This window comes from Setaria viridis, chromosome 6 (genome assembly GCF_005286985.2).
Source record: "Setaria viridis chromosome 6, Setaria_viridis_v4.0, whole genome shotgun sequence".
Lineage (NCBI taxonomy): Eukaryota > Viridiplantae > Streptophyta > Magnoliopsida > Poales > Poaceae > Setaria > Setaria viridis.
The window spans coordinates 6,882,702-6,954,790 of NC_048268.2; the positions used below are offsets into that span (position 1 = coordinate 6,882,702).

General features: G+C 45.9%; 3 protein-coding genes and 1 pseudogene across 4 annotated transcripts; 1 reads left to right on the forward strand and 3 right to left on the reverse strand.

Annotated features, from left to right (window-relative positions):
- Positions 1–13,243: 13,243 nt before the first annotated feature.
- On the reverse strand, positions 13,244–16,220 carry LOC117861699 (uncharacterized). Its single transcript, XM_034745254.2, has 5 exons — positions 15,927–16,220; positions 15,363–15,668; positions 14,857–15,267; positions 13,803–14,535; positions 13,244–13,719 (listed from the first exon to the last, which is right to left on the reverse strand). Exons 1-5 carry the CDS (start codon positions 16,218–16,220, stop codon positions 13,244–13,246), a joined length of 2,220 nt encoding a protein of 739 aa, XP_034601145.2.
- Positions 16,221–18,416: 2,196 nt separating this feature from the next.
- On the reverse strand, positions 18,417–24,023 carry LOC117861418 (zinc finger BED domain-containing protein RICESLEEPER 3-like). Its single transcript, XM_034744975.2, has 2 exons — positions 23,601–24,023; positions 18,417–21,148 (listed from the first exon to the last, which is right to left on the reverse strand). Exon 2 carries the CDS (start codon positions 20,675–20,677, stop codon positions 19,430–19,432), a length of 1,248 nt encoding a protein of 415 aa, XP_034600866.1. The 5' UTR covers positions 20,678–21,148; positions 23,601–24,023; the 3' UTR covers positions 18,417–19,429.
- An 11,014-nt stretch (positions 24,024–35,037) lies between these two features.
- LOC117861088 (uncharacterized) lies at positions 35,038–39,005 on the reverse strand. Of its 2 annotated transcripts, none has more exons than XM_034744570.2 (11): positions 38,125–39,005; positions 37,799–37,981; positions 36,684–36,785; positions 36,572–36,607; positions 36,375–36,470; positions 36,189–36,290; positions 35,956–36,072; positions 35,818–35,850; positions 35,686–35,736; positions 35,471–35,555; positions 35,038–35,387 (listed from the first exon to the last, which is right to left on the reverse strand). In XM_034744570.2, exons 1-11 carry the CDS (start codon positions 38,728–38,730, stop codon positions 35,359–35,361), a joined length of 1,440 nt encoding a protein of 479 aa, XP_034600461.1. In that variant the 5' UTR covers positions 38,731–39,005; the 3' UTR covers positions 35,038–35,358. The 2 variants fall into 2 exon arrangements, with proteins under 2 accessions (XP_034600461.1, XP_034600462.1); XM_034744571.2 differs by having other exon boundaries at positions 36,201–36,290; positions 38,125–39,003.
- Positions 39,006–51,805: 12,800 nt separating this feature from the next.
- Positions 51,806–54,796, forward strand: LOC140223165 (uncharacterized; annotated as a pseudogene).
- The last annotated feature ends 17,293 nt before the right edge of the window (positions 54,797–72,089 follow it).

A 72,089-nucleotide genomic window follows, 5' to 3' on the forward strand; every position in this document is an offset into this window, starting at 1 on the left:
AGCATGGGTAAGAACATTTCCAATCAAAGAGCCAATTAACCTACCGAGCTTGCTGGTCCCCAAGGACAGTAAGTAACCAGGTAATATCACTGGATCAACGTTAAAACAACAAACAGGCCTTAACCAATTTAACCGAGTAGACGGAACTATGGAACTCAAGACTTCTTTCTTGATTCCATCCAAGCTTCTGTCCACTACTTTCAAAATAGGCCATTTCCTTGATATAAACATGTATGAACAAATTTCAAAATAGGCCATTTCCTTGATATAAACATGTATGAAAAAATTACCTTAGGTTGCCGAGCACCAGAGGTACTTAGAAAGGATTGGGGATGGCATGACTATGCTTTGCTAAGCATGGAACATTTACTAATTATTTTGAACATGTGGCAAAGATATCCTATAAATAAGGTTGGATTATGCATAAGAGTAAGGTTTCAATCAACTCGTAGACTTAATGCACAAATAGGGAAATAACCAATAATTTAGATAAGTGAATATAAATCTCTGAAAATAATAGGTGTAGATGCTCTGAGACTTGCTTGGGGTCAAAAAATGTTAGTTTCTTCGGAAAAACCCTTCAATAAAAGGAGTAACTTCAACACCCTTCTCGAACTCCTGACGATCTTCTGATAATTCCACAAAATCCACATCAGGAGAACATTTTGAAACATGGACTATACAATTTATATTCATGATAAAGTTGCAAGCCAACACTAATCCACCTATAAAATATTAACCCACAAAATATTTTCTTAACTAACCTAACTTAGTTAGCCTTTTCTTTTATTTAGAAAAGCATTATAAATAATTTCTAATCTTAAAACATAATTCCTATGGATTAATAAGAATTTGTGAATAATAAAACATTATTCAAAATTTTAAAATTTTTATAAATGTTGAGTATTTATTTAATACCTTAATCATAAGGCACTAAATAAACACCTAATTTTTATTACTTTTCCCAAGGGTTTAAGAATTTTAATGCATAAAGGAAAATAAAAAAATCTAAAAAAATTGATTTCACTATTTTTGAACATTTATATAAATTCTGGTGAATTAAACATGAAAACAGAGTTTAAATCTAATTTTCTAAAAACCTAAACCAATTTCACCCGAAACCCCCCCCCCCGGAAAACCCTTTCTTACCCGCACCCTAGCTAGACATGGTCTCTGACGTGCAATCCCCTGAGTCAAGGCACGGCTGCCCACCTTGACCGCTGGTACCCACGGAGGGTTACGGCGCTAGCTCGCCGCCGGTGGACTCGCCGGCGACGAGGGATATCTCGATAGATTCCCTAGGTCACTGCGCATCCAAGGGTGGTGTCGTGGTTCAAGGTGGTGGGCTGAGCAGGGGCTTGCTGCGGTGGCGGCGAACACGACCGGGCTTGGCCGGCGCGGGCGGCGACGGCGGCGACTCTCCGGTCAAAGACTCGCTCGCCAGCTTCTACAGGACCTACTCACGCGCCAAGAACCAAGTTCTCAGACGTAGAATGACGGCACACAGGTGCTCACCGTGGGGTGGTTCACGGCGGCCGGCGGACGGGAAGAACGGCGGATCTTCTTGGCCGGCGTGGAGCTGCAGAATTGAGGGGCAAGGAGCGAAGATTAGGTGGTGGTGGTGGTGCTGTGAACGCAAGGAATCGAAGCGGGAGGCAGCATAGCTCCCGGAATCGAGCGCGAGACGGCGCTGCTCAAGCGGATAGGGAAAAGAGAAGAGGACGGCGGACTGACACGACGAGGATGGCGTCCAGGACGGCCTTGCCGGTGTTGGAGGTCTCGGTGGACTGCGGAGTGGATTTGGAGCTGTGGTGCGAAGGAATCAGCCGGCGGTGGATGGAGCTGTGAGAAATCGAGTTCGAGACACAGCTCTGTTCTTAAATGGGGAAAAAGAAAGAGACGGCGGCCATGGCTCGCCATTTAAAGATTGGAGAAGGCGGTGGAGGGCATCAGAGGCTATGGTGGCGTGTGCACGACACGTAGGGAGGCTCCGGTAGCAGAGGCAGCAGCTGCATGGCGCACGAACTGAGATGGCGGTGGCGCTCGACGGCAAGCGAGCAGACGAGCTGCTGGTTGCTGGGCGGCAGAGCACCACAATGCACAGAAAACCAGCCCCTTCTTCAACGAAATTCGTCCAAACCAAGCTTTAACTCGCCATCAGCCTATAAACAAATTTGGAACTGGTGTAAACAGATACAAGTTATATATAGAACTTTTGTTCCAACGATCAAAGGATTTGGAGATAAAAATTTCTAAACTTTAGTGCAAAACGAGGGCTCTTACTGAACCTCCGAACCTGTTCTTCAGTTACAATCGTCAGTACAAGATTCAAACTTTGAGCTCACATTTAAATATTTAAACCTTCTTTTTCTTGTGTAAGAGCTGCTTATATTGGTTAACCATAGATTCTACAACCCATTTTGCAGGTTATTGGCCAACACTTTTTTTAGAAATGTTTTCAAACTTTGAGGTAAAGTTGGCTACTTATTTCTGTTTTCAGAGTGCAATGGCAACTGCCATTCAGTCTGTCAACAAATACCCACAGTGTGATCTTTCAAATTTTGAGCCTCATTTAAAATTTGAATACTTTGAATTCTCTGGCCAAAAACTCACCCAAATTACACACTGATGGTCCAAGTCTACTTGCGATCCAAAACATTCTAGAGCTTAGATAAAAAAACTCTTCATAAAGCAATTTCAAAGTTGGCTAATTGCCACTGTTTCAGACTTCGAAATTTTCAGATGGTAAATGTATCCCAAGTCAACAACTTTGACTATGCATTTGGGATGCTTATGACTTTTTGATCCCAAACTTAGCTTCTTTGACTTCTAAACACCTTCAACTCTTGATTCCATATTTTTATCAAATTTTTTTTTCAAATTTGAATCTTTAATTTGAATTTTGGTCAAATTTAACTCAAATTTGAACTTGGCTCATAATACTTCTTTTTAACCCAAATTTCATCATCAACCTCTTAATGACCTTTTTAGGACTTTAGTAACATTGGGTGGTACAGAAGTTGCCTTTCCAATCTTTACACTGTAGCCCTAGTGCTACCGCTGCCCAATCTCTGAGCACTAGCGCCGCCGCCTCCCACCACTTAGCCCCCGAGCATATGCGACAGAAGAAACTCGTGACATTAAGGATGGGGAGGAAGGCTGGTGCTGTCAAGCCTGCCGAGGTGGAAAATAAAAAGAAAGGATCTAGCAAGGGAAAAGATCTTCAGTTGCCGACGCCCAAGTACGGGAAAATCGATCAGACCCCGCTGCCAACTCCCGCTTGCGCTTGGAAGCGGTCATCCTTGAGAGAGGAGGAGATCAAGGCGCTTGTGGCCGCCAAGCTGCTCCAAGATCAATATTTCATCAGTTGGAGATCCGCCTACGGTAATCCGTGGCCATCGGAGGAACACTCCGATAAAACGGTAATTTTCGCTCACTTTATTGAGCGCAGCTTTGCATTGCCAGCTTCTGACTTTTTCTAGGATCTTCTGGATTACTATAAGTTGGAGCTGATTCATCTAAATCCCAATAGAATTCTCGGTACTGCCATATTTGTTCATTTCTGCGAAGTTTTTCTTGGAATCAAACCCCATTTCTAGTTATTCCGAAAATTTTTCCATCTAAAGCCGCAACCGATGAGGGATCACACTCAAGTAGTCGGAGGCGCTGGTATCCAGATGCGGGAGAAACTCAGCAGCCAATATCTAGCTTATGAGGTGATAGATTCCAATGCCGGGTGGAAAGAGAAGTGGTGCTACCTTGGCAACCATGATCCAAAACTACCCAAGCTAACAGGACATCACCCCTCCTGGAACAACCCGTGGCTTGATGAGTCAACACACGGGGATTGCCTCCAACTATCTGATCTCCTTGACTAAGCCAAGCTGAAGGAAGAAGAGTTCACTGGAGTTGGAGTAGGAGTAGCCTTCAGTTTTATGAAGCGACAAATCCAACCCTTGCAGCAGCGATGCCACTGGAGCTACGAGTATACTAGTGTCAATGATCCATCCAGACTGTCTCCTGATGAGCTCAGCACAGATGAAATCAATCCAACTCAACCCTATCTATTTTTATTTCAAAATCATATAATATTATAATCTAGCTCTTCGATTCTTAAATTTGATAGGCTAAATTAACTTTACCACCCCTACTCCCACCTCTAACTAGCATGTACTCAGAAGAGGTCCGGGGGTGTAAAAAAAACGTGACCGTGATGCGTGATGATCACACAGCAGGTGCGTAGTAAACCAATAACGAGATACTGTTCTAGCATCTGGTTCCGGAAGCGACATCTTGGTAACAAAAGTGACATTTGAGCATGCAGATGTAGGTGGTATTTTTAGAATATGGAATAACTCATAAAAAACTAGCGCATATATACAGCTTCTTCATATATTTAGAAATTGCAAAATACGCAGGAAATGAATATACAGTTTGACAATGTCAAAACAAACCATCAACACACATATCACGGGCGGCAGGACATAGCAGACGGAAAAATCAGCTCAACAAGTACATGGTCTAGTTATACCAACACGATGCACAACATATACTATACAATATTTTATTTGAAAATGGAATCCCGGTCTCTCCGACCACACGCAGCCATATATATGTGTGTGTATGTATATCCACTAGCTAGTGAAAAAAAAGGAACATGCACACTACAGTTTTATTAAAAAGGAGTACATATACAAAGGCTGTGTTGCGGAGTTTGAACGGGAGTCGAGCTTGGGGTAGTTTGACTTGTGTGATGGCTGCAGCGCCGGCTCGCACGAGCTAGACCGATTGGAGAGAGAAATCGAGTTATACTCGGACTTGTCCCCCAACCTCTAATTAGGTCAGAAATTGAAAATTAACTGAAATTTTTCTTCCAGTGCCTTGTGCTGGAGCTTGACGGTTGAGAGTTTATTCTCCGGGACTGGTGCGATGTAGTGGCGGAAACTTCCGGCGCCGTTTGCGACACAGACCCAGGAGCTAAAGACAAACGTTGCACTTTCCTCGGAACTAATTTGTATAAAAATTCCTAGAACTATATTTCTAGAATGGAGCGGTAAATCATAAAACCGTAACCCCTAAATATAAAACTCGAGTAAACCCTAAACCCAAAACTTTGATCAATTCTAAATCCAAAACTAGACAAACGCTAAATCCAAAGCCCTAGTAAATCCAAAACACTAACCCTTATGTTTCAGGCCCTAAACAGTTGGAGACTGCCAAATTATTTTAAATGGTAAAGTCACATTCTGAAAGCTACATATATCGACAAATTGTTCGTGTCATGTACATATCCTTTTTTTTAGAGAGAGAGAGAGAGGAGCAAATACCCCTATTTTGAGTTTGTGACTTGTAAACGTGGGCCACACTGCGACTACGAGGCTTTCAGCATTTCAAAATGGGCTAGGAGCCGAGTCTGAATTTCCTTTGGGCTTTCAACCCGTCGGAACCTCGTTCATAGCAGCCACACTTATGGGTGGGTCTAGAGGCCTCTAAAAAAACACTTATGGGCCTAGAGGAGGGGGTTTCACTCACCGACCCACCTCAAAACATCTGCCGGAGAATAATCGACTGGAGAAAAAAAAAACAAGCTAGTGATGGTTAGGAATCCCGTTTGGACTTGTGCATTTGGATTGGATGCCACAGGTGATTATACAGAGTTGGATTCGACTTGGACGTTTTCTAATTAGATTTCAGTTGGATTTCTCTTTTTATATGGATTTTAACCCACTCCTACCTAGGGTGGCAACGGATCATGACCCCATGTCCTCACAATCTAACTCAATCATATCTATTTTTTTTCAAAATTATATAATATTATGATCCGATCCTTTGAGCCTGATCCTAAACTTTGGTAGGCTAAATTAGACAATCTTTACCACTCCTACTCCAACCTCTAATTACTCAGTAGAGGTAGGTGGTATTTTTAGAATACGGAATAACTCATAAAAAAACTAGCCCATATATATAGCTTATTCATATATTTAGAAATTGCGAAACACGCAGGAAATGAATAAACAGTTTGACAATGTCAAAACAAGCCATCAGCACACATATCACGGGCGGCAGGACATAGCAGACGGAAAAATTAGCTCAACAAGTACAACATATACTCTACAATATTTTATTTGAAAATGGAATCCCGGTCTCAGCGACCACGCGCAGCCACACACACACTAGGCACTAGCTAGTGAAAAAATAGGAACATGCACACTACAGTTATAAATACTACACAACAAAAAGTATATAATACACACAATACGGGCCACACTGGGCCAGAAACGCATAGGGTAGGCCGCACGGCCCGTCTGTTCTCCTCTCCCCAAATGGGCTGGTTATGACACGATCACCTAGATCGATGCAGGCGGGTCTTCTTCTTGTTCTAGCGGCTGCACATCGAGTGTGTATAGGCCGAGGAGCTCCTCAACGTCGATCCAACGACGCGGCCCGGTCGCGTCGCTGTGGTTGTCCATCACGAGGACGTCCATCTCCCCCTCACGGCAGAATCGGTAGGCGTAGCAGACGACGGCGTGCCCCCCTACCTGGCCAGGGTAGAGCTTCTTACTCAGCTCCATGTAAGCTTTGCTTCCGGCCGCAGCCGCGGTACACCAGCGCGTTGTCGCGGGCGGCGTCGAAGTGATGATACCACGGGCAAACCCATAAGGCCCCGACGCAGGGGCCGTGGGTGTCCAGCAGGTCCGCCACGTGCTTCGCGGAAAGCGCGGTGCCGGAATAGGCTTTCCATGAGACCAGTGGCAAGGCACAGCTTGGCGACTCGGCGGTCACCATCAGGGTGCTCATCTTCTGTATCTTGTGCAGTACACGGCGTGGATTGGCCCCGGCCCCCTGCCCTCCACCCAGGTGCTGTCCAAAGAGCACACGTTGAAGAGCGTTTGGAGCGCCGCGTACATGCGGGTGCCAGGGAACGCGCGTCCCTCGTTGCCCTGCTGCTTCTTGTGTAACATCCGATGGGCCGCCTCAAGGCACAGGAGGCAGGCAGCGAGGACACAGGTGCCTGCACACGAAACAATTCCATCAGTATACTAAAGAGAAGGCCAATTCGGTCACCAACGATTCGAACGCAATAGTTGGCCAATTGTCGTTTTATTGATGAAAGGTTTACTATAAATAGATGTACGAAAAGGTAAAGTAAATGATAGATTTACATAATTCTTTTTGAATAAGACAACATCATGATCTAAAATCAATAATGATAAATGTTTTGATATGGTGGAGGGAGGGAGGGTCTCTCACCATTTGTTTGCTTGATTGGCCGGCCCATATACTCTTCAAATGTGTTCTCCCGTGTCACAACCCCGATGGGCTTGGGATTATCCAACGTCTTAGAGTCAAATCTGAATGTGTTGCTCCACGTCTTTGGGCCCTCGTTAAATTTTCCCGCCGGGGGGAGGTAAGGATATGGTACCTGAACAAAAAGCATGCCAGTCATCTCAGATAATTTGGGAAAAAGCTACCGCTCTCTACTCCGTGCCTGGCTGCCCCGCACGTGCTTCTTCTTCTATTCCGGCGGATCTCCGACGAGCCGGATTAAGTACTTTGGGTCACTTTGCGACATGCCCGCCGCCACCACCTCTATCCAAGCCATAAACTTTGGAAAGGAGCTCGAGCTACTGCAGTGGCTCGGGATGCTGCAGATGAAGTGGCGGGTGAGGCCGCCGGACGTCGCGCGCGGCGGCCTCGACGACCCTGACGGCGAACTACTTGTGCTCTAGCATGGCCGGACAACCCATGTGCTCTAGCTTGTGATGCAGAGGAGGCGTATCTACATGCGCCCGCTGCTTGGATAGCCTGCTACTGCATCCGAGCTGCCGACCGGGCAGGTCGCGGTGGCGCGGGCAGCAGGAGGGCAAGGCGCGACAGCGCCCGCGATCCGGCATGCGGCAAAGGGCATAAGCTAAGGGCCAGCCGGCTAGCAGCTGGTCGAACTATGAGCAGTTTGTGACATTGGGTCACTTTGGGTCACTTCTCATTTTCGTTTCATGCACTCGCCAGCTTCTATCAAGCCATAAACTTTGGAAAGAAGCTGCATGCGGCCATGTGGAGAGAACCAAAAATGATCTAGAGCATGGAGCTAACCTCAGGTACGCAAGGCGGATTCCTCGCGTAACCGCCCGCTCGCAGCTTCAGCGGAACCGAGCTGCGGCCTACGTTAGCCATTATCATCTTCTCCATCTCTGTACGAGCAATCACTCACAACACACGCCTTTTGGATGAGGACCTGGCTCTTGAACGTGGTTGTTGATGAGGGTGAAGGGGGCGAAGCTATAAGCACTACTCAGGTTAGCCTTGCTCGCTAAGTACCGTACTTATGGATAGCCGGTGGGAACGGTCCGCAAAGGTCTCACCGTGAGGACCTGCTCTCGATTTCTGCCGCGTGGCATCGACGCTCATGCGCTCGTTTGCACGGCAACGCAGGCTTGCTCGCTCGCTTGGTTCTCGCCAACGGTCGCTGGCTTGGCTCAGGCCATCGGCTCTTGCTCGAAATTGCAGCGGCGGTGACGACGGAGATGACGGCAGCGAAAAACGGTGCAGAGGCGCGAACGACAGTTAATGCGGCGGACTTCTGAATCACAACCACTAATACAAATAAGACATTTAATTTGGTCATGGTAATAGCTCCAACGGCCCCGATCAAGGTGAAAATTCATGTTCATGTTCGTCCATTTCGTGGGATACGTCAGGCCGGAGGAGACACAATGCGCCAGAGATAAAAATGCGTTTGCGTGCCATACTCGAGGCATCCCATCATGTGAAGCCCGGAGGGAGCGGTGGCACTGGACGGCGGAGGTGACGGTAGAGGAGGACGAGGCGGTCATAGGGGGCGCTAGTGGGCAAGGTGACTTCAGCGTACTACGATAGCCGCGATGGAGGACAACGAATGTGATGACAGCGGAGGATGGGAGAGATTAACGGGAGATTGGCCGGACAAGGGGACTGAGACGGACCATGGTAGGACAGCGTCGGCGACGGCGTAGGATGCTGGAGGCGACAACTTGCAGAACAGATGTGGCGGTGGCTCTCGACAGGGAACAAGGAACTAAACCGTCCACTTGGAGATGAGCGCTTGAGCCGCACGCGTTAAGCCGAGCGAGTATGAGCCTCGTGGTCGCTGAGGCGTCAATCCGCTCGGGTGGCCATGCAGCAGAAATCGAGGGCAGGTCCTCAAGGTGAGGTTTTTTGGGACCATCCCCATCTAATTTTTCCACAAAGCGAAGGGCCAGGTGCACCACTATGGGTAAAAATACATACACCAACACTTATATTTAGAAATTAGACTCTTAATAAATAATCAAAATTATTTACCTACTACTCTCTCATTTTTTAATACTTCAACATAATATCCATATAGATGTGTACTTATCTTGTCTAATTGTGATTGACTTTTAATTTAGTAGTTACTCTATATACTTTTTCATCCACATCCACATTTTTTTTCATTTTGTATCGCATCTCAATACATTATGTTTAGCATAAAAATCAATATTTTTCATCACTTCCTCGCATACATGTATAAATGATCTACATGGTGACATCTATCATGTGTATATATCATAAGTTAGTATTTCTATATAATTAAATAATGACATAGATAGGTAATTTATAATCAAATATTAGTTTACTTTTGGACATTTTTGTAGGATGAACATGAAAATGATTACATTAATCAATTAAAAAATATAATTACATTAAGATTTAGGTGTTTACTTTAGGTTATTTTTAATAACGACATACGTGGGTACTTAGATACAAATTTAGAATAACATTTTATTTTATTCTTTATAATGACATGCATGGGTAAATTAGATGAAGATGATGAGTTACTTTAGATTACTTTTTATAATGGCACAACTCGATAATTTAGATATTGTTTTTGGGATTTAATTTATAATATTTTCATAATTATATTGCTCGGTAATGTTTTAGAAAATATAATAGACCAATGACTGTGATTATTAGAGTTTACGTGATTGATGTTTGATGTTCTGATTTTTGTGAGAATTTCTAGGATTTGTCTTTTGTTAAATATTCGAACAAAATACTTGCATAGATATATACTTATCATCTTCATCCAATTGTGATAGATTTAAATTAGTAATTAATCTATAATGTTTTCATCCATATTTATATCTTTAACTTTTCACTTCGCATCATAGGTATGCGCTTGAGTTTGTTTAATGGATCCTAAGTTTGAGCTCTAATTTTAACATAGAAATCTATATTCTCAACACCTCCTCTATATCTTTATAAATGGTGATACATTTCATACGTATATACCTTAATTATTATATCATATATCAATACGTAAGAAAATATATAATTTAGAATCATATATTGGTGTATATTGGAGTGTATTTTTAATGAAGGCAATTTGATTTAAAAATTTAGGGTTACCTAATGTTATTTTAATTAATGATATATGTAGGTAATATAGATGCAAATTTAATGTGTTACTTTAATTTATATTTTAAGTATTAGCGGCGATTGAGAGGTTATTTAAAATTATTTTTTTATAATGGCATAAGTGGGTTGAGATGAAGTTTAGGGGGTTACTTTAGTTTATTTTATATAATGGTAGAGGTAGGTAATTTAGATATAAATTTGGGGTTAGTTTAGGCTATTTTTATAATGACATATGTGGGTAATTTTTTAGAAAACATAATAGATCCAATGGCTATCATGATTTGAGTGTACTGATTGATGGCCAGATGTTTTGATTTTTTGTGAGAAGTTCTAATATTTCTCTCTTTGTTTAGAGGATCCACCTAGGATCCTAGATGGTTTCACCTGGAGGATTTAAAAAGAACCTCTAGTAAGATTGGATGGATGACATGATGTGTACGAGTTTTGTAGATTCTATAGGATCTATCTATTTTTAAAGCGTCTTGTGAGAATTAACATAAAGATTCCGGAAGAAGTTCCAATTAACAATAATAATAAAAAAAAATTTACCGCAAAAGAACCAGTGTCCACAAGGCATAGCAGATGGGACGCGCATGCAGACCACAGTTGCCGCGCTTCTCCTAGGGTGTGTTTGGTTTGAGGGTTGAGTTGGGTTGGGACGGATCGGACCCAGATAGATTCGTGTTTTGATGGAAATTCATGCGGGTTGGGTCAGACTTTGGGGGAATGTACCCTGTAGATGTGGGTTCGTTGCATCCACTCAAAACAAGCGGACACACTTGACCAAATTTGATCCCTTCAGCTCTGTCTCGACTCCATCAGTGCATCGCAGAGGAGCTCACACGGGTAGCCCAGGGAGCTACGTTGGCAACCAAGGTGAGGCCATGCTCCACCCAAGGAGCTCTGCTGTGCGGTCGGGCAAGCTATCAGGATGGTGCGGCGGAGCTGCATGGCGTGGGAGGACAGTGGAGCCGCGCGGCCTAGGGGAGCTCCGCCGCTGGCCGGGCGAGCTCGAGTCCGCCACTGTAGGCAAGGGCACACGCGTCGCAGGGAGGCTGTTAGGGAGGCCGGCGTGGAGGTCGTCGGGGAGGACGTCGAGGGGGGATGTGGTGAAGGCCGGCGCCGCGGGGAGGAGGACGCGCCGCGGAGAGAAGATAATGCCAGCAAGAAGAAGAAAAAAAGAAAAGAGAAGGAAAATGGATGACACGTGGGACCCATAGATGACAGGTGGGACCCACGGATAAGTGTGGCTAACGGTGTTAAACTGGCATCCATCCTAATTCTCTCAACCCCTCCAATCAAACAAAAAAAATGGAACGGCCCCATCCCTCCTAACCAAACACGAGATGGGTTGAACTCAACCTAGAAAAGTGGGATGAAACAAACCCATCCCACTTGATACTAAAACCCAACGCATGCCTAGTCTCACATGTGCAAACCATAAACAGCTTATTTTTCCTAATAGTCCATTCATGTATCTTTTATGAAGTATATAATTGTGATAATAGTGCATTGCCATTTTTTCCCCGAAAAGAATGCATTGAGCCGTTTCGATTGTTACTGGTTTATATAGCAGTACCAGCACTTTTATTTTTAATTCTATGTATAGCTGGAATTTCACTTCGGATCTGGGTGGCCCAGTTTGTTTTTTTAAAAGAATTTTTAAAGACAGTTACATGTACAAGCACAAACATGCTCAAAATATATATCAATTCCACTCTACCATTCGTATTCATTACCGCATTTTATTGGGTAGTAGGAGTTACCTGCTAAGGTTTATAGATGGGCTACAAAAGGCCCAGCTCTTTCCGTTAGGCCCACCGCACCACTCCCATTAGGCTCATAAAGCCTTCGTGTCATTCCGGCCCATCCGGTGCCACAACTGGCACGGTGGGCCGTTAAAGCATAATTGAGGAAAAAACACGAAAGCATTAGAAATATTCCTAAATAATTAGGGAATTACGGAGATCTTAAGAAAAAAAATTAGAACTAAGGTTTATCATCTAATTTGACCGATCTACCGTGTAAAAAGTTTTGCAACCTATAACCTATAGTCACTTCTTTATCTAAAACGAGTAGCAAATCGTTACCAAACTAATATATATTCCCTTTGTCCTAAATTACTATTTATTTTGACTTTTCTAGTGCATAGTTTACTATGCATCTAGATATATATATTATGTCTAGATATACAGTAAAAAAAATCAAAACAAATAATAATTTGGGACGGTGGGAGTAGCAAAGCTACTTTAGTTTGTACGTAGTAATAAAGGATTACCTAGCTGAGAACTACCAGTACCTCCTATCAAAAGCACAATCGCATCGTTGATGGCACAGACAAGGTACCGCCGCCGCCGATTACCATCACCAAAGTTGCCAAGCCGCCGATTACCATCACCAAAGTCGACGGCCGTTGGCACTGCAAGAAGCTAGGGCCTGTTTGGGACTGCTCCGCTCCAAAAAAAATAGCTCCACTCCACCAACTCCACCTTTTGTCAGATCCACTCCACCAACTCCAGAAAAATAGGGAGCTGGGTACCTGTTTGGCTACCGGATCCAAATTCAGCTCCAAAAATTATAGGAACAAGTGGGAATAGTCGTTTTTGCCCAAAGGTTTTGCTGTGTGCTACAGTTCCGCGCTACAGTACCGCGCTACAGTGCCGCGCTACAGTACCCATAAGGTCATGCACTGCTCATGTTTCTTTTTCACATGGAAAAAAAAATTTCGTACTAGATAACAGATCCATTACTTGTTCCAATAAAAATTAAAATTTGTTTCATGTGACATCAAATGAAATTACAAAATTAACCACACCAATATTAACTAGTTCCAAGCAAGAGAAAGAGCGGTGGCCAACTCATCACGAAATACATCCATAGTTGGAGCATTGGCATTCGAAGTAGACCCGTCCGACGCCAAGGGAGAAACTGCATATTTGTTATACCTTTCCGGGATAGTAGGTATGTAATTAGGATCACGATCAAACCGATCAAAGTCAATGTCTTCACCTCCATGTTCACGGATATAATTGTGAAGGACCATAGTAGCCACAACAATCATCTTTTGCTTGTACATAGGGTACGGTGGCATCTTGTAGAGAATTTGCCACTTCATTTTTAATAATCCAAATGATCTCTCAATAACATTGCGAATAGATGAGTGAACACGATTGAACCTTTCCGCGGGAGTCTTTGGTTCCATACCCATATGCCATTCGGGTAAATGATACCTTTCACCCTTGTACGGAGCTAGATACCCAGGGCGATTAGGATAACCCGCATCAACAACATAGTATTTGCCTGCAAAATGAGAAGATAATATAAGTTATTATTTGTTCAGCACTAGGACAAGTAAAACATAAATCATATGAAGACGATGTTACCTTGTGGAGGATGTGGGAAGAATTCTTCGTCCACTCTAATTGCATTGTACAGCACACTTGTGTCATGCATAGCTCCGGGTTGACCCGTGGATACATAAGTGAAACGCATGTCGAAATCACAAACAGCTAGAACATTTTGTGTTGCCATTCCGGTTTTCCCAATATATCTTACCATCTCCTCAGGTGACAGAGCGACACGAATATGAGTACCATCAAGAGCACCTATGCAATCTTTAAAGTGTGGATATGCACGTCTGTCATCTCTTATCCTTTTATGGACAGTAGGGAAGTTTGGATTTTTTGGTCTAATAAAATCCTTTGCCATAGCAATCAAACATAATAAGACCTCATCAAATTTCCTACTTATAGTTTCACCGGAGTGGTTGAATCTATTTTGAGCTCTCCTATTTGACTCATTTCCACCCAAAGTGTATAATAAGATGGCCAACATCTCAAGCGTGTTCATATGCATCGAAGGTTTTAGCCCATACCTTCCCACCAATAAATCATGAAGATCCATAAGTATTTTCTCATTCATACGAAGTTGTCTATGGCATTCTCCTGCATTCCTTATTGTCTCCATCAACCATCCCATGCCACTAAGGTTTGATATTCTTGGTGGGTTTTTATCTAGATACAGATCGACATAAATTTGAGCTACTTGAGCACCACCAAGAACTAAACTCCAAAACTGCGCACTCTCCTCACTACTATCACTCTCACTCTCGGACACCTGCAATTTGACATGAAACAAAATAACATGAATACACCATTGTTCAAGTGACATTAATACAAAAGGTTCAATGATGACAAAGTTCAAGTGACATTAATAAATAAAAACAAAAATGGTGTCCACATAATTGAAAAAAACAAATGGTGATCTTCAGTTCCCGTATTTGACGTTGAACTTCCTCGTAAGCCAACCGAATCTAATGTCCTTAGTTGGAAGTGTCATGAACATGTCCCTTTGATCTTTCTTCACAAACAACTCAGTAGCAATAAAATGCTCATCGGTACCATACCCCGCTCCACAATCCAAAACAAGATCCATTACTTGTTCAACAGTAACTTCGCCAACCTTTCTTGATGTGAAAGCCTTGGCTTGTTCAGCTATCTCACTCAATTTTTCTTGAATCACAAGTGCGGTTCCTGTTTTTGCTTTCTTTCCTTTGTCTATGACAACCCTCGATCTTCTTTTTGCATTGCCAATGGATGGAGATACCTCCTCAATGTCATTCACAGCAACACCTCCATTATCCTCAATGTCATCCCCACCACCATCAAGGTTCTCACCAACATCAAGGTCTACTTCAATAGGAGTGTCATCATTTTGGGGTATGATAGGGTTCGAACTCATAGGGTTCCAATGATCTGTTTCATCATTAATGATGTCACCAAACATAACGGTCAAATCATCCACATTTTGCAGAGGTTTTGTCCTGAACCCGCCACATCCTGGGATATCCTGTTGTGAAAAATAAGATAAGAAAATAGTGTTAGTTATGAGTGAGTAACGAGTATGAATGATTCATTAAAATTTTTAAAAAATTACATCCTCACCTTTCTTGCCTTCCTCCACCACTCATCGTCCATGTCAATCACACCCTTTGTTCTATCCCAACCTGTTCCTGTTTGCCTCTTCATTAATCTATTCCATGCTGATAATTTTATCTTCAACTTGTCCCACTTGTTTTTCAATTGCATCTTGCTAAGATAAATTCCTGTCATCTGATAAAACCTATTTGACACTTCTGTATAGCCTACAGAGTTCAAATGTGTATTTGGTCTATTGCCTTTCTTAACTTGTTCTGCAAACAAGTTACAAACAATCGATGTGTATGCGTCGGTCCAGTCCATCATATCTCCCTGACCATGTTCAACGTCAGAACATTCCCATAACAATATTTTGTGGTTAATTCCAAACTCAAGGTCAGAACGTCTTTTCTAATAAAGACTATTTAGCTCACAGGTTGTGTACTAATTAAGCATATATGTATCTTGCAGCATCCACGTCAGTTTCCTACTACTACTAACATAATATTTTTGTTACTGTTGTTCCATCCATTCAATACCAAGCAAATGTATCAACGTATATGAAACATACACCAAGGACAATTCACATACCTCCTCTTCGTCATTCTTCTTCGCTGCCCTAGAGGGCTTCTTGCTCTGTCCTTGGCCCCGACCTCTTCCTGACCGCTTCTTCCCACGGCCATGGCCGACACTTGCATCTTCAGCACCAAGAACAACCTCATCCAAGTCAGCCTCATCGTCGGCCAGGGGCTGCTTCCTGCCAGTATGGGCACGGGCGCCACGCCCGCCCACGGCCAAACTACGGCCGGCCGTGCCCAAGCCACGACCGAACCCGGCCTGGCCGACAGGCACGAACTCATCCAAGTCAGCCTCATCATCGGCCATCATCGTCCTATTGCCGCCATAGGCACGGGCGCCACCGACCAAGCCACGGCTGCCCACCGCCAAGCCACGGCCGGCGGCGCCCAGGCCACGGCCGATTTTTTCCAGGCCGCCGGTGCCAAGGCCACGGCCGGCGGCGCCCAGGCCGGCGGCACCCAGGCCACGACCGGTTCTTTCTAGGCCGGCGGCGCCCAGGCCACGGCCGGCGGCGCCCAGGCCACGGCCGATTTTTTCCAGGCCGCCGGCGCCAAGGCCACGGCCGGCGGCGCCCAGGCCGGCGGCACCCAGGCCACGACCGGTTCTTTCTAGGCCGGCGGCGCCCAGGCCACGGCCGGCGGCGCCAAGGCCACGGCCGGCGGCGCCCAGGCCGGCGGAGCCCAGGCCGTAGGCGCCCAAGCCGGAGGCGTCCAGGCCGGAGGCGTCCAGGCCTGCGGAGCCTAGGCCGTAGCCGCCCAGGCCGGAGGCGTCCAGGCCGGCGCCGCCCAGGCCGGAGGCGCCCAGGCCGGCGGCGCCCAGGCCGGCGGAGCCGAAGCCACGGCCGCGCGCGCCCAGGCCAGGGACAGCCGCGCCGGAATCTGGGGAGTCGGCCAGGGCGCCGGTCGCCTCCAAGTCCTCGACGGCCACGGGTTCCGCACCGTCGGCCATGGGCGGCGAGTCAGACGCGGGGGCGGCGGCGGAATCACCGGCGGCGCCCAGGCCGGAAGCCGTACGGGCGGCGGCGGGCGGGCGGCAGAAGCTGTACGGGCGCCCAGGCCGAGTCGCGGAACAGAGTCGGCCGATCCGGACGGTCATTGTTTTTCTTACGGTACTGTGTAAAGGGTGGCATTGGTGGGTAATTTCTACCCAACTCCAAGAGGGGTTATAAAAGTTGTTTTTTGAGAGCACCCTTTGAGGAGCTCCAGAAAAATCTTGGAGTTGCCCCCCAGATCCACATTTTTTTTGGAGTTGGTATAGTTGGAGCTGGAGGTGTTTGGCAAGATGAAGCTGGAGTGGAGCTATTTTTTTTGGAGCGGAGCAGTCCCAAACAGGCCCTTAACCCTCACTATATATCTCACCTGGATCTGGATGCAGCAGCCTCAGGTGATCCTCGGTAGTATTAGGAAGTACTCTCTCCATTTAAAATTGTGCTCCCTTCGTCACAAATTATTCGTTTTAGTTTTTGTAAATTCATAGCTTTGTCTATGCACCTAGATATATGATATGTCTAGATACATAGTAAAAGCCATATACTTATAAACATCAAAACGAATAGTAATTTAGGACGGAGGGAGTACCAAGCTACTTTACTTTGTATGTAGTAATAAAGGTACTAGCAGAGAACCAACAGTACCTCCTATCAAAAGCACAATCAGCTTGCGCATCGTTGTTGGCACAGACAAGGTACCGCCGCCGCCGATTACCATTACCAAAGACGACGGTCGTTGGCGCTGCAAGTTAACCCTCACTATATATCTCACCTGGACCTATGCAGCAGGCTCAGGTGATCCTCGGTAGTATTAGGAAGTACTCTTCATTTAAAATTGTACTCCCTTCGTCTCAAATTACTATTCGTTTTAGCTTTTCTAGATTCATAGCTTTTGCTATATATGCTATGTCTAGATATGTAGCAAAAGCTATATACCTATAAAAACCAAATAGTAATTTAGGGCAGAGGGAGTAGCAAGCTACTTTACTACTTTGTATGTAGTAATAAAGACACAAAGGTAATGAGCTAGCAGAGAACGTTGATGGCGCAGACAAGGTGCCGCCGCCGCCGATTACCATCACCAAAAACGACGGCCATTGGCGCTGCAAGAAGTTAACCCTCACTATATATCTCACCTGGACCTGGATGCAGCAGGCTCATGTGATCCTCGGTAGTATTAGGAAGTACTCTCTCCGTTTAAAATTGTACTCCCTTCGTTCCAAATTACTATTCGTTTTAGCTTTTCTAAATTCATAGATTTTGCTATACACCTAGATATATACTATGTCGAGATATGTAGTAAAAGCTATGTACCTATAGAAGCAAAAACGAATAGTAATTTGGGACGGAGGGAGTAGGTTGTATTAACTTTTTCTAGATAAATATAATTTTTTAATATCAAAATAATTTAGATATACATTATGTCTAGATACATAATAAAAACTATGTATCTAAAAAAGTTAAAATAACCTGTAATTTGAACGGAGAGAGTACATTTCACACACGATGCATGGTTTATTGTGACAAAAGTACAAACCCTTAACTTGTGTCTCACTGAACAAGCATATTTGACACGAGAAAACAGCCAAACGATACATATTTTGTGGAATACATTTCAAACGTTCAATAGCACAAAACAAAGAGACAACAACACAACCATGGCAAAGGAGAGGACAGAACTTGTGAATAATGTATTCTGGTAAGAAGCTCACCTTCCCCTTGTAGGAGCTACTACATTATGGCGTATGCCATCATCTTCTCTTCTTTTGATGCTGCTGCAGCTGCCGCTGCTGCTTCTTCTTCTTCTTCTTTTTCATGCTGCTGCTACTTCCACTTGTTCTTCCTACTACCGCAGCTTCTGTTTCCGCTTCTTCTTCCTGTTGCTCTTCAAATGCTTGAACCATGGATTTTTTGCCACGAATGATGCTCCGGACGTGGGCGGTTTGTTTAGAAGATAGCTTACTGCATGTGGGCATTGCGAGAAAATCCCTCGCCATCCGATGCAGTGTCCGAAGCGAACTACGGGGCTCCTCCTTGTTCCACCATTTCAAGATCTCAAAATCGTCGCTGGTGTTATTAACTTCATCTTTTAGATAATCGTCTAGTGACATTTCCCAGTAGTGGTCCTTTACTTTGTAAAATTTAAACTGCTCCCGGATCGTCTCTTCTACCTTGCAAATGTATTTGGCAGAAGCCTTCTTGTCATATGCTTCTCTAAACATATCTTTTATGCCCCTGAGCATTTGCAAAGATTGCCCATACACTAAGACAGTGTGGTCCAAGCTTACAACCTGGTATAGCCTGCAAGGCCTACCAGCAAGTGATTCAACCCCCTCGGTAAGTGGATGGTGGAAGAAATGCAGAGCAAAACTGGATAAGCAAACGAGACCGACCTTTGATGGCCTCATCATCTATTTCTGGTGGAACATATGGAAGGAAAGAAACAGGAGAGTCTTTAATCATGAATCCAAATCAACTGAAGAGGTAGCGTACTTAATCAAAGAAGACGCCCAGCAATTCAGCTTCGCTACACAAGGACCAACAAATCAGTAGTCGAGCATCTCGCTGGTTCAATCACCCTCGTCAAACTAAATATAAAGCTGGTGAACGAAACACCGGAATGTAGCACTGTTTCTTGCTTTCGTTCTTCAGTTTTCAGGGAATTTAGTTGTCTAGTTTGCTTGGGAGTTGTCGTTTTTGTTGAGTTTGGACGGCAGTAGATGAGATACTGCCTGTTGTACAGACTTGTTCCTTTTTCCTTTTTTTCTCTTCTAATAAAATTTACGGCAAAGCTTTTGCCGTTCCTTTCAAAAAAAAGCTTGCGCCGAGGGTCGAGTATGCATGGTATAGACCAGACCAGGTATGAATGATCAATAGTCTTATCTATAATTTTCAGTGCCTGTCTGAGAACATCTTTTACAGTTTTGCCATAGGAAACGCCTGTGTATTCTTCGGTAGGCGAGCTTGTCAGTTCAGCTTGGAATTTTTTCCTCAGGTTAAGCAGCTCTGCAAGACAAAGATTTGAAGTGGGACGGGTGGAGTCAGAAATCATTTGAATGGATTCATGTATGCTCCCCCAAAGCCTGCACAATAGTCCGATGAGTTCTGTGGCTTCGGTTGTAGTAGTAGAGTGATCATCCTGAAGAATTTTCAGAAAACAATAGAGTGAGTACCACTGTTCATTGTACGCCCTCGGGTCTTCTTGCCCAGTTGATAACCCCAACAAATTCGTCTGGATGCTCATTTCGCATGGCAGAAGGCATCGGGCAACTGAGTGAAGCACACGGTCCATGTAGATGTAGGTGGTGGAACGAAGTAGCTTTTGGTTCAGTGGACAGGCAGGCAGCAGTTTGCCGTAGTGATCCGTCAGGCTGCTGGGGATGTTGTCGTCCTCATGACCTACCATCATGAACATGTTATCAAGAAAACCATGATTTGGAATATCAGGCACGTCACGAGTAAGTTCTGACACCATATAGGCATCGGCGACGACCCTGTGCAGATTCCAATCACCATCGATGAAGTTACAAGCCGTGTAGAGGGTGGCTTCCCCGCCTGGCTCAATGGTTGCAACTGTACCCAATATGAAGCTGACCCTGCCTGGTTTGGCACCCTCCCTTGTTAGGCTTGAGAGCAGCTGCGTCCTTTCTTTGTCAAGGATACCATCCCACATCTTCTCCATGTCCTCGCGCGAGGGCAGCTTGAAATCAGGGTCCAGGCATCTCACGAAGCACATGAATTCCTCCACGACCTCGTACCCATGCGTCGCGATCATGCGAGCCAGGTTTTCGTTGGCTGCCTTCTCCAAGTCAGTCTTGCGTTGGACTTCTACTTCTGGGACCCCGGATTCATCTTCCAGGCGAGGCTCGGCTTTGATTTGTTTAGAGCGCGGGATCAAACCGGCTTCTTCAGGCTCGACTTTGACTTTTTTTGGGCACCGGGCAGGCCCGCGATGAGATGATTCAGCCGGACATGACCGAGCGCGGGCCGGCGGCTGGTCGTTCAGCTGTCATCTCAATTCCGTGTTCTGCCTTGAGGTGATCCCACAAGTTGGTGGTGCCATAGTTTCCTGCGCGCACCTGATAATCCTTCTGATTATCCCAGCAAATATTGCACCTCGCCATCTCGATCTATCCCATGCTTTCGTATGGGCGTGAAATAGTTCCATGCTTTGGACCTTTTCCTCATTCGCCCTTTGCTGCTCGCCCCTTCCATGCGCGTGTGCGTGTGCCTGAATGAAGAAGAACTGACCGAAACAAAGGGCAAGTTTTACTCTGCGTCAGATGTGATATGACTGCTCGTGTAGTGCACGATAATAAGACTAGACAAAAGGGGTGTTTGTTTCGAGGAACTGTAATCCACCCTACGAATGTTTTTGTGGCAACCCATTCCATTTCATAAATCGAACAAAAATAATGAAAAGTTAGAACATGACGGTCCACTTCATTCCTTACAAAAAAAAAAACACCGCTAAAGAGAACCGAGATTCAAGATGCAGATATATCAATTAAGGCCACAGACTATGTAATTTGCATAAAGTTATTATATGTATAGATTATTAGATAGAAGTGAATATGTTTTTTTTCAATCTTACGATTACTAATTCGATTATAGAGTCCTTTTTAGCCACCACGTTAATCCTCATGAGTCTGGCTTAAAAAAATTGAATCCTATAAACTCTAGAAAAAATGCACTTTTCAATTCAGTAGACTCTAATGATTATTGATAACAATAGACACTGTATTACTTCAAAACAAAAATAATAGATATTGTATCTATCATATTTTCTAAAGAAAAACACCCACACCTGCCATTATGAGAATAGTCTAAATTAACCCCCTATTTCCATATTAATTTACCCACCCTACCATTATAAAGTATAATCTAAAATAGCCTCCTAATCTTTATATAAATTATCCATATATTTCATATAACAAATAATCTAAATAACCTCCTAAATTTGCATATAAACTATCCACGTATTAATAATAACCTAAATAACCTTTGGATCTGCATTTAGATTACCATATCTACCATTATAAAAAATTCCAAAGTATACAAATATATGATCCCAAATTTACCTATTCTGTTATTGTTAATACAGAAAAAATACTAACTTAAAGTATATACATATGTTGGTTGTCACCATGTAGACCATTTATATATGAGAATACTAATATACATGTTGAACGCATAGCTCAAACAAAGAGTTCAATTAAACACATGTCAAACACACATAAATGTGTCATTTAAAGTGAAAAAATCTATAATATGGTAGAAATAAAGTATAGTAATTACTGACTAGAGTCTATCCGATTTTTATATATCATACCTATACGAGTATTTTATTAGAACATTAATGAATGAGATAGAGAGATCACACACAAGGTAAGCATTTTTTATTAGTATTAGCTATGCGATCTAACTGTTTCATGAATTTTAAATACTTATTCTCTCAAAATTACTAGCACATGCAAAGGCACGGGTTGATAGACTATTAAGGAAAAAAAATTATGGTGAAATATGTCCCACCTTATTTTTCTCGAATTTGTGCTCCCATTTACAATGAGGCGACATGACTATCGACAATGAGGCGCTTGTGGTAGCTTCATCAATAAAAATAGCAATCCAATCTCTTAGAGGTGCTAATAAGGATAGGGTGTGGGCCTACGTGCATCCAAAGGTGCGATTGTTTGTGTGTGTATATGAACGTGTGCTCACATTTACAATGAGGCGACATGACTATCGACAATGAGGTGCTTGTGGTAGCTTCATTAATAAAAATAGCAATCCAGTCTCTCAGAGGTGCTAATAAGGATAGGGTGTGAGCCTACGTGCATCCAAAGGTGCGATTGTTTGTGCGTGTATATGAATATGTGCGTTTGTACTTTGTGTAAGAATTATGGAGGAGATGGCTTATTTGCAAGTTGAGCAATAGCTACGTTGATAGTTGCTTTAAATTTACGCATTTGACTAAAACATTATGACATAGCTACGTTGATAGTTTATTTATAAATAATATTTTTATGAAAATACTAATATACACATTATTCTTTGACTCAGGAGATTCAACATCATCTTGTTGTGGTGCAAGAAAAAAAAATGATTGTTTACGCCAGTGTGGTAACTAAAGAGTGCAGTCTAGGACCTAGAATCTATTTTTAAAAATAATAATAATATAAAATGAGGGTTTTAAATAAAAGGTACAATAAGCACTCCCGTTTGAACTTAACATGTGGATAAAAGAAAGCACCAACTAATAAGATCAAAATTTGAAAGCTAAAATCTAGATCCATGACATCTGGACTCATGGGGTGCATTCCTTGAATCTAAGTTTTTAACTAAACGCATGCATATTGAAGGCAGACAGCGATTCAAAAGTTTGAAAACTATGAATATGGATGGAAAACTTATATATAGCAATCCGTAATTAAATCGATCATTATAAGTATTTTATATAAGTATTATGTTAGAAATGAATAAAAGATAACTGTTTGCAAAGATAAGCATTTTTTCGATAAACTTATCCATTTAGATGCTAAGTACTTTTACGAAGTATAATGTTGCGTTAAAATTTTGCTGTATAATGATTCGATGGTACTGTGTGCTACAAAGTGGATATGAAGCTGATCTGATGACCAATCTATCGAGTAAATTAAACCCGGTACGGTGAAAGATCGGGAAGGAAAGGTGCTTACTACAGAGGAAGCTCCAGTAGACGATGAGGCTGGGGCTCCGAGCCGTGCGCCGGGACAACGACACGATGTGACGTGAAATATGCTCGCGGGTAGAGAGCAAGCAGAACGCCGGCTTTTTATACAGCGAACGGGGAGGGAGCGGGAGGCCGACGAGGCGATGACCCCGAGGGCTTCGTAGGTCAATGGAAAAGTGCAAACGTGCTGCAGTGCTGCTTTCATTTGTTTTCTCCCGACAGGGCTTTGTGGGGGTACGTTGGAGGCGTGGTGACGACACACCTGGTGAGCAAGCAAGCACATGTTAGTTGCAGCAGCCAAAAAGCACATGTTTTACTATTATGTTTCGGGAACACTTCAAGAGATTGAGCCGCAGAATTTCAGATCGATAAAATTACAGGCACATCTCAAAACAATGCGATCACCACCATCGAGTCGATGACTCGAATCCTGATACACAGCTTCAGTTGAGCTACGCTCGGTCATACTCTTGCTATATACTCTTTCTATATCCCGTATGAGCTAGGGTGTTTCCATGTTGCTGCTGCTTAACCTATAGTCCTATACCCGTACGTACTAATTTGAGTCAGTGTACCACAAGCGAAGAACTAGAGAACAATTAATGCCTGATAAGCTGGTTTAACAAATGTGGTGTGAAATGAAAACACAACGGCGATAGGATTGAATTCCCTTTGCTGGTTGGGAGGAAGAAGGCCTGCAAATTACTTTAATTTGCGAATAAGAATAATGCGTAGCATGTTGATCAGTAGTTCCACTATCATTTTTTTTCTGCTATCAATGTGGATGGTTGACATAGTGTGGACGCCGCCCAATGCTAGCTTTAGCTTTTTCAAGTATATTCACCCCCCTTTCCTTCTATAACCAAAGTATCCTAGGGTCTAATAACGAATGCGTCTTAGTTAATTTTGGGGGGTTAGCTGGTGGAGCACTAAATAAAGGAAAGCGTACTGGCGCTTATTATGCGGGGAATCTTTTTAATATAAATGTATTAAATGAGAATGTACTAATCTTCTGCAGAGTACCCCTTCCACCCCCTTTTGTTCAGCTACGTGGATATGCTGCATGAGAATGTACTGATCTTCTGCTTATGCCCCCTTGCCAACAAAAAGGTAGAGGAAGTCAGAAGAGCCCATATACGAATCAAAAGTCTTCTGTATCTTCAAGTGATTCAGAAACTGAATCATCACAAGGTGAATCAAAGTTGGGTCACTTCTGATGTTGTTAGATTATCATTTCTGCTATCATTTTGTTGCGTTATCAGGTATTACTAAATACTAATACATGGTCATTATCGCTTCACCTTGTTGTAGCAGACACCGAGCCCCCTATTCACCCTTGTCGGGCCTGTTTGGTTACCATAGACTAAAGTTTAGTCCACCCATTTTAGCCCCACTACGGGAAACACTAAAGTTGCCGAGTGTAATTTGTTCGCCGAGTGTATTATTGCGGGCACTCGGCGAAGGCCGTGTTTGCCGAGTGTATCCCTAACAACACTCAGCAAAAATATTACACTCGGCGAAAATAAGGTTTGCCGAGTGCAAAAAAAAACACTCGGCAAACTCACGGGGGACACTCGGTAAATAAAATACACTCGGCAAATCCTTAAGCACGTGAGCAGCACGTGCGGCGTCCGGTAGGGGAGGTGACGGACGTTAGCTGTTTGTCAAGTGTCCCCCGTTGACACTCGGCAAAGCTCAAGGTGTGCCGAGTGTTAGGTGCCACACTTGGCAAACATCAATGTTTGCTGAGTGTTTTGACGGGACACTCGGCAAACATTGATGTTTGCCGAGTGTTTTTTGACACACTCGGCAAAACTGAAACATTTTTTCCCTCCTCCAGCCTCCAAACTTTTTATACTCCCCATGTATGATATTTGGCACTGCATGGTAGAAGGTGGACTATTTATTGACCTGTTTGCTATATTTAATGAATTAATTTCATTTAGAGTAATTTGTTGATTTAAGTCAAATTTGAACTGCAGGTGATTGGAATAATGGAATAATATGAGTGGAAAAATCATATTCATGTTAGTGAGTCCAAATTGAGGTCTCATCCGGAAAATGAAAAGAAATTTCGAACATTTTGTTAAGGAAACACGACTACGAACGTGTGGCCGAATGATTTTTTAATTCTCAAAAATACAAACGAAGTTTGAAAATCACGAGATTTTCCAAGATGCTATGATTTCATATGCAGAGGCTGTGGTAAAAAATTGAGAAGATTTCGCACAAATTTTGACATATGATGCTTAGAATTCGAAGCATCTCCAGAGAGGATTCGTAGAAGTTGGAAGGATCCGGTAAGATTTTGAGTCGAATCGATACTTGAATTTGTCATTGAGTTCAAATTTATTTTTATAGGCCATAGAGAACATAGATTGGTTCATGTCAAATTTTGGTAATTTTTCGGATTCGTTTGATAATTTTTATTTATTAATTGCAAGTATATGAATTTAATAGATATAAATTCAATATGAGCTATAAATCCATGAAATAATGGAATAATATTACTTAAAAAATGAAATACGCAATGTTTAGTGACTTTGACTAGATTTTTGCAAAGTTTACATACTTTTAATTACTAAAACTACTTTGCACATGCAATATAAGTACTTATTTGCCGAGTGTCACAATGAGGCACTCGGCAAAGAATATGTTTGCCGAGTGTCATCCCTCGGACACTTGGCAAAGCTCGCTGCGGGTCCATGTGTCAGCGTCAGTCCAAAATCCGGGGGAAAAAATCCTTTGCTGAGTGCCCCTGATCTAGCACTCGGTAAAGGTTGAAAACTCCGAAAAAAAATTAAAAAATACCTTTGCCGAGTGCTAGATCAAGGGCACTCAGCAAAGACGGAACATTAAGCCGGCCCTAAGTCCCGCACGCGCACACACACCCGCACATGCACAGGCACACGCACACGCACCGCACGCGCCGCCCGCCCGCGCCGCCGCCCCGCGCCGCTCACGCCGCCGCGCCGGCCCCCGCCGCCCGACGCGCCGCCCCCGCGCTGCCGGCGGCCCGCCCCGCGCCGCCCCCGGCCGGCCACCGCGCCGGGCCCCGCGTTAGCCCCGGCCGTCCCCGGCCGGCCCCCGGCCGCCCCCGCTCCCCTGTCCGTGGCCGTCGCCCCTCCGTTAAGTTTCTATGCCGCTACAAATTATAAATTAGAGTAGGTATGAAATTAGAAATTAGAAAATATTGAAAAGAATAGAGAGGTGGTAGGATGTGGTAGGATTTTTTTTAGAAATTAGAGGCATGAAATTAGAAAATTAGAAAATAGAAATTAGAGAAGAATAAAATTAGAAATTAGAAAATGTTGAAAAGAATAGAGGTGTGGTAGGATGTCTAGAGAGGTGGTAGGATTTTTTTCATAAATTAGAAAACTAGGATGTCTATTTGCTTGTGAAAATTCTTTGGTGTGGATGTATTTGTCGGCCATCGTGCCATCTCTTTGGTGAGATTGTGGTTGTTGGCCATCGTGCGGTCTCTTTGGTGAGAATGTGGTTGTCGGCTATCGTGCTGTTTAATTTGTTGCAGGTTTTGGAAACCTCCCCGTGCAGGGGAGTTGCTGCCAAAATTGTGACTTAAACAGTGCTATGTTTCTTTTCTTGCAGGAGAGGCTCACAAGGACCGTCCTCGACTCGTCACTTTGCAGGATAGCAAGGTGAGGCATCTTACACATCTCTTTCCGTTTGATGTTCGTATATCACGTAACCTAGTTAGGCGTCTCCTGTTCGAAAGAGATACGGTTGGAAATATGCAGATCTTTGCATATCTATAACCGTATCTGTTTTGAATTGTCCACATTTTTTGGACAGCCCGAGGATGTGTAGGTGGGTTTAGTATCCATGGTCTTTTCCGGTCCGAGATAGAGTTTCGGCAGCACCTTCCTGTTGTTCTCCAGATACACAATCTCCTATCAAGGACGTGTATTTGGAGAACAGCGGGGAGGTGCTGCCGAAATTTTATCTCAGGTCGGAGTAGCCCATGGATACTAAACCCACCTACACATCCTCGGGTGGGATTAGGACCTATCTTTACCTAATAGATAATATAGGAACGTGTATATGCAATGTGAATTTTGTATTACTCGCTTATATGCTAGAGGATGGAGGATCGTCAGTGGATGTACACGGGTCACACTAGTCAGAATACGTTGACCAATGAATGGATTGACAAGATGGATGCTTTCTTGGAATGGGCGTTTGCAAGTGTCAAAGGAGCTCGATCGACTTGGTGTCCATGTAGAAAATGTGGAAACATGCGTCGGCAAACCAAGCTAGACATGGGCAAACATCTGGTAAAGAACGGATTTACATCAGACTACACCAGGTGGATCTATCATGATGAATCTGACCATGGGAGAGAGGAGGTCTTGAGACAACGCATCGAGGAATTTGATGATGATGCCGGGGTGGGAGACATGTTAAATGACTATCATGAAGCACACTTCGAAAAAGCACGTAGGGAGGAGGAGCCAGAGGCTACCGCTAAGGCTTATTACGAAATGTTGTCTGCGGCACAGCAACCCCTTCATGGCCATACCAAGGTTTCTCAACTAGATGCCATTGCACGCCTAATGGCTGTGAAGTCTCAGTTTAGTTTGAGTCGAGACGCGTTTGATATTATGTTGACAGTTTTTGTAAGCCTGCTCCCGGTTGGTCACATCTTGCCAAAGAGCATGTATGAGGCACAGAAACTCCTTCGTGCACTTAAGATACCATACGAGCATATACATGCTTGCCCGAAGGGATGCATCTTATTTAGGAAAGAGTATGCGGAAGCAAAATACTGTGTGAAGTGCGAATCGTCTATGTTTCTGGAGGTAGACTGTGGTGACGGTCAGAAAAAGCAGCTCGCAATTCCTGTGAAGGTTCTACGGTATCTTCCTTTCATACCGAGGATCCAACGGCTTTTCATGACTGAAGAATCCGCGAAACAGATGACATAACGCAAAAACGGCCGTCGATATAATCCTGAGAAGCTGGTACACCCATCCGATGCTGAAGCCTGGAAAAGCTTTGATGCGATTTATCCTGCAAAAGCTCTAGAGGCCCGTAACGTACGCGTTGCGTTGGCAACAGATGGGTTCAATCCTTATGGAATGGCGGCCGCCCCGTACACCTGTTGGCCCATTTTCGTTATCCCCCTGAATCTTCCCCCTGGCGTCCTCTTTCAACGACATAATATATTCTTGTCGTTGATAATTCCAGAGCATCCGGGGAATAATATGAGTGTGTACATGGAGCCTCTAATTGATGATTTGCTCCGTGCTTGGGAGGAAGGGGTATGGACATATGACCGATCCACAAAGACAAACTTCAAGATGCATGTTTGGTACCAGTACTCCCTGCATGACTTGACGGCATATGGGATTTTCTACGGATGGTGTGTTCATGGGAAGTTCCCATGCCCAGTATGTAAAGCATCTTTGAAGTTCATTTGGTTGTCGAAAGGTGGCAAATATTCTTCGTTCAACAAACATTGACAATTCCTCCCTCCTGACCATCCATTCAGACGAGACATCAAGAACTTTACTAAATATGTCGTAGTTACAGACCCCACACCGCCGATGATGACATGGGCCGCAGTTCGTGCTTAGTTAGACGCTCTCGAGGTCAATAATGAAGAAGGTGGTTTTTTGGGATATAGCGAGCAACATGCTTGGACGCAGAAGTCGTGCTTGTGGAACCTCCCCTATTTTGTGATCTTTTTCTCCCACATAACATTGATGTTATGCACACTGAAAAGAACATCGCCGAGGTGATTTTTGGTACAATTATGGACATTCCTGACAAGACAAATGATAACGTTAAGGCTAGAGTGGATCAAGCAAGGTTATGCAATAGACCAAAGCTAGACATGGCGCCTCCCAGAGCCGGCAAGTCGTGGAGGAAGCCTAAGGCCGATTTCGTTCTGACGAGGGCTCAAAGGAGGGAGGTCCTAGAATGGTTCCAAACGTTAATGTTCCCTGATGGCTATGCAGCAAACTTGAAGAGGGAAGTGAATTTAGCAACTATGCGAATCAACGGGTTCAAGAGTCATGATTACCATATATGGCTTGAGCGCCTACTTCCGGTGATGGTTCGAGGCTATGTCCCTAAGCATGTGTGGCAGGTGCTAGCAGAGTTGAGCAATTTCTTCCGCCGGCTTTGTGTGAAGGAGTTATCTCGTACCGTGGTTGCAGAAATGGAAATAATGGCGCCCTTGTTGCTCTGTAAGTTGGAGAAGATCTTTCCACCAGGCTTCTTTAATCTAATGCAGCATATGATTCTACACCTTCCGTATGAAGCACGAATGGGGGGGCCTGTGCAGGGTCGTTGGTGCTATTCAATTGAGAGATGTCAAAAGGTTCTTCGAACTAAATGTAAGAATAAGTGCAAAATTGAAGAATCCATTGCAGAGGCATACATTCTGGAGGAGGTGTCAAACTTCACATCAAAATACTACGCTAACAACCTTCCTAGCGTGCATAATCCACCTCCTCGTTACAATGCTAGCGAAGATGAATTGAGCCTTAGCATTTTCCGAGGGCAACTCGGAAGTGCAAGTGGTGCGACCCGCAAGACCTTGAACCATGAAGAGTGGCGCTCTATCATGCTGTATGTGTTGACCAACCTATCTGAGGTGGAGTCGTACATGATGTAAGTTCTCAACAAACTTGTTTCAATGTAGTCACCATTCTCTTGCCTAAACGTATATTTCTCGTTGCTACAGGCAATTTCATCGTCAATTCTGGCGTAAATCAAGGCAACTATACCCGCACGAAGCTGAGACTCTTCTCAAAGAGGGTGCGGGAAATGGAATGCCCGATTTCATTTCTTGGTTCAAACAGAAGGTACAATCCAATTTCTTTGGACATTCTCGTACATACAATTAATATAACGAACCACCCTGTTTGAACTTGCAGGGCCGAACCGATGCGTCTATGAATATCGAGTTGAGACAGGTTGCCGATGGCTGTGACTATAGGGTCAGGTCGTTTGCCGGTTATGACGTCAACGGATATCGTTTTCACACAACAAGGCACGAGCAGAGTCGGCCCAATCGAAGAACCACAAATACCGGAGTTTTCACGCCAGGCTCTGATGGGGTCGAGTACTACGGAAGAATTGAAGAAATATACGAACTAACTTTTCATGGGTGCAAACCTCTTAATCCAGTTATATTCAAATGCCATTGGTTTGATCCATCTATCGTGATACGCCCCCCTAATCTTGGGCTAGTCGAAATTCGACAGTCATCCATGTTACCAGGAGACGATGTCTATATTGTGGCTCAACAGGCCACACAAGTTTATTATTTGTCATACCGGTGCCAAACCGACAGCTGTCTTAAGGGTTGGGATGTTGTGTACAAGGTATCGCCACACGGTAAACTACCTATACCAAACAATGAAGATTACAATATAGACCCCAACACGTACGAAGGAGAGTTATTCCAAGAAGATGGGCTTGAAGGGAGTTTTGTGATAGATTTAACCGAAGCGATCGGAATGGAAGTAGACAACGAAAGGGTTGTTGCAGAGGATGGTGGAGACGAGGTTCAGAATGTGAAGGACTTAGAATTACTTCAATGATTACAATTAGCTAACGATAGTGATGACGACATTTCTCCTTCGGAGCACGGGCTTGACTATATCGACACGCGTGATAGTGATGATGATACTTATGATCCAGCTAATCCCGATCATGATGATTATTTCTAATACATGTATGAGTCGTACTAATTTAGTTATAATTTATTTATAATTTGCATATCCTTGTAATTATGTTTTGTTTATCTATGCTGACTGGTTTACTCTTTTTAATTGCAGGTCATTGAGCAATGGTGGGCGGTATGAGGAAGCTCACGTCGATTTGCGAGAGACTGGCCGCGTCAGGGACTGGTTCAGGGTCAGGGTCACGTTCAGGGAGCGGTCGAGGGACGCGTCGAGGCAGGCCTCGACGTAGGGTTGAGGAGGAGGAGGAGGTGGTCCAGAGGCCTCGAGGAAAGGGTAAAGCGGCGAGGCCCCCGTCGCCTGAACCTAAGGTGGTGGAGGAGGAGGAGGTGGAGCTACCTTCCGCACACGCCTCTGGGGACGATGAGCAGGAGGAGGCGGAGGAGGAGGAGCAGCAGGAGCAGGAGGGGGACGGGGAGGCAGGGGATGCTCAGTCCAAGGTATGGTTGCGAGGTCCCTCATCCCTCCCGAAGCGTCCGATACTTGAGCATTTACGCCCGCTGATTAAACCGGTTGGGACCAAGTAAGTAACTTTAAATATTCTTAATAATGTTCTTATGTTGAAAGTTACAAAAACTAATAATTTATATTAATGGCTTGTGCAGGAGTTGGATTAAGCTCAGTGGGGGTGACCACAACCGTAAGGCCAACGGGATCCTTGGTCTTTTGTGCAGGGTTCACTTCCCTGGCTTGGTGGTGTATGTCGGACAGCAGCAGCCGGCCTACACGTGGGACCACTACGTCGCCGCCCCCGACGTCCCTGATTGTCAACAGAGGAGATTCCCCAACATAGCAGAGCGGGTCAAGGCCGAGCTGTGGGTAAGTACTCCTCGCACTAAATTGCTCAATACATCACCTACGTTCGACATTCTTGAAATAATAACTGTACACGCGTCTATATGCAGGATTTCTATAGATGCCAAGAGGGATTCGAGGCCAAGGCGAAGGCCGTCTGTGATGTAGCCGCCAAGAAGCTCGTGAAGGACATGCATTACGAGGCGTGCATCCAGGCCATCATCGAATTCCACGCTCAATACAGATGGATGAAGGTTAGAAAAGAGGAGGCAAGAACAATGAACCTGACCAAGGACCAATTCATGAGGGTAAGTAAAGAACGTTGATACTTACTATTTAAGATTAATTAGGCTCAATTTCTTTTTCATATGTCACACGCTTGATGATGTAGGTGCCTCCGTGGTGGTGTCGTGCGCATATCCAGTGCTAGGAGAAGATGGTCGACGTGTGGTTGGAGCCCGGGTGGTTGGAGAACCACCTTGCTTGCCGGAAGCGGCATTTGCAGATGCCGACTGCACCACACCATCAAGGCAGCCTAAGCCTTGATGAATATACAGAAAAATGGGTACGCAACTTCAATTCTTTATTCTAACGTTCAATTCTACATAATTCCTAATCATTTTGTATTTTTTGCCGCAGTTGGCGTCACATGATGGCCGACCTTGCTCCCAGCTCAAGGCATGGGTCCTCTCCAAAGAGGGCAAGGCGACGACCGATATCGATTTCAACCCAGACGACCCGTCCGAGGCGTACAGCCATTCTAGCATACACAGTCGCGTCAGCGAGTATACAAAGATGGCTAGGGAGTATACAAAGATGTGACACATGCTAAAAATAAGCAAAGGGAACCAAACGTCCCCTAAAACTATGGGGCGCGCCACCACCACATGCTCCCATCCCACCACCACCACCTATGGATGGGTAATGACGTTGATAGCGACGAGGTGGGTTCCATTCAAATTTAAAAATTAATATTGAAATGTGCGATGAGACAAGCTTATTGAATAGATGGTTTGTAGGTGTTGGCGCAGAATCTAGGCTTCAGGCTTCAGCGTTGAACAACACGAAGGACTTGGAAGATCTGTTTAACTCCAATACAGGCTCCAAATCGGCTCGCAAAGATGCAAGGCATGCTAGTCAATTTGACCTGAAAATTAACAAGGTAAAGGTTAAATTCCTAAGCCGGTCAGTGAAACCTTTCAAACTCATGGGTAGGTATTCTTTGAATAAACACCAAAAATAGATATTCAATGTAATCATGTTGTGTAAATAAATAATAGCAATAATGGCATATGCCATCGGCTATATGAGCCGACGGACTAAGATAGAATCAATATAAAACAACAGCCATAAAGAGTAGTTCTTACTAACCATATGCATGGCAAAATAAACCGACAGATCTAATTAATGCCATGAGAAGTAGATTGGATCACCAAGACAAAACGGCTGAGAGGACATTAACCTTAATCTGTTAATCTAGAAGCCTAGAATATGACTAGTAAGAACCTCCTGCCTACCACTTACAAACTGATTCAGTTAATAGATCTAATTAATGCCATGAGAAGTCAATTGGATAACCAACGCATGACGACTGAGAGAGGGTATTAACTTCAACCCATTAATTAAATAGACTAATTTGTGGTAGCAAGGCCTCGGATGCATCACCATCGGCTCAATGACACCATCGCGCTACCAGGAAAGATGGATAAGATCTAGCCGGTGCATCGGCTATCCATCGCAGCGTTATGACGTTAAGGATCCATCGGGTAGCAATACGAGGGGCAGGGGTAGAGATCTATCGGACCTAGCATATATAAACATGTAAAGCATGCAAGATTTAACCAGTCGATACAATCAGATAACTAGTGAACGCTTAAAAGAGACTAAAGAAGCCAATAAAGACAACCTGATCAGATCTAAGTTGTTCGATAGGTGTGAGCACTTACACCGACTAGGGAAGCCCATAAAAGACAACTTAATTAGATATAAGCAAACACGATAACTTGAGCAACGTCGATAACAAATAGAATATTGGACAAAGCCTAGAAAATTCTACTTGCAATCTAAGTTAACTCGATAACTAGCCACACGACCAAATGTCAGAATATAAGACTTTAACTTAGAAAGTTCTGATAGGGATCGTAATGACAGGGTGAAGGTACTTATAAGCTCGCCTGAGATCAAGGCCGATGCAGTCCTGCATGCAAGAAGAAACTCGTCCGATTCTACTTTACTCCTCCTAAGATTTTGACGGCGTGCGTCGAAAGCTTGTATTGATTGATCATTGTTTGTTATAAGGCTCTAAGGCTTATATTTATAGCCAGGAGAGCTAAAGTCCTAGTTGATTACGGCACAAACTATTAAAATAATTTCAAAATCTACTAAAAATAAATCTCCACGTTTTTCCTTATTTGATGGAGTCGGTTCTGCATCGGATCGGACTCCCGCTGAGTCTTCTAGAAGCTGACTGCCCGCAGTCAACCCTGGTCAAAGGTGGGCGCCAGAGAATATTCTTTCGGCTTCATCGGCTGTCAAGACCTCATCCTCATTCGGCTTTGTGTTTATGGCTTGTCTATCAGACAAAGCTTATTGAGCTTGCTCTAACATAGCTTGGTACTTGGTAGAGATAGGAAATCTGTTTAGTTATTACAGTAAAGTTCAAACCACAGCCTCCGTAGATAAACAACATTACTCACGCCGTCCGCAAATAAGAGATTCCGAGGCTTAAATTTTGTCTATATACTAGGAAACCAATCATCACGTGGCTGCTAATCAAGCTTTCAAGCATGTTCACCGGCTGTGCTTATATTTGTTGTGGAAGGAGTATAACAGGGTTAAAACAGTCCTTACATTTGTTGTGGATGGAGGAAGTACATGTTACAACAATTTATAGTCCAAATCAAGACCCAAAGGTTAAAATCAAATTTGATAAGCTCGTAAACGCATGTTTAACTGTTATCGAGTCACAAATGGTTGATCTGAAAACACTTTCAACAACTGAGGGTTGAAGTACTACGCCCTTGGCTGATACATCAATCTCAGTGTAGGTTATATTATATCGGCTGCCAAGGATATGCTGGATAGTAGATATCTCAGAACAATTAAACTATTATACTACATAAAAACAATCTCAAAACCCATAAGACTAAATAAAGCCACAATTTCTTTCTGACAGCCACACCACCACCTTTGTTTCACCATCGTCTCCCTTGCCCTGTGGAGGGACCCTTCCTCTTACCATAGTGATTCAGAACCTCTCCTTCCTAGTAAATCACAATAGTAATTCAGAAACTGCATATTTATTATTGAGACCTAAAAGGTGTGTGCCTGTTGAAAGTCTGCTTACCTTTGGGAATCAAATCAATATCTCTTGCAATTTCCAACTTTTTCCTGGCATAATCCAAATAGAACTTTCGTTTCAAAGGTGAAGCCTGAAGATAAAATTCAGCCTCCACTTTAGCAAAATAAAGCCAATTTCCAGACAGCATTAAAACCCATAATCAACTAGTAAAAATATATAGCTACAGTACAATTGCTTGCCACGGAAATCAATTAACTTACTATTTTTACAACAGCCTCTCTTATCAACTGCCGAGCTTTATCATCTGCAGCCTGAAAAGACAGAAGTTCCATCAGTGTAAAGAATTTATTTCCAGTAGCAGTAGGGCAAGGATCCCAAGCAGACCAGCTTACCATTTTGTCAATGCCAGCCACATGGGCATCATACTGGAAAGAGGAACAGACAAAATAAGCATCTAGATGAACTGCTAATTGAAAAAAAATATACACCAAAGAATTAGGGAAATGCTAATAAGAGGAGAAGGAACTTGCATAATCTTTTATTGGGAATCTGCCTGGAGTGTTTTCAAGCTCATGTTTAATATAAGAACTGCGCAAGGGAAACATGTCTTTGCTATGTATTTCCAACAAGGCTTCTTCGAAACTCATCTGAAAGAAATTGAGGTCAAGAAATATGTCCCTTAGCAAGCAAGCATATGTATAAGAATGCAAAGTGATACACCAACAGAAATGGAGAGCAATGTGGGTTCCTTAGTTGTGCATACTGAGGTACTAACTTTTCCTTTAGCAACCCGCTTCCAAATCTCAAAATAGAGACCATCTAATCTCTTGTAAGAAGAATCAGACCTAATGCTACAGATATACTCCTGCATTAAAGAATAGAATGTCAAATTCCAATATATCAAACACTTCTCAACAACAAAATTAACAAGTAAGCAAGGTGGCATTACCGGGAAACCGTAGGAAACTAAAAATGGGGAAACATCGGGAAAGCCTGCTGCAACCTCCAGTGCTTGCATGTAAGCCAGACCTCTAACTCTTTCCCACTGAACAACAAAAAAGTTCCCATGCACGATGTGTCACTACAACATCAATTTACATTGCACAACAGTTTATTAAGCACTAAAGGCTTTTTGGGAATGCTTACCTGAATTGTGCTGTCTCCCAGATAATCTTCAACCCACTGTCATATGAAAAGAAGGCTATTAGACCAAAGATAATGTGACCAGTAGTTTACACTTCGATCGAATCAATCATACCTTGGTCCGGTTCGCTACCTCTTCAAAGTACTGTACATATGCTTGGTCTTGTTCGTAAGTGTGAATAATTTTGTGGTAGAAATCCCAATCTAAATATCCAGGCTGCACAAAAGAATATGTTGTCTATTAAAAGCAAAGTAACATCTACTATGTACAAGAATATTTCAAGTGCGGAAATATGTGCGCTAGCTGACTGTCTCAGAATGCAAACTTGAAAATGTGGATTTCCAAAAGAAGCCTAATATGATTTGAACCAGCAAGCTAGAACTTGTTGATACTATGACAAAACCATGCAGTCATATGAAAATCCTATTGTGTGGGTCTTAAGTACCAAAGGACAGTGCATTGTCCATAATTATAAAAAGATAACAGTCATAGCCATAAAACCAAGACAGCTAAACTCAGCTCCCTCACCAGATCACTAGATGTAATAAAAAAAGAGCAGTGCATGCCTACGTAAGATAAGAATTTCATGTGCACCTTTTCTGCTATCGATTAATCATCCACAGTCGAAGTGGTGTGGAGTGAAATGCAAGGAACTTATATCCTATTGGTTTTCTTAACTAAAAGTTGTATGTATCACGGCCATCCCCCAATGGATAGTTGCAAAAATACAATAGTTTTTTTTTGCTTCCTTCAAGAAAAGCAAAGACTGCCAAGATGATTATGATTGTTGGCAAGTGGCAGATGGATCCTCGCAACAAACTCAACACAAAATTTACTGCTGTTTCACTGGTCCAGTAAGTTATAGTCAGACTGTCATTAGTATTTTTAATAAGCTTGAGAACATTAATTACAACAAAACAATAATGTTAATCACACATGTTGCAGACCTTGTTGATGCCCAGAACAACAAATTCAAAATAAAAACATAGTATTAGCTTCAACAAAACTAAATGTTTGCAGCATATTATAGAAGGTTGTAGCAGATAATTAAGCTAAGCTTACTCTTCCAACATTTTCTTGAATTAAGCTATTAAGGAATACAAAAGGCTTCAAAACCAATCAAAGTAACATTTAACGCGGATGGGTATAGCAACATGTACTTAGTGATAACAAGAATGAGAATTAGAATTAAGCTAAGTGGCATGGAGGAGTCAGGTGTTCATACTTACAGCGCGAAGCACTAGCCGCTGGTAGTTATCATACTGAGCGTTCCTGCAGCGCTCAAGATCGAAGTACCATTCAAGGCTGTCCTCATAGTACTCGAAAAAACTGTTATTATAAAGTTTGGATGGAGGGTAATGCAGTTTCAGATTCACATCATCCAGTTCAGTCAGCTTCCTATCCACTGTTAACTGCAGAAGAGAATCATAAAGTAATTAAAAACAGATGCAAAGTAGATGCAGAAAACTAGAGTACAAGGTACCAGACAACATCGTTTAGATACGCACAAAGAGTAAATTGCTAAGTCTTCTATTCATGTGACTTTTAAAGATACCTCATAAGCTCTGATGCGGTACAAGGCTAACTGCTCGTACAACTCCCTGAGCTGCTCTGGCTCGTATTCAGGACCATAATCACAAAACTCAGGATCAACAAAGTTTAGGTGTAGGCGTTCGCTGAAACACCAAATCTTTTCTTGGATGGTTTCATCATCCATGTCGAGGAGGGCCTGCACATCTCCTCTTGCACTCCCTTGTTCTTGTTTGTGCTCTTCAATGGCATGGACACCAATCTTGCCAGAATGCTGTTCATCTTCAACTGCAGAACAAGGTTTTTTGTCAGACTGTCCATCTTCATGTTCATCATGTGCAATCTTGCCACGTGCCCTAGAACAAGTTGATTCCGGCTTCTTGTCCATCTTAAGAAGCAAGCTTGTTTCCTCCCCATTAAAAGGGGCTTCTTCCTGTGCAACTCCTGACCGGCTGCTGCTGCTGGTGGAATCATCATGTAGCCAGCTTTCTACCTCAGCCTTCCTTAAGGATGCTGGCACAATACCTTCTCCAGATCTATGAGGATAGGTGGGTTCTCCTGACCGAGAAGAGGCGGCGGGAGCCGCGGGTCCAGAAGATTTGCGGTTCTTGGAGCGCCGCCGCCTCGTCATCTTCGCGCCGTAGGACGGTTGAAATCAAAGCAGCAAAAGAATCGAAACCCTAACAAAATACAAATCACTCGTCGAGGTTAGGGTTTCGGGCTTTCCTGCAGTTGGGGACTCGGCGATTCGGCGGAGACGGATGGATTGGAGTTGGAGACTCTCCTTGGCGACGGCGAATAGGCAGCGGAGGGGATCGCGTCGCCGTCGCGTGGGGTTTCCTATTTCAGGCGATGGTGAGGTAGAACGGATGGATGCGAGACGTGGATTCGGAGGAGAAGAGATGCGAATATGCAATGAGACGAAGGATTCGGAAGGCTCTGGAGTCCCGACGCGTTCATGGGCCTGGCGGACGCGCGGAGAGGCGATCGGGGCCTGGTGGACGCGTTCATGGGCCTCAGCCAGGCTCTCTTCTCTTCCCTTCTCGGTTGGCCCAGTACTTCGCCCGCCAGCCCTGCTACCGCCCGCACGTCACCTCCGCCTCCTACGTGCCACCAAAATTTTCTCAACAAACAATTTCAACAATTTAAATTTACTATTTCAACAATTTAATTACACTATATTTCAAAATTTTATATATAAAATGTTGAACTAGTTTTTCTAAAATGTCCAACTAGCTTGGATGAAATGTTGAATCATGTATTTGCAAATGTTGAATGCATATAAAAATGCATTTCACCATTTGAAACGGAACGTTGAATAGAATTTGAAAAGGTGTGTCAGTGAAGAGAGCTTGGAAACACGGAAAAGCCAGCACGCGTGAGAACGGTGAAATCGAATAGAACAATAATCTACCGCGCGCGGATGTTAGTTGGACTTTAATGGACTTTTAAATTTAGACTGCTTATATGACTTTCAGAAGTTATATAGCGTTGTGGTTACGAAGACAAAACTGCTCGAGCCGAGCGACGGCAATCCATGGTCGTAAATATTCCTATCACAAACCTTGAAATAGCTTTCGATGCAGTACAGGCTCAAGAGCACAATACTCCACTTGCGGCAATCGTCTCAATCAATCTTTTAACAACGTTGATGCCTCAAGACAGGCGCAACGAAGCCACAGCTCAACTCGTGCAGCGTGGCAACGGGCTAATCACACAACTCGCGGAGCAAGCCTACAAGCTACTTGACAAAGAATCACCAATTCCGTCTATTCCTCGCATCACAGCTCACCAAGAAGGCAGCAGAGGAGCTGCAGCCAACAACGACGTTCCAAGAAACGACAATGAAGTCGTCAACCAGCCCCGGCAGCACAGCTAAGGCCCAAGCAAACACAAGGCCCCAACACGTCATAAGGATGTTGGAGAGGCCAGCTGCACCAACTCGGTAAAAAGTATTCGCCCTACTCGGAAGAATCACGAAGTGTCAAACTTTAGTGATCTGCGAGAAGTCCTCAACAGTCGGCGCGAACGAGAAGTCGACAACTACAACCACTTTCCTGCTTTCGCAAATCGGGTAATGAAGACAAAACTACCCGAGAAGTTTAAGCCGACAGGAATCACCAAGTATGATGGCAAACAAGACCCAATTCAATAGCTACGATGCTACTCGCTAGCAGTCCAAGCAGCCGGGGGCAATAACGACACCAAAGTCATCCACTTCCCCATATGCATGGAACCCGCACCACTGACCTGGCTTGAGTCACTTAAACCCAAATCAATTGACTCTTGGGCTGATTTGACAAAGGCTTTCACCAACAATTTTGCCGACTCCATGGCTAGACCAGGCAACAAAATCGACTTGAGCCAAATTAAGAAAAAAGAGGCGTGCGTCGATTCTTCGAAAAAAAAAGACAACAATAGTTGAAATCTCAGAAACCGACGTCATCGAGTGCTTCCAGAACGGACTCTACGATCGACGAACATACCAAGACTTTGGTCGACGATGACCAGCTAATGTCAAAGACCTTAAGGTTATGGTACAACAGTGGGCAGATGAGGAAGACAAAGAGCGGGAACGATTTGGTTCTCACCGCAACCGAGGGCGCGACAACAGCAACCACAATGACCAAGATAGAGCTCGGCACAATGATACTCGAAATAACTTTTCGAGTAATCACAACCGCAAAAGGAAGCCCGACAACACTGTTGCTGCCATGACCAACTCCGGGAAAAAGGGATCCCGCAAAAATGATGATGGGCCGACCTTCACCGAACTACTCAAAAAGCAGTGCCCATGGCACCCGACTAGCAAGCACTCGGCAATAGACTGCTACAGCATGCGCCGAGTAATGCAAGACTTACCCACGCCACCACCCCCTGAAGAGTACACCAAGAAAAAAAAGATAAGGGCAAGAACAAAGTCCACAATGATGAAGAAGAAGAGGCCGACTTCCAGACCGCCTCCAAAATAGTCAATGTGATCTTTGGCGGAATCCTAGGCACCGCATCCAAGCGAGCCAACAAACTCGTACTCAGGGAGATCATGGCCATTGAACCAATGGATCCAACACCGCTAAAGTGGTCAGAAGTGCCCATATCCTTCAGCAGAAAGAACCAATGGACTAAGTTCTCAGAACCAGGCCGGTTCCCCCTAGTACTCGATCCGGTTGTGGCAGGCTCAAAGTTAACCAAAGTACTCATCGACGACGGAAGTGGACTCAATGTCATTTTCGCCAAAACATTGAGGAAGATGTGCCTCGCCGTTACTGAAATGCTTACTCCAACGGATTCACCCTTCTATGGTCTCATACCTGGAAATGCAGCTATACCACTAGGACAAGTCGTCCTCCCAGTTACCTTTGGAACTAAAGAACACTATCGTACCGAGTACATCAGATTTGAAGTCGCCAACTTCGAGACATCTTAGCACGCCATACTCGGAAGGCCAACACTTGCCAAGTTCATGGCGATACCACACTATGTTTACTTGGTACTCAAAATGCCAGGCCCCAAGGGAGAACTAACGCTACGAGGATATCTACGGCGATCCTACGAATGCGCCACCGAAGCCATAGAAATTGCTGCGACTTCTCAAGCACCTAGTCCCATGCAACAAGTCTTCACAGCTTCAAAGAAGCTCCATCCAACCGAACTTGAGATCCCAAAAACAAGTCAGGGTCTACAAAGGTGAAACCCGCCAGCGAGCAAAACTTCAAACCAGTCGACCTCCAGACGGGCAACCCTTCCAAGACAGCCCTGATCGGAACAGGGCTAGATCCTAAATAGCAATCTGCGCTCGTCAATTTACTTCGGGCTAACCATGATATCTTCGCTTGGAAACCGGCTGACATGCCAGGTGTGCCCAAGGAGCTGATCGAGTACTCTCTAAATGTTGATCCCAAAGCTACTCCAAAATGGCAACGACTTCACCGGTTCGCTCAAGACAGACGAGAAGCAATCAAAAAAGAGTTAGCCAAGCTACTCGCGGCAGGGTTCATCAAAGAAATCTTTCACCCTGACTGGCTCACCAACCCCGTGCTCGTTCGTAAGAAAAATAACAAGTGGAGAATGTGCGTCGACTACACCGACCTTAACAAGCATTGCCCAAAAGACCCTTTCGGGCTACCCAGGATCGACCAAGTGGTCGACTCCACTGCTGGGTGCGCTTTACTATGCTTTCTCAACTGCTACTCCGGCTATCATCAGATAAGCCTCAAGGAAGAAGATCAAGCCAAAACAGCTTTCATCACACTTTTTGGAGCTTTCTGCTACAAAACAATGTCCTTCGGACTAAAAAATGCAGGGGCAACTTATCAACGAGCTATTTAGATGTGCTTCGAAAAGCAGTTTCACCGCAATGTCGAAGCTTACGTCGACGATGTAGTCGTCAAAATAAGAAACCAGGAAGAAGTCATCGCTGACCTAGAGGAAACTTTCTCTAGTCTGCGAGCTTTCCGATGGAAACTCAATCCTACTAAGTGCGTCTTCGGAGTACCTTCTGGCAAGCTACTCGGGTTCATCATTAGCCATCGCGGCATTGAGGCCAACCCGTAAAAAATATCTGCCATCACAAACATGCAAGCACCAGCTAGCATCAAGGATGTGCAGAAACTCACAGTCTGCATGGCCGCTCTCAACTGGTTCATCTCAAGACTTGGAGAACGGGGACTACCCTTCTTCAAGCTTCTCAAACGCCAAGACAAGTTCAAATGGACAGAAGAGGCAGACAAGACACTAACACAACTCAAAGACTTTCTGTCAAAGCCTCATGTACTCACCGCTCCTTCTCCGAACGAAGACTTGCTCCTATACATATCAGCTACTACTCATGTCGTCAGCACGGCAATAGTAGTCGAACAGTCTGAACCGAGCCACGCTTACAAGGTCCAACGACCTGTCTCCTTCGTCAGCGAAGTACTCTCGGACTCCAAAACTCAGTTTTCACCGATACAAAAGCTCTTATACGCAATCCTGCTCACCTCTCGGAAACTGCGCCATTATTTCCAGGAGCACAACATCACAGTCATCTCTAACTTCCCGCTCGGCGAAATTCTTCACAACAGGGACGCCACGGATAGAATCTCCAAATGGGTAGTTGAGCTCGGAGCTCTCACCTTGGACTTCAAGCCAAGGACAGCTATCAAATCCCAAGCTTCGGTCGACTTCGTAGCTGAATGGACTGAAAATCAAGTACCAACACCAGTCGAACGACCAGAACACTGGGTAATGTACTTCGACGGGTCCCTCAAACTGGAAGGGGCCGGTGCAGGCGTATTACTCATCTCCCCAAAGGGAGACCAGCTCAAATACGTACTGCAAATTTTCTAGGAGGCATCTAACAATGAAGCCGAGTACGAAGCACTGCTACACGGCCTTCGCCTTGCAATCTCCCTCGGCATCAAAAGACTATTGGTGTACGGCGACTCACTAGTCGTTATAAACCAAGTCAATGACGAATGGGACCGAAACAAGGACAATATGGACGCTTACTGCAAAGAAGTCCGCAAACTCGAATACAAGTTCTCAGGCTTGGAGTTTCATCACATCGTCTGCAACAACAACGTAGCCGCCGACGTCTTATCAAAAATGGGCTCAACTCATGCAGAGGTTCCAGCAGGAATTTTCGTACACGAACTGCACAAGCCGTCCATACCTGAACAAGTTACACCGCCAGTGGTCGAGACTACTGACGTCACTCGAGAAATCATGATGATAGAGGTCGACTGGCGCACACCCCTTATCGACTACATCAAAGATCACAAACTACCATCTGACAAAAATTAGGCTGAACAAATCTCCTGATGAGTAAAAAATTACGTTCTAGTCGGGGACAAGCTCTATAGGAAAAATGCATCATCCAGGGTACTCATGAAGTGTGTTACCCGTGAAGACGGCCAAGAAATCTTAGAAGAAATCCACAAGGGAATTTGTGGGAACCACGCCTCTTCACGGACAATAGTTGGCAAGGCTTTCAAAACAGGCTTCTACTGGCCAATGGCTCTGGCCAACGCTAAACAACTAGTCCAGAAGTGCAAAGGTTACTAATTCTTTACCAAACAGCAACATGTACCGGCCTACAAGTTAGTCACTATACCTCCAACATGGTCGTTCGCCTGCTGGGGGCTCGACATGATAGGGCCATTACCAACTGCGCCAGGAGGATTCAACCGAGTACTCGTGGCAATCGACAAATTCACTAAGTGGATCGAGGTCAAACCAGTCACTTGGCCCAGGGCAGACCGAGTCCTCGACTTCTTGGATGACATTGTACACCGATATGGTTTTCCCAGCAGAACAGACCTAGGGTCAAACTTCAACAATCACGACTTCTGGGAATACTGCGAGAATAGCAGAATCGACGTTCGCTACGTCTCGGTCGCTCACCCGCGGGCCAATGGACAAGTCGAGCGTGCCAATGGCATGATACTCGACGCCCTCAAGAAAAGACTACATGACATCGGCAACACCAAAGGCGGCAAATGGCTCAGAGAGTTACCCAATGCTCTGTGGGGACTATGTACCGAACCATGCAAGACTACTGGGTTCTCGCCCTATTTTCTCGTGTATGGCTCAGAAGCCATACTACCCATTGACATCATGTGGCAATCACCCTCTGTCGAACAATACGACGACGAGTTGGCAGAAGAAACAAGGCGAACAGATATAGACAGTCTAGAAGAAGCAAGATGCGCAGCACTAGTGCAATATGCCAGATACCTTGACAGTTTAAGGCGTTACCACGACCGTAATGTCAAGGAACGATCTTTCAACTTGGGCGATATGGTCCTCAAGCGAATCCAAGACACAACAGGGTTGCCCAAACTCAATTCACCATGGGAAGGTCCTTACATCGTATCAAAAATTACGGGACCCGGATCTTACAGACTGCAAGAGCTTTTGGGAGAACAAGTACCAAACTCTTGGAATATAGAACACCTTTGTCGCTACTACCCATAGCAGTACCCGAGTAATCGCTTCAAGGCAAAAACTGATGTTGATTACTTGAGCTAATAGCTCGAATACCGACTTCAAGATACACTACTCTTGACTACCATCTTAACAGGCATCATTGCCCTGATACAAAGTTTTAGTGGTAAAGTAACTCTTTACTCAAGACTGAAGATACATTAGCAAGTTACATACGAGTAACAGTACTCGAAATACAAAAAGACCGCGGCACTCATCACCTCTAAGAGAGCGGGATAAAGACCGCGGCACTCATCACCCATCACCCACGAGTTCTAGCGCGTACTCCACTGGATCACGAGCTGCAAGATGAGGCGCACGATGAAACCTCCTACGATGATTCTTCGAGCATCGCGGCTATCCCTACGAGCGCAGGAGTCTATGGAGGGAAGATGGTCTCAATCTACGAGAAATCTTCTAGCACCGGTGCATTCTTTGACAGCTCTCTACACTCAAACAACAACAACCGAAGGCAATCCATGGCTACTCAGAAACTTGATTCGGGTCGACCTCTAGGGGATCTAGTTATAGTCAAGCGCTACAACTACCATCCACCCAGGAGTTACTATGCGCCCGTGAGTCTGACGATCTCTGACTCTGCCCATGTGAAAGCATTCACGCTACAAGGGACAAAAAAAGTACAGTACACCCGTGCACCCTCAAAAAGCAGAGTACTCGATAGCATCGCGACTACTCGAAACTCAACTACCCTAGCCAAGCACGGTCTGCGCTCAAATCATTGTCTCAGGGGCTTGGAAGGGTTCAACCCTCTGCTCAGGGGTCGGGCGATACGAAGCTCTGCCCAGGGGTCGGGCGCACCCGACCCTGGGACTCAGGGTCGGGCGAGGCGGAGATTTTCCCTCAATCACATCAAGGCAACTACTTCAAGTAAAGAAAGAACCAGCATTCCTTTATCAAGGTATCATCCAAAGTACTCGAAAATAACTATAATAGTACATAAAGTTCAAGGCTCCTCCGGAGAGACAAACTCAGACATCTTTGACGCAATGGGCTCCGCCTCCTCGAGGTACTGTGCATATGCTTCTTCTGTGCAGTTGCGAGCCACGCCGTCACCAGCTGCCGCCAAGTCCCCCCTCGGGTAGTATGACTTCACAACAGCAAGGACCTGTTTGCAAACAGGTTTGCAGAGACCTGCCACTTTACCCGGGGCAGCCTTCAATCGCTCGACTAGCGATTGAGGTCCTGCGCCCTCTTCCACGCGGGCTATGGCGTTCACCAAATCTTGAGCTGCCTCAATCAACTCTTGGAGTTCGCCTCGGAGTCTTCCCATGGTCTGGGCATGATCTCTGCATGCCACCATGGCCATAGCAAGCATCACTCCATTTTGGATCTTCCTGTCTTGCTGATGCTCGCAAGCAGCCCGTGCTTCTGCCAGCGCGGCTCGAAGATGTTTGGCTTCATCTGCCACTCGATCGTGCACGTTTCTCGAGTTGAGGACTTGGCTCCTCGCAGCAGCCTCTTGCCTTTTGAGCTCTGCAAAACAGCCAAGTTCAAACATAGCCGACTACAATTTGACATACTCGGAATATGCAAAGTACTCACCTTGATACTTTTTGTTCAAAGACTTGTGGTGGCTCTCCAGTTTTCGCTGCAGGACTTCGTGATCTGATCGTTCCACAGCAAAAGACTTCGCTGCAACCTCGTGAACCCTCAAAGCTTCTGTAAGTCGGGCACATTCCTGCTCCAGTTGATGACTTCGTTGCCGAAGGGTCCGAGTGTGCAAAGCAATGTGATCAGTTAAAAGCCTCACAACTACTCGATCTTTGTGACAAAGCAAAAGAAATTCACCTGGAAGCTACGAAACACATCAACAGCTCTCTGGAACTCTGCCTTAGACGGAAGGCTGAGTATTGGACTTTGGGTACTCTTCGCAAGCTGAGGAGTTGCACCCAAAGCAGCGCCTAAAAAGAACAAACGAGATCGTCATCAGTCACCTGACTACTATGACTACAATACCAAGCCTACCGGTATCTACCTGGAGCAATTGATTCTTTGGATTTTTCTACTTCCACTACAACCAAAACTTTGCCAATGGATGTCGACAAAGGAGCATTACCAGAACCCGAAGTAGTGGAGGGAGCCTCCACCGAACGAATCACTTCTTGAAGCATAGACATGGTAGCTCCAAGGCGACCAGCGTCAACTTCGGGTATTTCATCAACAATCAAATCTTCTAAGGGAGCAGATAAAGTAGTCAGGGGATCCGACTCTACCCCTGTCTCTACAGGGATAGTTTCCTCCGCATCCCTGCATCAAAACACGTCATTATACGCCATTCAAGAAAACTTAAAGACATACACCAGGGACAAACAAGCTCACCGAGTTGAGCGTGGCGGAAATCGTACACGTTTCTTCTCAGCAATAGGTGGCCGAGTACTCGGCGCTGCAGGAACAGCTGTCGGCGTTGTCTTCTCACCAAGACTTGGAAAACAGAAGTCAAGACTACAATACAACTCAGACAAATGAAACTAGTCGGGACAAAAAGCTTACCACTGGCGATTACACTGGACAACAAGGAACCAGTAGCGACTACTAGCGACACCTCCTTCGCAACATCCGCTACTCCGGCGGGCAACCCCAGGATTGCCTGGTCAGTAACTGGCAGTGTGGTAGCCGACGGAGTCTGTGCGGTCAGCTCGGGAGCTACTCCAACATCCGTGATGGCACTCTCTCTGGTACCTCCTCAGCAGATGCAATACCGACGCCCAGGTCGGTCATGACTACTTCTCCAGAAGCAGCCTCGTCATCACCAAGTGCCGTATCAATAGCCTTTTGAACAAGACAAAGCAGTCACAAAAGATTGCAATTTTAAATTCATCAGCTACAAGTGAGTACACGACTACATACCTTGGCACCCCGAGACTTCTCAGGAGTTGAAGCAGACTTAGCCGCAAACATTTTGCGGACTACTCTGCGTTTCTTCACAGGAGGGGAGGGCTCGTCCTCCGACTCCTCAACAACAGTTTCCTCTTCTTCTTCTGACTGTGCCAAGTAGCCAGCAAGAACTCGAGACTAAAAAAAATCAAGTTGATATTAACAACAAATATCACACAAATCAACAAGTACAAGTCAAGCGCTAGAACATACCACTTCTGGCTCATACCTGGCATCATACTGCTGAAGAGCTGCAGGGATCACTGGTACTCCCTGGTAGTTCCTGAAGAACTTGGCCAGCAGTGCCTCTACATCATCATCGGATATATCCTCATCGGACATACGCGACGGATCATTAAGACCTGTGTACTCACTCCCTGAGTGAGCACGTTTCTGAAGAGGCTGGACTCTTCTCTTCAGAAAACTGGTGGCCACATTAATCCTAGTAAGACCGAGTGCCTTCAACTCGGTAATTTGCTGCATCAAGTGGTCAAGCTCCGGGGTATCTTCGGGTTCGCTCACCCAGTTCTCTGCATGCTTCGGTGCGTGGCCAGTAACCACAGGCAACCGAGGATCATGGTTCCCAATGTAGAACCACCTTTTCTTCCACTCCCCATGGGAGTCAGTCAAGTTGTACTCAATATATGCGCCCGAGTTCCTAAGTTGGAACCCGGCGCCTCTGAAGACTTCTGTCATATGTGCACTTGGCTGAGGTTTACAGCGGAACAACTTCCTAAACAACTCAAGGCTTGGAGGAACTCCCAAGTAAACTTCGTAGAGGTGTACGAAAATGGACATGTGCAACACACCATTGGGGTTCAAATGAACAAGTTGGAGCTTGTAGTACTCAAGGATACCTCTGAAGAAGTCGGAGGTGGGCACTGCCAATCCTCTCTCCATGAAGTGTGCAAGCATCACCGTCTCACAAGGGTGTTCTTCAAATTGCCAGGCATTCGCAAAAGCTGGACGCCACTCGAGTACCTCCTTCGTCTGCAGAAGCTTGGCATCGACTAGCGCTTGCACGGCTTCCTCCTTCATCACTGAAGGTTGTCACGTTGCTCCAGGTGGCGGCGGCGCAGTCTGGTTCGTCGGCCCCACCTTCGGCACCAGCAGCACTAGTTCCTTCCCCTTCTTGGACTTCACCTTGCCCGTCGCTGGAGCTTTGCCCTGGATCTTCTCGGGTTTCTTGCCCATCTTCTTGGTGCGCATCCGCCGGTTTCAACCTCCGCAAAATGCACTCACCCTCGGATCTCTCTCAAGGAGTGGCAATGGCGGCGACGGCACTTGGCAAATGCGATGATGCAAATGTGGAGCAGATGCACAGGGGAGGAAGAAAAATAGATCTGATTATAGTAGGGCGTAAACCTAATCGAAAGGGGGCCCTCCAATTTTATTTCCACCACCTCCAGATTCCAAGCGTCAGTTATGCAACGGATGGATTTTAAGCAGATTAATTGCCTTAAACACCCAACAGCTACTCTTTTCAACGGGTTGCTGACCACTTCAACGACAAAAATCGCCTAAGTGCTTGGGGGCTGCGGATACCGTACCCGATGGTTAAATTTTTCTTTTTCAGATTTCCAAGGGTACAACAGTCAAAAAACAAGATTGATCCTAAGCTTGACTCTCCGACTCAACCTAAGGCTCGGGGGCTACTCCATATGGAGTACGATTGACATTGCACTACCATATAAAAACTCTCAGGACAAGAAGCTGCTCAAAGGAACAAAAAGAGTACCTTCCAGCCACGCAACAGTACTCGAGTACTTCGGACACTTCAAACCTCTACGACTGCTCAGATAGTGCCCACAGTACTCGAGATTGTGGTGCACGACTACAAAGTACTCGGGGCCTTGTCGGGCATGCAGCCGAGGCCCACGAGTAGACCTTGGACGGCCTACTAAGGGACGTACTCAGATGTACCAGGACAAGGGATAGGCGTATCCCACTCGGACTAGTCAAGTGTGTGTATGGAAAACTACTTGGGCCATACCGAGTAGAACTCTGTAATAGTACTCGACTAGGACTCAGACTTGTAACCCTACCCTCCCGTGTATATAAGGGCGGGCAGGGACCCCCCTCAAACAGAACAACTCTAGTTCATCCAAGATCAATACAAACCAACACACAGGACGTAGGGTATTACGCGATCTAGCGGCCCGAACCTGTCTAAATCGTATTCCTTGCGTCACCATTGATTCCTTGATTCTCGACGATCCTTACCGCATAAAAGACCACCTAGGGTACCCCTTAGGCGGGTTGCCGGTCTAAAACACCGACAGTTAGGGTTACTAACTTCAACACAATAGCACACGATTATGCTTACTCCCTCCATCCTAAAAAATAAACCATTCTAATTTAATCTATAGTTATTTATTTTAAATTTAGCCAAGTTTATATAAAAATATTAATATTTATGATATCAAATATGCATTACTAGAGTCATCACAAAATTTATTTTCATAATATATCTATTTAGTGTCATGAATATTAATATTTTTCTATAAAATTGATCAAACTTAAAAAAATTATCTTAGTACAAAGTTAAAATAACTTATTTTTAGATGGAGGGAGTATATCCACAAGTACAAGAGGAAAAATAAAGCTTTACGAGATTATGAGAAGCGAAAAGCTGAAAACTGAGCAATATGCATTCCACTTGTACAAACCGAATGTAACTAGGTGTTGATCTACATGCATTTAGCAGATCATCATGTTATTGGAAAAACATGGACGGAACCCATAGAAAAGAAGATGATGACGTGATGCTTGATGATATGCTTATGCTTGATCAGGAGGCGATACATCTGTGATGGCTAGTTTAGTTTTCATCATTGTCGGACATCATAGACCATTATGGCAACAATCTATGACGGACAAGTTGTTTTGGTCACGGATGAAGAATCCAACAAGGCACTGATGTGGACGTCCAGGTCGATCCTACATGGCCATGAATAAATATTCCCTTGTAAATAGGAAAAGTGGGAGCCACCTATCAGTCCTGTCGATGAGGTTAAAATGTGCAAAAATAAACTGTTGTCCATCCGAGGAATCGAACCTTGGACTTGTCAACTCTATAGGATGCAACTTACCACTGAGTTGCTGATTTGTTTTCGAATTTGGCCTATTTGTTTTGGTATTTGTACCAAATTATATTCCATTGAGATTAAAGAGGCATTTGACTTGTCCAGGCACCAGACTTATCCATGCCGGCCGCCCCTATTACCGCACAGCAGGCCGCCCCTGTCTGCATAGCAGAGTTGTCCGTGGTGGCAGCCATTCGATTAGTGGCGTCCGCGGCGGGCCGGCGGCGTAGGAGGTCGTGGCAGCGGCGTACGCATTGGCTGTGGTGTAGGCGGTTCTGGAGATGCATAGCAGAGTTGTTTGCGCCGGCCATTCGATTTGCAGCATCCACGGTGGCGTCAGAGTCCATGGAGGCGTCGTAGGCTACGGCTAGTAGGAGGCATTGGCTAGGTGCATAGGAGGCACTAGCATCGTCGTAGGAGGTGTTGGCGATGGCGTTGGAGGCGGAGGCGGCATAGGGGGTGGCGACGGCAGCGGTGTAGGCGCTACCATAGTGGCGGCGGTGTAGGGCTCGGCGAGGGGACACTAAGGGGACGCCGATCTTTGGACTGCACACCTCCGTCAAGGCTTTCCCTCCACGGGCTCCATTGCTAACCACCTGAGATCTCATCCAGCAAGCAGCTGCAGCCCTCACCCCACCTCGTTTCGATTGGTATGAATTTTGATATGCAATTTAATTCAGTTTTGTAGTTTGTTAGTCGATGTAGTGGTCATAACGAAGCTGAGATGCATTTTCTGCAATTTTTAATCTAGATGGAAAGATGTTGGGCGCATGGTGTGCTGTTTACGCCTAAATATATTTCCGGTGTCAAGTCTATCATGAACTTCATCAGAGAGAGGTATAGTGAGGCTGAACAAATTTTGTGCCCATGTAGTCAGTGTATGAACCATCAATACCTGTAGCAAAATGAAGTATTGCATCAAGATGGAAAGATCCAGAGAAGAAGAAGGTTCTTTCAAAAGTATTGCGGCATTTTCCATTGATCCCTAGGCTACAAAGGTTGTTTGTTTCCCAGAAATCATATGAGGAAGCACAGTGGCATAAGTTGAAGAGGAAATACAATGAAAAGGACATGACCCATCCTGTAGATGGAAAGGCATGTGAAGATTTTGACAAGTGCTGGCCTGATTTTGCTGAAGATGCACGAAACCTAAGACTTGGACTTGCCACAGATGGTTTCAATCCTTTTAGCAACATGAGTTCATCTTATAGCATGTGGCCTGTTTTTGTGATTCCATATAACTTACCACCTTGGTTATGCATGCAAGAATCTAATTTCATGATGGCTTTATTGATTCCCAGTCCTCATTCACCAGGGAAGGCCTTTGATGTTTTCTTGCAGCCTCTTGTAGAAGATTTACTTGAGCTATGGCCTGGTGTGGATACTCTTGATGCTATCACCGGGAAAGATTTTAAGCTTCGTGCTACAGTGTTGTGGTGCATTCATGACTATCCAGCATTGAGTACTCTATCAGGGCGTACCACAAGTGGTTACTTTGCTTGTCTCCACTGTGACAAATTTTCTCTATCCTATGCCATAAGGAGCAAGCTATGTTATATTGGGCACTGCCGTTTCCTTCCGAGAAGTCATCGTTTGCACAAGGCTAGTGATTTTGTCTCTCTCCATGATACCAGTGCAAAGCCAGGTACTTTCACAAGAGAAGAGCTGCTAGAAGAATTAGAAAAGGTTAAAGATGTTAGAGTTGGACAAAAAAGGAAGCGTTCGGGGAATCATGTGCCAATTTGGGGTAGAAGGGTTTGTTTGTGGGACTAAACATATTGGCCATCTCTGAAGCTTAGACACAATCTTGATGTCATGCACATTGGAAAAAATGTGTGTGAAAGCCTCCTTGGTACCATTCTCGACATAAAAGGGAAGTCAAAAGACACAGTTAATGCAAGGTTAGATCTTGTTGTCTGAAAATTAGAAAGGAGTTGCAATTACAGTAGAGTGGAGATTCATATTACATGCCTAAAGCTCGATATACATTGTAAGTCATAGAAGAATGAATTTCTTAATTTCTTGAAGGAGGCCAAGTTTCCATACGGGTATGCTTCAAATATATAGAGATGCTTAACTGGTGATGCAGTCAAGTGGCAAGGCCTGAAAACTCATGACCGCCACAATTTGTTGCAAAGGGTTATGCCTGCTGGGCTGAGAGGGTTGTTGGACGATGATATCTATCAAACAATTGCTAAGTTTGACAAATTTTTCAAGGAATTGTGCAGCCAAAGACTGAATAAAGATTTGTTGGCTCGAATGAACACAGAATTACCTATCACATTGTGTAAGCTTGAGAAAATCTTCCCCCCTGCTTTTTTTGATGTAATGGTTCACCTTGCTGTCCATTTACCTGATGAGGCCATCCTTCGGGGACTTGTGCAATTTGGTTGGATGTACCCAATTGAACGGTGCTTGTATACTTTGAAGAAGTCTGTTAGGAACAAGACATGTGCAGAAGGCTCAATTGCAGAGGCATATGTGGCAGATGAAGCCCTCACATTTTGCTCTAGATATATGGAAGATGTAGGGACAAGGTTTAATCAACTCCCAAGAAATGTTGGATTTTCAGATCAATCACCCTATACTGTTGATGTTTTCGGGCATGGTGTTAATCTTATTGGTGCATGTGATCTTTACTACTCTGAGGAAATAGTTCAGTTGGTTTGGTATGTTCTCCATAATTGTGATCAGGTCGAGGAATACGTAAAATATGTTCTGAATTCTCTATCTGTGTATATTTCATTTGTTCCTTTTTTATTTTCAGGCCACCAACTTACTGAATTTTTTTGAGTTGTAGAATGTTTCAAGATGATTTAACAGCATCAGGGGTGGCTGCTGCGGATCTTGATAGAAGGACTCTACATGGTTTTGCGCATTGGTTCAGGAATTATCTTACTCTTTTAATCTTATACTAGTTTTCTGTCATGATGTGTTTTACTATTAGGCGCTAAGATATTCTCTTTGCAGATGTGGAAGTTGAATGCATCTGAGGAGGTAGATGACGATTTATTTGCCTTAGCCTGTGGCCCTGACATGAGAGTAAGATCATACTCCACATGTGTTGTCAATGGTGTTAGGTACAACACCGTCGAGCGTGACAAAAATAAGAAGACACAAAACTCTAGTTTGACCTATACAGGCGCTTACAAAAATGAGATTACTGATTATTATGGTACATTGAAAGAGATTATTGAGTTACAGTACACCAACAAGGATGATGATACAAAACGATCGATTGTTGTTTTTAGATGTGACTGGTACAAATTGGATGGTAAGCACACTGCAGTAAAGGATGATGGGTTCTTCAAAAGTATCAATATTAGCAGCTTGTGGTACAAGAAGGATTGCTTTATTCTGACAACTCAAGCGACACAGGTTTTTTATTTGCCAAATAAGCACAGAATGAATTGGCGGGTTGTCCAAACATTTAAGCATCGTCATTTGTACAATGTGTCTAAAATAGATGGTGTTGTATCCACTGCTTCACCCTATCAAGAATTGACATGTGTTGTGGACAATGGCAGAAGACAAGAGGTATCTGAGATTTTACCTGACATACCTTTAAAACGAGATGATGAAGATGGCCTTGTTGTTGATGCTGCTGAGGTTGCAATGCTTACTAAGGAAAATCAATCAAATACTAATAGTGGAGGTGAAGAGGGAGATGTGGAAGAGGATGACACACTGATGGAGTACTGGAGTGAAGAAGAAGCTGCCCCTATTGAGGTAGATAGCGATGACGAGTAGTGTCATGTAATATTATGTACTCTAAAGAAGCTGCCTTTAGGGATCACTGGAGGTTGTAATATTATGTACAGTTCAATCATATATATAGAACCTTTAGGGATCACTGGAGGTTGTTAATTTGGCACTTACTCTATAGTCAACACAAAGTCAAATGTGGCATTTCTAGCAATACATGCAGGAGCCAATTGTAGAGTACCTTCAAGGATTACTAGACACTACTAACCACAAAAAAAAAACTCAACCCGTGGGGGGTAAGACCACAAAAATAAATAAAAACTCAACCCGTGGGGGGTAAGATAGCCCCCGGGCATTTTGCTAAGAAGAAGACGACCTTCTCACGCATAGGGAGGGGAAGCATATGAAGGGGAAGGGGAACTAGGGAATCACTGTTGGTGGCACGGTCTAGTTCGTCCACTCAAACTTGGGTGGAGGCAGTTGTGGCTCCTTCCCTTTTCTAGATTTCTTACTAGAACCCTTAGCGCCCCTAGAAGCAGATGCTTTTCTTCCCATCTTGATTGTCACGAGCGTCTTCTTGCACATACGCTCAGGGGCTCACGAAGGTGGCATTTCTAGCAATACATGCAGGAGCCAATTGTAGAGTACCTTCAAGGATTACTAGACACTACTAACCACAAAAAAAAAAACTCGACCCGTGGGGGGTAAGACCACAAAAATAAATAAAAACTCAACCCGTGGGGGGTAAGTGTGGCGGAACCACCTCGGATTAGCTTGATTAATCAGAGTTTAGCCGCCTAACATGCGACACTCCTGGTTAACTCGAGCTAACACGAAGCGCCGTCGGACTTCATCCGATTTAACCACTTACACAGGATCGAGTTCAGCAACCCACACAAGGTGAGCGGTTACAGAGAATGCAACGAGTCCACAGATTTAAACCAGTTTTACTCATTTTGGTTCCACCATAAAATCCAACATTGGGGTTTACAAACAAAGATCAACAGAGAAAGCTAGCGGAAGACTTCGTCGGGGTCGGATGTCTGGGCGAGGCCAACCAGAACATCACTGAGTCCTCTCCTCGCCGTCTGAGGAGGGGTCCCACTCGACCGTCCAGCCTGGCGGGAGCTGGGGCGGCCAAGCGCCAACAAGGGAGGGGTCGGGAACAGCAACCTCACCTGAAAGAAAAACAGGAGCCACAACAAGGCTGAGCTACTAAGCTCAACAAGACTTAACCGGGGAGTCAGCGACTCTTCCAACTAGACATGCAAGGCTTCTTGGCTGAGGGGTTTGTTTGCCAAAAGCACTAAGTAACCTTAATTTCAAGTTTTAGCTCAGGTTCTAGATTCACTTACCAGTCTAAGTAGTGCAACCTATTCTAAGCAAACATGGAGCCAAACAAGATGTGTAGATAAAACAACAATATTGCCATCATCAGATTCCTCATTTACTCAGGGTGACATAGCGATCAAGCAATCTCAAGCTGTGAGAGGCAGACGAATCGATTCGAGTTCTTTAACCATGCATGGTGAACCTAGCCTCACGACATCCGCGCACCCGGAGGTCGCTTCCTATGTCGGCCTTCCCCATCAATCCCCTAACCCGTGTCGGGCCCATTTCCTTTGGTGCAAGGTTCCACAGACCCGGCCTCTGCCGTTCTGTGACCACACATTGCCACCACGTGCGACAACCAGTAGGGGAAACTCCGTTCCAAGAACAATAGGGCGACCGCTCACGTCTAGGTTCAATCAGGTACTAGGCTTCCTCATCCCATACTAAGTATGAGGCTAGTACTTTCAAACACTTGATCACGAACACCACCACTGTCGGGCCTTAGCAAGTTTTCATAGACAGACGGGGCGTCCATCCGACCACCAAAGAGTTACCAAAACCTTGCCCCGTCCATCGTCCTTATAGTTGTAACAGGAGAGTAAACATGCAACTCCTACAACTCGCGAGTGACAGGAAATCACTCGGCTTTTACCGTTTTCCTAGTTAAGCAATGCAGCTATTCGGTCCAACAGCTAGTGCTCAAATCATGGGTTAACTGAGTCATGCATCTAGGGTTTCACACAACTCCTAAACGTAAATGCACAAACATGCTATACGGAAGGCATGCGCAAGTTTGACAAAACACGTAGGATTTTCATGCAACCGGGGCTTGCCTGCAAGCAAAGAGGGCTAGAACGGCTCGACTTCGGGGGCGGCTTCGACTTCGGCGGGCAGGAACTCGGCTACTGCTTCTCCTTCTGGCGCCGGGTGCAGCTCGTAGAAGCCGTCGGCGAGGTGCAGCTCTACACGAATGCAATGCAAGGGTTAGATTAAACGTTTATTTCAAACAGCAACACTGGCTCTCCTGAGTCCAGAAACTTGCGACAAAGAGCAGGAGGTTAAGGCAGTTTGAGAGAGCTGAGGATGATCAACAGGTAAGGGTAGGAAGGGAAACTAGTGGTCTGATCCTTGAACTAGAGGATGTGATAACTGGGATCCTCAGACGCAAGCGCTGAAGGGTTCCCACGTTTTACACTTACACCCTCGAGTTGAAGAAAAAGATCACAGCCAAGCCCTTGGGCGAGGCGGACAAAGGTCGGCGGAACAGACAGGGTCGGACGAGACGGAACTGGGGTCGGGCGGATAGGAGGGGTCGGGCGAGGCGGACTTAGGGTCGGCAACTCACCTTCTTCCTGAAAGGAAAGCTTGGGGTCGGGAAGAGGCAGACTTGGGCGGAGGGACTAAAGCTTCGAGCAAGGACTAAGACCGGCAATGCTCCGGCGGCGGCGCTTCTTGCGGATCCCAAGAGAGCTCTACGCAGCACAAAGGAGCAAGCTGCTGATGACTTGGAGGAACTGAGAAGGACGGGGAGAAGAACTTCTCAAGAACTGGGTGGGTGGCGCTAAGAGCTTGAGCAGGGAGCTAGAGGAGGCTAAAGGCAACAAAGGCGGAGGGAACTCCGGTGACGAGGGCATTCCTTTTATAGCTGTTGGAGCAGAGGAACGGAAACGTCGCGGAGAGAGAGAAGAGGAGCGGCGCGAAGGCCGGGGAGAAGCAACGGAGTGCTCTGCAGTGGCGGCGATTGAGCAAACCGGGCGGTGCTGCAGAACTCCGGGGGTGACGCCAGCGATCATTGCGCTACTCCGTCAGGGCGGCGTAGGCGCGGGTAGACCGGTGGTTGGGATTTGGCGGCGAGCGGGTGTCGTCGTGCGGAAGAGGTGATAGAAGCGACCGGTTAAACGGCACTAGGATCGAGGGCGTACAGGTGGGAAGACAAGCGGACGCGGCGCGGGGGAGAATGCGGAACAACAGATTGTCGGGCGGCTTCTGACAGAGCGGGGAAAGGAACTGTCGCGGCCGCGGTCGGGGTTGGCGGTGGGGGAATCGTCGTGTAGCGACGACCGGGAGGCGCAACTGTTGCTGGAAGGGATGGAAAAGACAGGCGACATCGATCTCCGGGGCTGGGATCTGGTATCGTGATGATGGGCGCGGGAGACGAGGTTCTGCAGAAAGGGTGCAGAGGGCTTCCGCTGCCATTGGGGAAAAGGGGCGCGGGAACCAACTCTGTTCCTTGCCAAAGACAAAACTGGGTTATGGCGTCGGAGAAGACGAGCCACGCGGCCGGAAGACTCTGAAGCGGCCATGCAACTCGAGTGCGGCTGACGCGGGGGATCTGGAAAAAGATCTCACGGGTCCACCGGGGGATAGATCGGACGGGTAAGGAAGATCAGCAGGATCCGACGGAGGGCGGAACTCGCCTGGGTCGGAAGAGGAACGAAGCGGGAAGGGGTCGGATCTCAGGGGTCGGAACTGGCGGAAAAACTGAGCACTTAGGTGCGGTCAACAAAGCAGCTGACTAAGGTTAAGGGCTGAGATCAAACCTAACTGGGAAAGGTTAGGGGTCGGTCGTTACAGCCTACCCCTCTTAAAAAGAATCTCGTCCCGAGATTCAAGATCAAGGGTGTGCTGTTCTTACCTCCTTGATGGGATAGAAAACCTGGAAAACGCTTGTTCAGATATTCGTCCGTTTCCCATGTTGCTTCATCTTCGGTGTGGTTTCTCCAAAGGATCTTGTACATCTTTACCACTTGGCGTCGAGTGTGCCTTTCCTTTTGGTCAAGAACTCGATCGGGGTACTCGGCATAGGTCAGGTCAGGTTCTACTTGAAGCTGTTCTTGTTCTAAGATCTCTGTTGGAACTCGGACACATTTCTTCAACTGAGACACATGGAAAACATCATGTATGGCTGATAGCTGTTCTGGGAGTTGGATCCGGTAAGCAACGGGTCCACATATCTCCACAATCTCGTAAGGGCCAACATAGCGGGGAGCTAATTTGCCCTTTATTCCAAACCGTTGCACTCCTTTGGTCGGGGAGACTCGAAGGTACACATGATCACCAAGGTCGAACTGCAGAGGTCTTCTCCGCTGGTCGGAGTAACTCTTTTGTCGAGATTGGGCAGGCTTAAGATTTGCTTGAATTACCTTCACTTGCTCCTCGGCCTCAGTCACTAAGTCAGGGCCATAAACCTGTCTCTCTCCCGGTTGGGACCAGTTCAAGGGTGTCCTGCATCTTCAGCCGTATAGGGCCTCAAACGGTGCCATCTTCAAACTGGCCTGATAGCTGTTATTGTAGGAGAACTCTGCTAAGGGCAGGCACTTGTCCCAGTTTTTGTCATAGTGGATGACACAAGCTCTTAACATGTCTTCGAGGATCTGATTTACTCTCTCGGTTTGGCCATCGGTTTGGGGATGATACGTTGAGCTTCGGATGAGCTTGGTGCCCATGGATGTTTGTAACTGCTCCCAAAAACGGGCCACAAACTGAACTCCTCGATCAGAGATGATGGTCTTGGGTACACCATGTAGGGAAACGATACGGTCAAGGTACAACTTTGCATATTGCCTGACGGTGTAGGTGGTACGAACAGGAAAGAAATGTGCTGTCTTGGTCAGACGGTCCACTATAACCCAGATAGAATCATACCGTTGAGTTGTAAGGGGTAACCCAACTATGAAGTCCATGCTGATGTCTTCCCATTTCCAAGAGGGGATAGGTAGCGGCTGTAAGGTTCCTGCTACCTTCAAGTGACTGGCCTTGACACGTTGACAAGTGTCGCATTCTGAGACATAACGAGCTATCTCCGGTTTCATCCCACTCCACCAAAAGGTCTGACGGAGATCATGGTACATCTTGTTGCTGCCAGGGTGGATTGAGAACTTGGAAAGATGAGCTCCATCTAGGATCTGCTTCCTCAACTCGGGGTCGGCGGGCACTACTAGTCGGTTTCCATAATACACACCTCCCGTGTGGTCCTGACGGAAAAGCTTATATCCCTCGTCCTTTACCGAGATCTTACTGATGATCCGTTTTACTCCTTCATCCTTAGCTTGTGCGGACCGAATTCGGTCCTCCAAAACTGAGTCAAGGATGATGTGATCAAGGGTTCCATGGGGAACAATCTCTAGACTTAGTTTTCCCATCTCGTGACACAAAGTGTTGGTAAAGGCTGTTGACAACAAGCAGTTGCAACGGGGTTTGCGACTGAGGGCATCGGCTACCACATTAGCCTTGCCAGGATGATAGTACACTTCCAACTCATAATCCTTTATCAACTCCAGCCATCTTCTCTGACGCATGTTGAGGTCGGCTTGCGTGAAGATGTACTTGAGGCTCTTGTGGTCGGTGTAGATGTTGCAGTGAGCTCCCATTAAGTAGTGCCTCCATATCTTCAAGGCATGTATCACTGCTGCCAACTCAAGGTCATGGGTCGGGTAGTTCAGCTCATGAGGTCGCAACGCACGTGAGGCATAGGCAATGACTCGGCTGTCTTGCATAAGAACACACCCGAGTCCAGTGCCAGAGGCGTCACAGTATACGTCATACGGCCTAGAGGGGTCGGGTTGAGCCAAAACTGGGGCGGTGGTCAGCAAGTGCTTCAGGGTTTTGAAAGCTTCTTCACACTTGGTGTCCCACACAAACTTGACCTCTTTCTTCAGCAACTCGGTCATCGGCTTAGCTATCTTGGAAAAATCGGGTATAAAACGCTGATAGTAACCTGCCAGTCCAAGGAAACTCCTGATCTGGTGTACCGAGGTAGGAGACTTCCATTCCATGACTTCTTGCACCTTACTGGGATCCACGGCAATACCGTCCTTGGAGATAGTGTGTCCCAAAAACTTGACACTATCTAACCAAAACTCACACTTGGAGAACTTTGCATAAAGCTGGTGAGCTCTCAGTCGCTGGAGAACTATATGAAGATGGTTGGCATGCTCTTCCTTGTTCTTTGAGTACACTAGGATATCATCAATGAACACCACTACAAACTTGTCCAGCTCGGGCATAAACACCGAGTTCATAAGGTACATGAAGTAAGCGGGTGCATTGGTGAGTCCAAAGGACATGACTAGGTACTCATACAGTCCATATCTGGTAGAGAAAGCTGTCTTGGGTATGTCGCAAGGTCGAATCTTGATTTGGTGATAACCAGAACGAAGATCGATCTTGGAGAACACTTTTGCTCTGGCTAACTGGTCGAACAAGACATCAATGCGGGGCAGTGGGTACTTGTTCTTGACTGTTACCGCATTGAGGGGTCGGTAATCCACACACATCCGTAAACTGCCGTCTTTCTTCTTCACAAACAGGGCGGGGCAACCCCAAGATGACGTACTGGGTCGAATGAAGCCCTTTTCCAACAGATCATGCAACTGGGTCTTCAACACTGCTAACTCAGCGGGTGGCATCCGATAGGGTCTCTTAGATATCGGGGCTGTGCCAGGAAGCAACTCTATGGAAAACTCCACTTCTCTGTCAGGTGGCATGCCTGGCAAGTCTTCTGGAAACACATCTAGGTACTCACAGATAACAGGGAGGTCTTCTAAACGGGTTCCTAAGAGAGGATAAGCACAAGGAGTCGAAGACTCAAGATGGGTCAAGGATAGGGTAGAACTGCCATGAGAGGGCGAGCTGATGAAAAGAGATCGGGCTGAGGTATCTAAAACAACATGATGTCGGGCCATCCAATCCATGCCAAGGATGACATCTAGGCCTTCGAGGTCAAGGATGATAAGGTTTTCCTTGAAGAGGGTGGGGCCTAGCTGGAGAGGTACAAGAATAACGACCTGATCCGACGTTATCCTTCCTCCAGGAGTGGCGATCACATAGGGTTCCTTAGTGTGACCTACACTCAGCCCATATCTTTCCCTTGCTTTACTCCCGATAAAGCTATGAGAGGCTCCCGAATCAAACAACACAACAACAGCTTGATTTAAAACAAGGAAAGTACCCGTCATTACTGACGCACCTTCGGGAAGTTCGGTCAAGCTGGTGTAGTTGAGTCGGCCTTGTCGGACTTGCACCTTGGGCCTTCTTCCTCTGGCTGCCATGGGGTTCTGGCCTTACTGCTGATTCTTGTTCCTGGGGCAGTCCTTTGCAAAATGTCCCTCATTGCTGCAGGTAAAACATCTGTTACTGGCTGCCGGACGAGGTGGCGTTGGCAAGGTCGGCCGGGGTACTTGCGGTTGGAAGCCTAGGAAACTAGGCATTGTTGCCGGCGGGGGTCGGGCGATCCATTTCCCTGACTGTTGGGGTCGGCCAGGGGCTTGTGGAGGGATCATCCGAAACCTTCGGGTTGGCGGGCTCGGAAGAGCCACAGAGGCTTTCCTCTTCTGGTCGGCCTTGAGAGCTTGCATGCAGTCCTCCTGGGAGATGGCCAGGTTGACCAACTCGTTATAGGTGTCCACCCTGATAGGGTTCAGCCTTTCCCTGAGCTCCAAGCTCAGTCCTCGGCGGAATCTGTCCCGCTTCTTCTCATCGGTGTCCGCATGATAGCCAGCATAACGGCATAGGTCATTGAACGCCTGGGCGTAGTGCAGCACATCCCGAGTTCCTTGGGTGAGGGCCAGAAACTCGTTGAGCTTGCGCTCCAGGAGACCTTTGGGAATGTGATGCGCCTTAAACGCCGTCTTAAACTCGTTCCAGCTGACCACGTGGCCAGCAGGTAGCATGGTATGGTAGTGGTCCCACCAAAGCCGTGCCGAACCACGCATCTGCTGAACTGCGAACCGCGCCTTGTTGTTGTCAGGGCATGGAGCGGTGAGGAGCTCGAACTTGGATTCAATCGTACGAACCCATGCATCAGCGTCGAGCGGTTCTTGGGTCTTTTGAAACAGCGGGGGCTGTGCCCCCAGAAAGTCCTCATATCTTGCGATATGCTGCTGCTGCTGTGCTCTACCACCATGTGGCTGCTGTCGTCCTTGCACCAGATGCCTGAGCAGCTCGGTTTGAGTTGCTAGGATTGCCTCCAATGGCGATGGTGGCGGGGGCGGGGGAAGATCCTGGCGCTGGTCACTACCACTGGGCACAGATCCTGACCTGGTGCGGTGCGCCATCTGCAAGAGTTAACGCCCCATCAATCTCATAACCTTAGGTGTACTCCAACAAATGGGAACGTATGAATTAAATCCTTTAATGCAACTCTTGCCAATGGTGCATCACACGTCCTCATAGAGGAAGCACATTCCTCCCATTTTCAACATAGATAGCCTCTACTTGCCCTGGTGTTCCACTTTAGGCACACATACCACATACAGACTCCTAGGGTCTGGTCCACTCGATCCAAGGGGTCGGATACGGTCCGTACTCGAAGAGGGTCGGACGAAGCGGTAACTGCCTTGAGGGTCGGCGCACTCTGGCTCGCAAACTAGGGTCGGCCAACTGAACAGGCTTCCCGAAAACAACACAGGGTTACGGCACTACTCACTCAACCCTAGTATCCACACCATACGAAAAGGATAAAACTATGCACCGGGTCGACTTTATACACAACGATGTTTCAACACAGGGAGTACTCAACTCCAGGCTAACCTATTACATCCTTCCCAAAACTAGGCTGCCGAGGAGTACAACAAAAGAAAGAAGGTTCCCTGAGAACCCTTAAGCTACCACTGGACACTATGAGTCGGAGAAGGGGCGCCATCTTCTTCTATGTCCATGCTGGACGCTCCCTCGTCTTCCTCAGGGTCCTCCTGAGCTTCAAGCTGCATGTTGAGGGCATGCATATCTTCAAGCTCAGCTTGGTGCTCCTCTAGGTGGGCATTGGCAACGGCCAACTCCATTTCCACCTCCATCTTCTCCTCCGAGAGCTCGATCATGCCGTCCACGAGGTCGGCAACTTCTCCTTCCAGCTCGGAGATCCGGTCTTGCATGTCGTGGATCTGGATTCCACATTGGATCAGCTAGTAGGTTTGGCCTACAAGGTCTCTTCTAGCTGCCTGGAGGTACCCGTGGGTGTCTGCTGCCGTCCGGGCAAAGAGAGTCATGGCTCTTCCTTGGAGCTTGATCAACCGGTACAAAGCAGTCATGCAACGGACGTTGGTGGAGATGGTGACCGTAGCACAGGTAGTGGCCAACACCTCAAGGTTTCCGATGCGGTCCAGCCAGGCCGGGTCCAGCCGACTCCTGACGGGAAAAAGACCGATCGGGTCCAGTGTGATCTCCACAGGGTGCGACTGACAGAACTGCGTGAGCAACTGAAGAGCGGCGGATTCCCACGTATCTTCCGGAGAAAGACCGTAGGCTATGATGCCCAGAGAGGGCCAGTCGGGCCGCACAAGAGGAGGTGGTACCAGCGCTTGCACCTGGCACGTCTGGATGCCCTGCTCCACATACAGCCGCTCAGAATACAGGGGTGGGGACTGATACCCAAACCATCTCAACGTATCCCACAAGATCGTGGGAAACCCCTCGAAATGCAGGCATGTTGATTGGAAGGTACCGTCCACTCCAAACACCACATGCCCGGGACAGCCATCTGGAACCAAGAAAACCGAAGCCACGTAAGATAACTCCGAGGATCAGGGGTCGGATAGAGAAGCAGAAGGGCTTAACCGAGAGCAACTAAGAGGAGCTAGAAATCCTTAGATCCAAAAGAACTCTGTCGGACAGGGTTGCTGTTGAGAAGGAAACATTACAGATTTTAGGTATGACGCATGCACGACCTACCGTACTCTTAACCGAAACAACTGCCCGAACCTTGGGTCTTACGCGGTCAGCGCCGGTGGCAGGGCAACAATACGTCTCTCCCTATATTAACTAGTCGGTTCTAGCAACGTCTTAACGAGCGCGGTTAGCAACCTGCAGAAAACACACACACGAACCTTTCATGCCAGCACCCACGAAAGCGTTCCCAAACATTACTGTTCACTATAGGAACGGCACCCATGCGTTTAAGGCTGCATGGACAGCACTCAACCGTGGAAATAGGTTCCTTCCGAATAGAACCATATAACCCTTCGCATACTCGTGATGCGGCACCGGCACACGTATAACAAACGTGGCGAAACAACCATGCCAATAGGTTCGTTGGAATCAAACCGTATCAACCTTCGTATGGATCACATACGGAACCTGCGCACGTATAATAGACGTGGGCGAAAACAACCGCGAAGATAGGGTCCCTTGAATGGAACTCCCTATCCACCCTCGCATGCTCGCGATGCGGAACTCGGCACACGTATGATAGACGTGGCGAAGTGCTGGAGGAGTTAGCAACATAACCAGATATTTATTAGTCACCTGAAACAACCCCAAAATCCCCTAGGGCCTCTCGCACTAAGTCATCCTTAACGATTGTACGAGATTTTCAAAAGGTTCTTGCAACTTTTATATTTTCAAAGAAGTGGTTAGGGCTCATTGGGTTCCCTGATATGCCAAACTCGGCTCTGATACCAGCTGTGGCGGAACCACCTCGGATTAGCTTGATTAATCAGAGTTTAGCCGCCTAACATGCGACACTCCTGGTTAACTCGAGCTAACACGAAGCGTCGTCGGACTTCATCCGATTTAACCACTTACACAGGATCGAGTTCAGCAACCCACACAAGGTGAGCGGTTACAGAGAATGCAACGAGTCCACGGATTTAAACCAGTTTTACTCATTTTGGTTCCACCATAAAATCCAACATTGGGGTTTACAGACAAAGATCAACAGAGAAAGCTAGCGGAAGACTTCGTCGGGGTCGGATGTTCGGGCGAGGCCAACCAGAACATCACTGAGTCCTCTCCTCGCCGTCCGAGGAGGGGTCCCACTCGACCGTCCAGCCTGGCGGGAGCTGGGGCGGCCAAGCGCCAACAAGGGAGGGGTCGGGAACAGCAACCTCACCTGAAAGAAAAACAGGAGCCACAACAAGGCTGAGCTACTAAGCTCAACAAGACTTAACCGGGAAGTCAGCGACTCTTCCAACTAGACATGCAAGGCTTCTTGGCTGAGGGGTTTGTTTGCCAAAAGCACTAAGTAACCTTAATTTCAAGTTTTAGCTCAGGTTCTAGATTCACTTACCAGTCTAAGTAGTGCAACCTATTCTAAGCAAACATGGAGCCAAACAAGATGTGTAGATAAAACAACAATATTGCCATCATCAGATTCCTCATTTACTCAGGGTGACATAGCGATCAAGCAATCTCAAGCTGTGAGAGGCAGACGAATCAATTCGAGTTCTTTAACCATGCATGGTGAACCTAGCCTCACGACATCCGCGCACCCGGAGGTCGCTTCCTATGTCGGCCTTCCCCATCAATCCCCTAACCCGTGTCGGGCCCATTTCCTTTGGTGCAAGGTTCCACAGACCCGGCCTCTGCCGTTCTGTGACCACACATTGCCACCACGTGCGACAACCAGTAGGGGAAACTCCGTTCCAAGAACAATAGGGCGACCGCTCACGTCTAGGTTCAATCAGGTACTAGGCTTCCTCATCCCATACTAAGTATGAGGCTAGTACTTTCAAACACTTGATCACGAACACCACCACTGTCGGGCCTTAGCAAGTTTTCATAGACAGACGGGGCGTCCATCCGACCACCAAAGAGTTACCAAAACCTTGCCCCGTCCATCGTCCTTATAGTTGTAACAGGAGAGTAAACATGCAACTCCTACAACTCGCGAGTGACAGGAAATCACTCGGCTTTTACCGTTTTCCTAGTTAAGCAATGCAGCTATTCGGTCCAACAGCTAGTGCTCAAATCATGGGTTAACTGAGTCATGCATCTAGGGTTTCACACAACTCCTAAACGTAAATGCACAAACATGCTATACGGAAGGCATGCGCAAGTTTGACAAAACACGTAGGATTTTCATGCAACCGGGGCTTGCCTGCAAGCAAAGAGGGCTAGAACGGCTCGACTTCGGGGGCGGCTTCGACTTCGGCGGGCAGGAACTCGGCTACTGCTTCTCCTTCTGGCGCCGGGTGCAGCTCGTAGAAGCCGTCGGCGAGGTGCAGCTCTACACGAATGCAATGCAAGGGTTAGATTAAACGTTTATTTCAAACAGCAACACTGGCTCTCCTGAGTCCAGAAACTTGCGACAAAGAGCAGGAGGTTAAGGCAGTTTGAGAGAGCTGAGGATGATCAACAGGTAAGGGTAGGAAGGGAAACTAGTGGTCTGATCCTTGAACTAGAGGATGTGATAACTGGGATCCTCAGACGCAAGCGCTGAAGGGTTCCCACGTTTTACACTTACACCCTCGAGTTGAAGAAAAAGATCACAGCCAAGCCCTTGGGCGAGGCGGACAAAGGTCGGCGGAACAGACAGGGTCGGACGAGACGGAACTGGGGTCGGGCAGATAGGAGGGGTCGGGTGAGGCGGACTTAGGGTCGGCAACTCACCTTCTTCCTGAAAGGAAAGCTTGGGGTCGGGAAGAGGCAGACTTGGGCGGAGGGACTAAAGCTTCGAGCAAGGACTAAGACCGGCAATGCTCCGGCGGCGGCGCTTCTTGCGGATCCCAAGAGAGCTCTACGCAGCACAAAGGAGCAAGCTGCTGATGACTTGGAGGAACTGAGAAGGACGGGGAGAAGAACTTCTCAAGAACTGGGTGGGTGGCGCTAAGAGCTTGAGCAGGGAGCTAGAGGAGGCTAAAGGCAACAAAGGCGGAGGGAACTCCGGTGACGAGGGCATTCCTTTTATAGCTGTTGGAGCAGAGGAACGGAAACGTCGCGGAGAGAGAGAAGAGGAGCGGCGTGAAGGCCGGGGAGAAGCAATGGAGTGCTCTGCAGTGGCGGCGATTGAGCAAACCAGGCGGTGCTGCAGAACTCCGGGGGTGACGCCAACGATCATTGCGCTACTCCGTCAGGGCGGCGTAGGGGCGGGTAGACCGGTGGTTGGGATTTGGCGGCGAGCGGGTTTCGTCGTGCGGAAGAGGTGATAGAAGCGACCGGTTAAACGGCGCTAGGATCGAGGGCGTACAGGTGGGAAGACAAGCGGACGCGGCGCGGGGGAGAACTGTTGGGATACGAGGTAGGCTACGCTAGCGCAAATCAAAATTTTCTACCGCGTATAACCAGGAAGAACTGCCGTATAAGGATCACGGGATTACCACTCGACGCACTACTGGTGCGGAAGATGTAGATATGCGTTGGTGCAGTGAAGACGATCACGTAGTCGTACGTAGTCGATCAACGTCCAGCAGCTCCTCAGCAGCTCGTCCACGTGCACAGCAAGATCGCCTCCGGTACCGCGGCTCGTCGTGGCTCGTCGGTGGCTCGTCGGCGGCTCGTCCAAGTGCTGCAGGCGCAACACCTCCAAGGTATCCACACGTGCAGGGAGGAAGCGTCGCAAGCCGGATTGCTAGATCCGCGAGTTGCAACAGGCGAGGGCGTGGGAGGCGCGGCAAGTGTGTTCAGCCAAAAGGTGTCCACCCTAGGGCGCCCCCACCCCTCTATTTATAGGGGTTCCTGACGGGCCTCTGGATCCGAGGCCCATTAGTACTCCTAAACCTAATCCAACTCGGATCAGATCCGAATTGGGCTTCCAGCCCCTTAAGTGTGTGACCCTATGGGTTCGGATACGTATAGACATGGCCCGAGTACTCCTACTCGGCCCAATAGTCGGTAGCGGCCTCTAGCAAGACGTGCCAACTCCTATACGCACACGAAGATCATATCAGACGAACCATCACAACATAATATACATGCTATTCGCTTTGCCTCACGATATTTGGTCTAGCTTCAAGCCGACCGCTCTTTCTCGATCCTGTGATTCGGAATCCCTTTGTAGGTTAACTCTTAACCGTACGTAGCATGGCCATGCATTTTCGGATCCGATCACTCGAGGGGCCCAGAGATATCACTCTCAATCAGAGAGGGGCAAATCCCATCTTGATTGACCATGTCTCATAGCATGTTTCTTGACAAACCCGAAAGCTACCTTTATAACTACCCTGTTACGGCGTAACGTTTGATAGCCCCTAAGTAGGTCGATCCACATCTAGAATACATGTGACAATCTCAGGTCTAAGGACAAAGCGTATATGTTGTTTAAAGAGAGAACTACTTCTCATGTTGGGTCAGTCCTAACACATGTCTCCACATGTGTCCACATTATTAGTTCAACATCTCCATGTCCATGACTTGTGAAACATAGTCATCAACTAATACATGTGCTAGTCTAATATTCATGTGTGTCCTCACATGAACTCCGACTAGGGACAACTTTAGAATAACCATACAAGTAAAGAGTTTCACATACAATTCACATAATTGCAAATCAATTCAAGTAGCCTTTAATGGATATTCAATGAACACAATATACAAATCATGGATACAAATGGAATATCATCATCTCTATGATTGCCTCTAGGGCATACCTCCAACAGTCTCCCACTTGCACTAGAGTCAATCTAGAAGGTACCTAATACCCATAGCTCTTACATGTGCATCATGCTTAGCCTGCGGGAGTGGTTTTGTCAACGGATCAGAAATGTTCAGATCCGTGTGTATTTTGCATATCTTGATCTCACCCCGGTTAATGAAGTCTCGAATGAGATGAAATCGCCGCATTACGTGTTTGTTCTTCTGGTGGTTCCTTGGCTCCTTTGCTTGCGCAATTGCCCCATTGTTATCATAGTAGAGATTCAATGGGCTGGACGCATTCGGGAACACACCAAGCTCAATGAGGAAATTCCTTATCCAAACACCTTCCTTCGCAGCTTCCGAAGCCGCGATGTACTCGGCTTCTGTCGTAGAATCGGCCACCGTCTCCTGCTTGGAACTCTTCCAACTAACAGCACCACCATTTAGCGTGAACACAAATCCTGATTGTGACTTTGAATCATCTCTGACGGTTTGGAAACTAGCATCGGTGTAACCTGTTACAACGAGCTCCTCCTGACCTCCATAGACGAGGAACATATCTTTAGTCCTTCTCAAGTACTTAAGAATGTTTTTCACCGCTGTCCAGTGACTCTCACCTGGATCAGATTGGTGTCTGCTTGTCATACTTAGTGCATATGAAACATCTGGGCGAGTACTTATCATTGCATACATGATAGACCCAATAGCCGAGGCATATGGCACTCTACTCATGCGATCCCGCTCATCAGCAGTCGAAGGACACTGAATCTTGCTGAGATGTATGCCATGTGACATAGGCAAGAACCCTTTCTTTGCCTCTTCCATGCTGAACCGCTTCAACACTTTGTCAATATAAGTATCTTGGCTCAAACCTATAAGCCTTCTCGATCTATCTCTATAGATCTTAATGCCCAGAATATATGCCGCTTCCCCTAAGTCCTTCATCGAAAAACTATTTTTCAGTGAAGTCTTTACGGACTCAAGCATAGGAATGTTATTTCCAATCAGTAATATGTCATCTACATATAAGATTAGAAATACTACAGAGCTCCCACTAACCTTCTTGTAAACACAAGACTCTTCTTCGTTCTTGGTGAAGTCAAACCCTTTGACCACTTCATCAAAACGAATGTTCCAACTCCTAGATGCTTGCTTCAATCCATAAATGGATCTCTGAAGCTTGCATACCTTTCCAGCATTTTTCGGATCGACAAAACCCTCGGGCTGTATCATATACACGTCCTCAGCTAGGTTTCCATTCAGGAAAGCTATCTTGACATCCATCTGCCATATCTCATAATCGAAATATGCAGCTATAGCTAGAATAATCCGAATGGACTTAAGCATCACTACGGGTGAGAAGGTCTCGTCGTAGTCAACTCCTTGAACTTGTCGAAAACCTTTTGCGACAAGTCGTGCTTTATAGATGTGAACATTTCCATCCATGTCCTTTTTCTTCTTATAGATCCACTTGCACTCTATGGCTTTAATGCCATCAGGCGGGTCAACCAAGTTCCAAACTTGATTGTCTCCCATGGACTCTATTTCGGATTGCATGGCACTCTGCCATTTTTCGGAGTCTGGGTCCATCATTGCTTCTGCATATGTCGCAGGCTCATCATTGTCCAACAATAATATTTCCCGCATTTCGCGGAGCCTTGCCGACCTTCGTGGTTGTGGCGGTGCTTCTCTTGCCATGGGTATCTCAACTTGTTCTGCTACGTTAGCATCACTCATTGATTCTTGCCCGATTGGCTCATCTTGAACTTCTTCAAGATGCACTGTCTTTCCACTCTTTTCTCCTTTGAGAAACTCTTTCTCTAGGAAAACCCCGTTCCGAGCGACAAACACTTTGCCTTCTGATCGGTTGTAGAAATAATATCCCAAAGTTTCCTTTGGATATCCCACGAAAATGCACTTATCCGACTTGGGTGTGATCTTGTCCGACTGAAGTCGCTTGACAAACACTTCACATCCCCAAATCTTTAGAAAAGACAAACTAGGAACCTTTCCAGTCCATATCTCATATGGTGTCTTAACTACGGATTTAGATGGTACCTTATTTAGTGTGAAAGCTGCTGTTTCTAGAGCGTATCCCCAAAATGACAACGGTAGGTCCGACTGGCTCATCATTGATCGAACCATGTCTAACAAAGTTCGATTACGTCGCTCGGACACACCGTTTCTCTGAGGTGTTCCAGGCGGCGTAAGTTGTGGAACAATTCCGCAACTCTTTAGATGATTGCTAAACTCGTGGCTCAAATACTCGCCTCCACGATCAGATCGCAAGGCCTTAATTTTCTTGCCACGCTGATTTTCAACTTCATTCTGAAATTCCTTGAACTTTTCAAAGGTTTCAGACTTGTGCCTCATTAAGTAGACATAGCCATATCTACTAAAATCATCAGTGAAAGTTATGAAGTATTGGAATCCTCCTCTAGCCGTCGTGCTCATTGGTCCGCATACATCACTATGTACGAGTTCCAACAAGTCTACTGCTCTCTCAGGAAATCCTGTGAAAGGCGTCTTGGTCATCTTGCCTAGCAAGCAAGCCTCGCATGTCTCGTATGATTCAAAATCAAACGAAGTTAGAAGTCCATCAGAATGGAGCTTCTTCATGCGGTTTTCACTTATATGACCCAAACGACAATGCCACAAGTAGGTAGGACTCAAATCATTAGGCCGAGGCCTTTTAGCACTTACATTACAGACAGGTGAA

What these genes read in the sequence shown, in the direction of transcription:
- LOC117861699 (XM_034745254.2), bottom strand. Translation starts at nt 16,220, where the DNA reads ATGGCCGATGATGAGGCTGACTTGGATGAGTTCGTGCCTGTCGGCCAG. An exon ending in AGAAGAATGACGAAGAGGAG is followed by an intron (nt 15,669 to 15,926) that starts GTATGTGAATTG and finishes GAACATGGTCAG; the next exon opens with GGAGATATGATGGACTGGAC. An exon ending in GGTGGAGGAAGGCAAGAAAG is followed by an intron (nt 15,268 to 15,362) that starts GTGAGGATGTAA and finishes TTTTCACAACAG; the next exon opens with GATATCCCAGGATGTGGCGG.
- LOC117861418 (XM_034744975.2), bottom strand. Translation starts at nt 20,677, where the DNA reads ATGATCGCGACGCATGGGTACGAGGTCGTGGAGGAATTCATGTGCTTC.
- LOC117861088 (XM_034744570.2), bottom strand. Translation starts at nt 38,730, where the DNA reads ATGACGAGGCGGCGGCGCTCCAAGAACCGCAAATCTTCTGGACCCGCG. An exon ending in TAGTTTCCTACGGTTTCCCG is followed by an intron (nt 36,291 to 36,374) that starts GTAATGCCACCT and finishes TCTTTAATGCAG; the next exon opens with GAGTATATCTGTAGCATTAG. An exon ending in TATTGATTTGATTCCCAAAG is followed by an intron (nt 35,388 to 35,470) that starts GTAAGCAGACTT and finishes GTGATTTACTAG; the next exon opens with GAAGGAGAGGTTCTGAATCA.